This window comes from Cibotium barometz, chromosome 7, assembly GCF_041138505.1.
Source record: "Cibotium barometz isolate CiBa-2024 chromosome 7, ASM4113850v1, whole genome shotgun sequence".
NCBI classification, from domain to species: Eukaryota; Viridiplantae; Streptophyta; class Polypodiopsida; order Cyatheales; family Cibotiaceae; genus Cibotium; species Cibotium barometz.
This window is the reverse complement of record NC_141052.1, coordinates 34840383-34912471: the sequence shown is the minus strand read 5'-3', so window position 1 is coordinate 34912471 and position 72089 is coordinate 34840383. Positions and strand designations below refer to the sequence as shown.

Here is a 72089-nt window from a genome sequence, read left to right as displayed (position 1 = left end):
TTCTCAGAAGACTGTGAACCTTCCCATCATCGCCTCATAACTAGAATTATGTAGATCATTCATGTGTATAAGTAAATCTGATAGTTCATCTTGCATTTGACCTTGAGCTATACAATATCTATCGACTAATTGCCCTCCCTATACAATATCTATAGACTAATTGCCCTCCCTAGTACCACAATGAACCTGCAGATACCTAATATAATACTATTCTCTCAGTTTGGCCTACATGTTTACCAAATAGCCAATGGGGCCATGAGATCCACTACAAGGGCATAGAGACATACCAACGAAAAATGCCAGTGTTTGTTTTTTTACTAAATAAAGATCACTATCACTGGATACCAGTGAAAACATCGTTGGTTTTCAATAGTAATTTTTCGTTGGTAGAAAGCCCTTTCACTTATCCATTTTTCATTGTCTTGCTTATGCATTTGTGCCTAAGAAAATTCACAGAACAAGCTTAATAATAAGGCTGTTAAATGTATTTTTGTGGGGTGTAGCTTAAAAATTAAGGGTTATTGTCTCTATCATCCTACTACCAAGCAAATTCTTGTGAGTAGAGATGTTGTATTTGTGGAAGATGCAATATTCAGCCTTTGGTTTCATGTAAAAGTTACCAAAATGTATTTTCGCATGACATATTCAACACTTTCCTTCCATTGTTCAATGCAGGACACATTAATGTAGAGTATTTGGGTAATCACAGGAATGCTGAAAAATAGCCCACACAGGTTACAAATCAACATGTTTTCAGCCCACAGATCAACCTATTAATGAGACAAATGTGGATGATGTAGTTGATGAGGAAAGAAGGAAAATTGAATAGTAAAAAAGTATGCCAAAATGGCTGGTGCAAACACTATGTGACAATAAATTGGCCACTCCTTTCCTTAACATAACACGTGAAGGTTCTCATCATGTATCTCATGTTGACGCATGTCATGACCTTATCGTTAGTTCATGCAATAAAGAGGAACTTGTCTCCTTTGATAAAGCAAAGGAATCTGAAAATTGGATGATATGCAATTTGAGTATGATTCGATACTCAAAAATGATACATGGGATTTGGCGGACTTGCCTCATGGCAAGAAGGCCATTGACACGAAATGTGTTAAGTGATACAAAGTAAGGCTTTTTGTGCAAAGGGTTATGCACAAGAAAAAGGCATTGACTATGGTGAAACCTTTGCATGCACATGTTATATGACTACCATATGCGGAGTATCACTACATTAGCAGCACATAAAGGTTGGAATGTCTGTTGTTTGGATATCAAAACTACCTTGTTGAATGGAGATTTTCATGAAGAGGTATATTTGTCTCAGACTCGTGGTTTTGTTCAAAAAAAGTCAGGAATCAAAAATATGTAGATTAAAGAAAGCTTTATATGATCTTAAGCAGGATCCCAAAGCATGGTACGAAAAGATACATGCATACTTGGTTGCACAAGGTTTTTGCAACAGCCCAGGACTAAAGATCATTGCATTATATGTTGATGACATGATGCTCACAAGTCCTAATGATGATCATATTTTAGCTTTTAGAGTTGATTTAGAGAAGTCTTTTGAGATGTCGAATCTTGGACTATTGCACTCCTATTTGGGCATTCAGTCTTGGCAGTGTAATGATGACACTGCTTTGCTGCAGAGGAAATACATAGATGCATTGTTTGAAGAGGTTCAATCTTGAAGATTGTAAACTTGGGCTACACCTTTGGAGCCTGTTTATGACTTAGCCTTGAAGATGCAGGTAACCCTTCTTGATACTAGCTTGTATCAAGAAGTTGTTGGATGCCTTTTGTGTAACACCAGTCTTGACATTTAGTAAATGGTCTCAATATTGAGTAGATTTATGCATAGCCCAAGCACAAAGCATTGGCAGTTTGTCAAATGGTTGTTCCTTTATACGTAAAGGGTACTAAGCACTTTGGGTTATTTTATCCCAAGGGGGGTAAGTCACAACTGCATGCATTTACAGACTCGGACCGGGCTGGATGTTATGACATATGAGTGTCCACGAGTGGTTTTTGCTTTTGCCTTGGTGATTCATGTATATCATGGCTCAACAAGAAGCACCCGACTATGGTTACTTCTAGGTGTGAAGTTGAGTATTTACAACTATAACTGAGTGTATTTGGCTCAGGCGCCTTATTGTTGCTGATTTGGGTATTGGCGAGTCCTTAGCCATTACCATCGTCATAGAGTGAGTTGCAAGGAATCTAGTTTTTCATACTCGCACAAAGCACATTGAGGTGCATTATCATTATGTCAGGGAGAGATGCTCCGTAGGGGAAATCAGCTTGGCTTATGTGCTAACACATGACAACTTGGTAGATTTGTTCACGAAGGCTCTCCCACGAGAGAAGTTTGAAGCTTTTCACAAAGCTTTAAACTTACTTCCCTTTGGGGACTAGTTTGGGCTCCGTATCATAGTCTAAAGAGCTTGGCACATCTGGGTACTTCTAGTGTCATCTCACCCTTTGTTCACATCATCACTCCCAAGGGAGATTTGTAGCCATATTTGGTAGTAATGTGTGTGAACACAATAGGACCAACCTAGGCACTTTTTCCCTCTTTAGGAGGTTTTTTTCCTCATGCTAGTAAACACCCATCTTGAGGTATACTTAGCATCTTTGTACAACACACATTCATTATCTATCTATCATCTCATTGTGTGCTCCCTTGAGCTTTTCCCACTCTGTGTGTGTGTGCGCGCATTTTTGAAACCCTATTTCCAACATGCATAATCTCCTCTTATATGGATATGGTATGTATGTTCCTCAATTCAAAAATATGCCCTCCATACACTAAGGTCTATGTTACATATGAATAGGGTGACCCCCCTCCTCAGAGATTTGGGGTTTACCTCAACATACAGTAACAAAAAAGTACGATAAGTATTGTAAGTTCAAGGAGGTTCTGCTCTTGTGCATAGATTAATATATACCTTTCTTACATGCAAGAAGTATTTTCCAAATCTTGTGAAAAATATTCAATGGCTTGTAAAATTGCAATAATTTTCAAAATCCCTTGCAATCAAGAAAGTTGGAAGTGCACAAAAGTTTTTAAGGGAGACATATCCCTTTCGTAGAATTCTAATCCCTAAAAACCCTAATTTACAAGATCATATAAATCCACATCCTTAGATACATCAACAGGTTTGCACATGATCTTTTAACATGCAAACAAGAACCTTGATGAATTTTTTATTGTTGTAACCAAGCTAGTGGATGCCAATAGGCAATCAAAGTGCAAGGATTGAGACTTCAACATGGGTCAATCTCTCTCTCTCTCTCTCTCTCTCTCTCTCTCTCTCTCTCAAGTGGGCATAGCAATTCATGCTATGTGGGTGCAAATAATCCGATTGATGGCAATTGAAGTGCAAGGATCAAGACTCAAACATGGGTCAATTTCTCTATTAACAGCCGAATGCATGAATTGCTATGCAAATAGTCCAATTGATGGCAATCAAAGTGCAAGGATGGAGACTTCAACATGGGTCAATCTCTCTATTAAGAGGCCGTTGCATGAATTGCTATGCCCAACGCATGTGTTGTGTGTGTGTGTATATATATATATATATAGAGAGAGAGAGAGAGAGAGAGTGGAATGACGGTTTCATTCTCAATTACGATGTCATTTTACAAGGGCGTTTGTACAATTTGGGAAAGATATCATTCACGCGCACTGGCACTGGGAGTGGGTTCTCGAATGTACAGCTGGGGGAACAAAATTTGGTTCAGCTGGCGGAGGCGCCGGCCGTACCTGGGAGGGTGTCCAAGAGAGCCACTCGAACAGCGACGAGCGTCTGGAAGAGGTCGCCAACGTGGAGGTGAAGCGTGGCCATGGACGCTTGCAGGTCGCGCGAGGTTTTGCGGAGGTTGTCCACAGCAAATTTTATTAGAACTAATTGGGCGGGCGCAGCTGCCGGACTAGGCACATTCACGGAGACAAGGCGTTGAAGGGCTCCGGCGGCTGCGTGCAGTGTGTCGAGCTCTTGGAAGAGGGTGCCTGCTCCGCCCATCTCCTCGTGTGTCAGATCCCGCTGCAGCTGGCGAAGCGGTGTCGCCCACGGCGCATGTACGTTGATGCCGACATTTTTGCAGGCGCCTGCTATGACGCCAGACCTCTTGCCGGTGGGCTTGCTCGATGAGCCTAAGCTGGAGACGGCAGCAGCGAGCAGCAACACCGTGGTGAGCGTGGCTCCATCCATGGCGTAGCCAAGAAGCGCGGCCTCCGAAGTGGCTGCTGCATCTGTGCTAGCTCTGTTCCTCAGCCTTGCCTTCAGCCCTCTTCTAACCAGTAGTAAGGAGGCGCACGCTTCGTCCAGCCTTGATCGCCATCTCTTCTTGTTGCCAGCCGCCATGCTGTCCAAGCAGGACGAAAGCCTCCGCCCTGCCGCCCGCATCCTGCAGGCGATCATCGCCGGGTCCGGGGAGGGGGGCTGCAGCGCCTCTCCCAAGCATTGCAGCGCTTGCTCAAGCCGGCCGAGGTAGCCCTCCATGTCACTCGTTGCTTCCTTGAGGGCATTGCACACGTCCAGCAAGCCCAGCGTCCCATCCACGCGTTGCTGCAGTAGCATTTGGACGCCTGGCCCCTGCTCAACAATACTGCTCTCTACTACAATAGGGATCAGGGTGGAATGGACGGAGGATTGCGTGGAGAGGGCCACGGCAAGGGCATCCAAAAGCCAGTTGAGGTGGGCGGAGGTTTTGGGGGAGCCCGTCAAGTGCTCCAGGCGATCAGCCAGGTCCGCCTGGAACTTGTCCAACCGCCCCAGGGTAGAAGCGGGCGATCCTGCGGTTGTGGTGGGCGGATCATAGTCCAGGTCGTGTGTCACTGCCCTGATGCGGCTAAGAGAGAAGGAGCGCGGCAGGGAGGCACCAGATCCCATGTTGGAGTCGGTGGAGGAGGAGATGGACACAGGGGGTCATATATATATACCCACACGACTTCCATTGAAAAAAATGGGCCCCTTTCATTTGAACCAACCACGTGCTCTCCATATCTCTAGGACAATCTACCATGTGGTCTCTCCATATCTCTATTAAAAACATGTTCTCCACGAGGACTTTCTTACATAGGGGCGTACAATGAGTAAAAAAAGAAATCTGAGAATGCCCATGAGCACCACATTGGAGAAGCCACTGGGGTTGCATAAACGCCATGACAAGAAGGACACCGATTATTTTATTTCATGATCGCCTAAACAAGACAAATTGAAGAAGAAGAACTTGAACCCATGGAAACACATCGTTGAAAATATGTGGTGGTTATGACGATGGCGATGAAGAACCTGAACCCTAGGAAAGACATCGTTGAAAATCTCTCTCTCAAAGGGTGCAAACAAAAAAAAAATCCATAGGAATTTTTGGATTAAAAATTAAAAAATTTGTGTGGTTGCATGTATTTTCTTAATGCAACCAATTGGAAGATATGATTTTTACTAGATAGTAGTGCCTTGAGATTATATTTTACCCATTGAGTTGGCATTGTTTGGGAAACGGGTGCCTGAGCTTGTCATCTCTAATCATTTGGAAATACTTAAGTTAGCCCCTTGTGCTTGGCATGAAAAGCACCTTAGTCGAAGAAAAAAATTAGTAATACCATGTCATGGACATATTTGTTTTCATAAGAAATGTTTGTAAACATTGCTTGTACACTTTGGAGGAATAGAGACTGATTAATTGAATGTGTTGTCCTTTTTTAACTAAGTTGATTCACAACAAGTTTCTTTCTATTTTACATTTCACAAAAGAGGAGGACGAAGAGAATCACCACTAGGCTCTCCAATTCACAAAAAGGTTAGGACACCTTAATACTCAAGTAAAGTGGAGCCCCCAAGCAACTTGCAAGCAGCCCTCTCTACGTAAGTGCTTATGTTGCTCTTCCTTTCCATCTCCTTCTTTATTATCACATCTGTCGAGCATCTGTCGTCACACAAAAATCACTCTCATTCCATTTAAAAATGTTTGTAAACATTCGTTGTTGTATGCTTTGGAAGAATAAAGACTAATTGAATAGGTCATCCTTTTTTAAAGTTGTGTTACAAAAAATTTTCTTCTCTTTTACATTTCACAAAAGAGGAGGACAAAGAGAATCATCATTTGGCTCTCCAACCCAAAAAAGGTTAGAGCACCTTAGTACTCGACTTCAAAAGTGGAGCCCCCAAGCAACTTGCAAAGCAGCCCTCCCTACGTAAGTGCTTACCTTGCTTGTCCTTTCCATCCCCTTCTTTATCATGGAATTTCTCACTTTAAAATCGATCCCAATTTTCAATTAGAAGATTTATGCAACGACGGCCTCGAGGTGTTTTTATCAATCCTCTCCGATATGCCACATGTGATATTGTCCATGTTGTGTGTCCTCAAGTCTCCTCAACCATGACCTGTTTTTAAATGCTACACGTGAGCGCTCACATCACTTATTTTATAAACTTAAGGTAAATGATATGTAGTATTTTTCTAATACACAATTGTATTTATTCCATTGGACTAGCTTAATAGTGTATTATTTTATGGCTCACCCTAACCTCCCTTGAAACACATCCAACAAGATATTACCTGGTGAACCGCAACTGTCAAGTGAGGATCTTTCCAATGGCCGAGCTTGTAACCCATGAGGTCTCCAAGCTCTACAACTCCTTGAGATGAAATTCCACCGAGAGTATGTTGTATTATGAGACATATTCACTTATATACATGACCATAAGTGTTCACACTCACTTAAACTATGACCGACTGGGAACTTTAGGCTCATAAGAGGCCTAATGCCATTACAATGACTACTCTCATAATATATCCATGAAGTACATCACTTAGGACTTCATCCTAACTTACTACCACATGCTCTTGAAGCGAGAATCGTCATAAATACTCCGTCACACCATTATGGGCGCATGTCCAAGTTTTAGCTTTGGACAATATTGCTTCATATCTTGAATGTATGACCCTTTGGTGTATCTATCGTGACTCCTTGATGTAAGATAATGACGGTAGATTGTGTTAACCCTAGGAATGGGTTAACATCCCCCCTTCCTAATGGCGATCATGTCCTCATGATCGCGTTGAAGACTTTTGTGTGGGGAGAATGGCCAGGCTTTGTCGATTGCTTTATGTTGAGTGATCTTCAATGGTTTTAGTTCCCCTGGAAGAAATAAGAAAGGCTAGTTAGTGAATGAAAAGATTAGTGGTTTATTGGAAATTCCTAACGGGGTGGGGGCGTGGGGTTTTTTGCGAGTGATTGCATTTTTATATTTGTATGAGCATGATTTTTTTGGGGGTTTTTTGCTCACTTTATTTTTGGCAATCATAAACAATGTTATATGTGGTTTGTGTTAGTGGGGACGCTAAGAGATTTTAATAATGGGAGAGAAGAGGGAAGGATCTGGAGGAACGTAGACATAATCATCAGAACGAGATAGTGATTCTCAGCTCCTCATTTGATTCATTGAAGTGACGTTCATCGATGATGTCCCTTTGTGTGGCAGGATTCTTGTCAAATGTTGTTGAGTAGGACTTGTTCCTGCTTTCTTCTACCCATGTGCTTTTTATGTTTTTATGTATATTTAAGTGCTCATATGAAGCAAATATACATGAAGTACATATAGACTCTTCTTGAACTGCTCTGTGTTGAAGTAGCCACTTGTTGGCGAGGTTGAAAGAATTACATTCACTTGTGAGGCTAATATAGATATCTTCACTAAGGATTGGAGATCATTGTTTTGTGAAGATGGTAGCGTCATTTGGAGAGATTTGGAATTTGAAGGGAAATTCCAAGAGATGGGTTGTACAATTGACCAGGCTTTCGCCCACCATGCCCCCCCATCTAGAGATGTACCTCGAAGTTATCGATGATGGTGAGGATTTGGTGCAAATGTTCTCCAGTGCATGAGTATGGATATTATGTACTCATGGAGTAGCTTCTACATTAACATAGCCAAAGAATATTAAGCTATAAGCTTAACAAAATATAATGGCTATATATATCTACTGAAGATTCTTGGGAGTTTCTTGATAGGCCATATGTGTGAGTCCCTTGCGTTTGTGTGTGTGTGTGTGTGTGTTGTTATCACTTTGTGAGCAACTGGCTACTCTCCTTTTTGAGAGAATAAGTTCTTATGTCTACCGCATAGCTTTTGCACTTACGCTTCACATCCAGAGGGGTGAAAAGAGCATTGTGAATTTGTCTTTGATGCACTCATAAGTCTCCGTTGTGTAGACGTTGTCGTGCCACGGCACGTCTATGGTGTGAAACCATGCATGTGAGGCCATCAAATATAAATCCAGATGCATGAGTTAAGTGCCATGACGAGTCATTATATGATGCCATGTACATATGTTCATATTGTAAATGAGGTTCAATAAGATGAGTTGAGGCTGAGCCAGATCTAGGAGTTTTTGTACATGAGTGTGGTGTGAATTATGGAGTTTTATGCATATGATGGACCTTGTAGTAGGGAACACCCTTCTTAACATGTATGGAAACGTAAAGGTTTGATGCCAGATGAGTTAAAAGAAATTCAGTGGGAGCCAGTGTTGTGAGAACTCATCCAAGCCCGTCGAGCCATCAAAAAGAGCTTCTCTCAGCTTGTTGGTCCAGAGCTGGCAGTGGCAGCTTTGACTATGAGTATGCTAATGAGGAGGAGGAAGAGGCGGTTGATGGGTCCCTTTATGAAAATGATGAGGCCTTCGCTAGAGCTTTACAAGAGGCTGAGCACCATGAGCAACCGCTTACATGATGGGCATCATTGGTGTCGACGGATGAACATGCATACTTGCTTCTCCATATTGGTAATGAAGGGAGTGAATATGATACATCTGGCGTGGCAGCTTACGTGTAATAATCTCTCGAAGAAATACAAGCAAAAAACGAGCGCAGCTTTTTTAAAAAAATGGAAAGGCCGATTCCTAAGCGGAAAAAGGTGATGCAACGCCGCATCTCTTGCGGGAAAAAGAAGGGAAATAACCAGAGCGTGGGGGCGAAAAGAAACCAGGATGCAGAAATCATAACCAGAGAGGAAGAAGACCAGTGCTTGCAATTTCTTGACGACGGCGACTGTTCATGATGTCCTGGGTTTCAAACTGAAGAGGAAATGTAGAGTAATAAGAGGATACGATTCTCAGAAAAACCTTCATGCTACATGTAACACTGTACTCACGCCTACAGCAAGGTGGCGAATAAAAGAAAAGAAGCGAAATCTGAAATTCGTTTCTTTTTCTTTTAAAGAGATAAGCGAATGCTTTTTTTTAAGGTTTCCCTCAAAAGGCTTTCGAATGAGGTCTTGTATAAGTTTTTTTTATTATTACTTTGGAGAGCCTTAAAGCTTGGATTTCAAATTCTATTTAGCTGGGTTTTTGAATGCAAGATAGAGAACTTTCAAAAATCACAAGAATATGTGGTACATATGCTATGTTATTTTGCTTGTGAGATGTTAGAATATTAAGGCAGGTTTTCAGGTGATAAATTGATGGTTTTGATGGCACTGGATGTAAAGAATGTTAATGGTCACATGTATGTTGGAAAAAATTGAAGGTTATGTTATGCCTACATGTGATTGGTTCAAAGGATTTGGAGAAAGGAATCAGTGAATAAAGGGACAAGTACTTGATACGCAATTTTGTGCAATCATCAGGCTGAATTTGGGGATGTATTGAAGTGAGTTGGTACATGTAAATGTCATCAAAAATGGTGATGTCTTATGCTCCTTGAAGAGCTATCTGTTTTGTTTTCTTGCTGGGACTTTTGGATGTAACTCTCACAGCCAGACACCCAGTGTGTTCCCAGCGACACCGCCCACGTCACGACAGCTTTGGTGAACCCGACGTGAAACTGCTGGGGTGAGAGTGTGGTGAAATATATAGGGAAGCTATGGCTGAGAATTCTGAGGGTCAGGGGGTTCATTTTGACCCCGGAGTTATGCAGATGTTTCAGATGTTTACCATGTACATGCAACAACAACAAGCTGCTGAAAGAGGACAAATTTCCACGACCAAAGCATTACAATCAATTGTGAAAAAGATGGATCAATTTGATGGGAAGGACATTACAAAGTACCTGCGTAATTATATAAAGGAGATGGAGCTAAACAGGGTGACTAAGGAGGATATGGTTCGAAGTTTCGAGCTGGTATGTGTTCCTGAAATAAGAGAGCGCATAAGAGGATTGCAGACAGCACATGGTGGCAGAAATTGGGAGGAGTTCAAGCTTGCTTTAAAGGATGAATATTTCATGGAGGATTCTGAGCGAGTGACCAAACGAACTTTCTTGGAATGGGTCACAAAACCTAAAATGGGAATTTCTGCCACAGAATTGCTAAGAGAGTTTGAGAAGCGCTATGCCCAGCTGTCAAGGATAGAGCGTGCAACTTTGGACAGAGAAAAAACAGAGCTCTTCTTACAAGCAGCTGGGAAAGATCTCCAGGAGAAATTGGAAATCCTCCTTGAGGATAAGGATACGGAGCAGGGATTAAAGAGTGTGATTGGAATGATGTTGAGGATGTAGTCACTATGTTAGCAAAGCGGCAGCGGAGGAGGGAAAAAATGGTGATGGGCTCTGCAACCCCCATAACTGCTGTCACCCCTGAGAATCTACCCAAACCAGCTGCTTCAATTCCAAAGATAGATGGGCCGATGGATGAGCTTATCAAGGGTATGCGTGACCTAAAATTGAAGATATCTTGGATTGAAGAAAAAGGTCTACCATTGGGGCAGGCTTCTATGCAAAGGCCTCAAAGTAAAGAAGGGTTTACATATAGATGCATATGGTGTGATGACCCAGGACATGCAAAGAAGGATTGTGTTAGCTATAAAGAAGCTCTTAAAAATCAACTTGTGTTTTTCAAAGATGGGAAAATCCATCTTACAGAGACTGGTCTTCCATTGAGCACAAACTTTGGGAAAGGAGGGATGAAAAAGCTGGTAGAGGATATGGCTGCTAGTCATGCCATTTCTATGGTTGAGGCAGCAACCTATGGATTAAAGGTTGGTCAATTAAAGCAGGGATTTGAGAATGATGAGGATTATGAGAATGAGGATTTTTGGCCATCAACAATGGAATTAATTGCGTCAAAGAAAGTATCAAAGCAAGCTTTGCATGAGGCAGGTGATTGTATACGTCTTGAGACTGGCTGGGAGGAGCCTGTGGATTCCTTATCTATTCATGCCTATATTGCCAAATGCCAAAATAATGAGGCGCAGGTAGAAGAGAAGCGTAAAAGGGAAAATGAGGAAGGAGGGCCATCAAAAAGAGTTACACGTGGAAGTGAAAAGAAGGATCCTGGGCCATCACATATGCCTCCATAGCATAGCAGACCTCCACAGGATGTTTCAATGGAAGAAGTGCCAGCAAAAATGAAGGAGAAGGGTAAAGGGAAAAGTCCACTCTACAAGCTTCAATCTGATATTGAAGCTGCAACAGATCTCAAAAAGGTGCTTGAAGAGAGGATTCTAAACAGCAGGGTGGAATTCACACTAGGGGAAGTCTTGGGGATTGCAAAGAAAGAATTTCATGATGAGATAATTGATATTATACGAAGGAAAAGGTAGTCCATAATTGAATCTATTCCATCACAAGGGGAGGCAAGCACTTCTAAGACTCATGGAGTACAAGTACAGAAAAAGGAAGAGAGAGAAAATGTGGTGGAATGTAATCACTCTGCTGATGGGGCACGACAAGTGCGCTTTGTGGAAGAGGATGATGAAAAAGAAGTTCTTACAAAGAGTCATTACTCCAGAAGCCATTGGGCAAGAGCAACCACTGAAACCCTTGTCAAGATAGGTGATTTGGAAGAGCCATATATCGCTCTAATTGATCATGGATCTGAAATAAATCTTATGGCTAAAAATCTCTACAACAAATGTAAGTGGCCAATGGATGTGGATCATGGGTGGATGATTAAAGCAGCTAATAACTCATCTGGAGAGCTTTATGCAGCATGTCCAAATGTAAGGGTAACTATAGGGGATGTGAAAGATGATCAGAACTTCTTTGTTCAGGAGATGTCATCGTATCCCCTTATCCTTGGGCAACCCTACATTACAGCTGTGAGGATGGAAACAAAAGTTTTGGATGATGGCTCGGCATATGCAAGAATAAGGAGTAAGGATGGCAAGAAAGCTGTTCAGTTCTTGACAGTTTGCATTAACCATGAAAGAAATCGTGAGTCTCTTCGAGCACAGTCACTCTCGAAGATAAACAGAGAATTCATGAATTACAGGGAGATGAAGGATTTTGGCCAGGTGCCATTGTAAAGCGGGATTCCAATGGTACAAGGAAAAATGAGTTCTCGCAGGACTCAATCAATGTAAATAGTTTTTCAACAAATTTTCAGGGATTTTCCAGCTATGGGTCACTGGTTTTTGTAAAAAGCAAGGATTTGAAGCGTGGCATGCGAAAACATATACAAAATGAACAAAAAAGTTTTGAGCAGTGTGGTCTTTTTGGGGAAGAATGAGTTTATTTCAGGGGTGCTTGATGAGGTGTCATTTGTAGATACTATGGATGTGCTTTTTGATATGGGAAGAGCATGCTTACAGGGTGGAAATGAAATGATAGAGGCGTCATCTGTGGAGATGTATGATGTAATCCAGGAATTTGAGGGGGTGGAATGTAAAAACATGAATTGTGAGATGGATGCTCATGTTGATACAAAGTACAAAATGGTTGCAAAGAAGGTGAAACCAGTTGCCTTGCCCTTGCCACCAGGAAGCAAGGAGAAGATAGATGAAGCTTCTATGCAACCAAATCTTAGAGATCCGAAGAAAATTGGACATAAATTTACTCAAGAAACTCTAAAAGAGCTGAAGATTGGTGAGAAGGATTTTCTGTTGCCAGTTGAAAGGAAATGCTTTGAGGAGATGCTTGTAAAACATGGGAAAGCCTTTGCTTTTCAGCCGCATGAGATAGGCTGTGTTGATCCAAGTGTAACAGCACCAATGGTAATCTTTACTGTTCCACATGTGCCCTGGAACCTGCGGCCAATTCCAGTACCAAATGCTCTCTTGCCAAAGTTGATGGAATTACTAAAAGAAAAGATCAGGATGGGAATCTTGGAGCCATCATGTGCCCCATATTCCAACAGATGGTTTACTGTACCAAAGAAAAATGGGCATTGCGCTTTATTCAAGACATGCAACCTGTAAACAAAGTCACAATCAGGAATGTGGGAGCAGGTCCAATTGTGGATGAGTTTGCAGAGGCATTTGCAGGGAAAGCTATATACTCTATGGGTGATATGTATTCGGGATATGATCAGTTCCAGCTGGATATACAAAGCAGGGACTTGACCACAATGAGAACTCCTTTGGGATTAGTAAGGATGTGTACCTTACCACAGGGAGCCACCAACTCAGTGGCACATATGATGAATGGAATGAATAAAGTCTTACGAGACTTCATACCACAAAAAACTATGCCATTTTTGGATGATGTGCCAATAAAGAGCTGTGATGAGAAAGACAAAGATGGGGATTTGGATTCAAAGGGGTGCCGCAAGTTTGTGGCAAATCATATAAAGGATTGTGACATGATTCTATCCAAGCTTGAAGAAGTGAATCTTACTTTATCCGGGCTGAAATCAGTGTTTGGAGTTGGTGAAGTGCTAATAGTGGGACATCTTTGTAGTACTAGTGGACGCCGACCTTGTCCAGCCAAGATAGATGCAATACAAAGAATGAAGGAAACATGCATTAATGTTACAGAGCTGAGGAGATTTCTTGGAGCATGTGTCTTTTATGTTATTTGGATCCCACATTATGCACATGTAGCAGATCCTCTTTATCAACTTTTGAGGAAAAATCAAAAATTTCTGTGGAGTGCAGTACATATTAAAGCTATGCGGAAGCTGAAATATTTGCTCCAATCATCACCCACTTTGAGAAAGGCAGATTATGAGTGTGGCAGGCCTGTGATTGTTACAGTTGATACTAGTCCTACTGGGATAGGATGGGCAGTAGGGCAAGATGATGAGGATGATCATAGGTATGTAATTAGATTTGGAGCAAAGGTATTAAGCTTTCGGCAACGAAAGTATCCACAGATCAAGAGAGAGTTATTGGGGACTGTCTCACTGCTCTAAAATGTGAAAAAGAATATCTTATTGGGGCATCTGTACTTGTGGAAACTGATTGCTTGCCACTTCTTGGGATGATAGCAAGTTGTACCACTCCAGATATTGCTATGCTTAGGTGGATTGCTTATATCAAGTCACTAAATCCTGAGTTTGAGCATATTGCGGGAAAAGATAATCTAGTTGCAGATATGCTATCAAGAGCCAGGTATGAAGATGAGGAAGAGATGATTAGTGACATTGATGATGTGGGTACAAAGTTCTATACTACAGCATATGCAAAAGGGGACCATATTTGCCTATCAAATGCACTTGAGTCTTTTATTGAGGAAATATATGAAGGAGATTGGTTGCATATTGGTCAATATTTGAGTACTCTGACAAGGCAAGAAAATTGGTCAGACTCAGAATTTAAGAGGATCTGCAGAAAAGCATATGGTTATTTCCTAAAGGATGGGTATCTCTGGAAGCATCCTAAGCAGAGGAATGCTATGCCGCAAAGAGTCATATGTGATAAAGAGACTCAAGGAAAGCTTGTGGAAGAATTCCATGAGAGTCTCTGGGCTGGACATAGAAGTGTGTGGGCCACCTTTACCAAAATAAAGGAAAAATATTGGTGGAAAGGAATGTACAAGGATATTTCCCAATATGTGGAAACATGCATGGTATGCCAAATGTACTCAAATGTGCGGCATCATGATGGCTTGCAACCAACCTACCCACCTGCCATGCACTATAAATGGGTAGTGGATCTAGTTACAATGCCTTTGGGAATTTGGCAGATGCCGTATATAGCACTTGCAAGAGAAGAGTTGACAAATCAGGTAGAAGGGCGTGCTCTTAGAACAAAGAGTACGGAAACAGTATGCAAATTTCTCTTGGAAGATGTGATTTGCCGGTATGGTTGTGTTGGGAAAATAACAGCTGATAGGGGTGAGCTAGATGTTGAAGAAGCAAGGGAATTCTTCTCTAGAATTGGTATCAAACTGTCCCTAACATGTGCTTACAATCCTGAGGGCAATGGGAAAAGTGAGCGAGGACATCCTCCAATCATTAAAGCTTTGGCTAAGGCATGCAGAGAAAGAATGCGAGAGTGGCCAAAGCTGCTACCATATGCCTTGTGGGCTGACCGTACAACTCATAGCTCAGTGACAGGATACATGCCTGCAGAATTGATGTATGGTCAGAAGCCAGTGATGCCAGTTGAAGAAGTAGTTCTAACTTGGAATGTATTGCCCTGGGTGGAAGGATTGAGCAGAGATGACCTCCTTGCATTGCGAATAAGACAGTTGGAGAGGAGACCTGGAGATGTAGAGCTTGCTAAAGCTCGCTTAAAAGATGCAAGGTTGAAAAATAAAGAAAGGTTTGATAGAAGACACAAACTCCGGCCAAAACCTATTGAAGAAGGTGATTGGGTTCTAATGTATGATAGTAGCCTTGACAACCAATTCACTGTTCAAAGAAAATTTGCAAAAAGATGGTTTGGCCCTTACATTGTCAAGCATGTGCATGGAAATGCCACGTATACTCTGTGTGAGCTTGATGGTACACAAATAAAGAATCTTGTGGCAGGCAAAAGAATCAAGATATTTAAAAGAAGGCATGATAGTGATCCTTTTGATTCACAAGAGACTCAAGATGAGAGGCTTGACAGTGGTAGTATGGATATGGTTGAAGAGGAAGAGAATGATCTTCCTGGTAATGCAGAAGATGAAGACGACATCCAGTTATATGTGGACCTTGATGATGATTTGGCACATACCAGAGGATGTGCAGGTTTAGAGGGGGTGGATGTCGTGCCACGGCACGTCTATGGTGTGAAACCATGCATGTGAGGCCATCAAATATAAATCCAGATGCATGAGTTAAGTGCCATGACGAGTCATTATATGATGCCATGTACATATGTTCATATTGTAAATGAGGTTCAATAAGATGAGTTGAGGCTGAGCCAGATCTAGGAGTTTTTGTACATGAGTGTGGTGTGAATTATGGAGTTTTATGCATATGATGGACCTTGTAGTAGGGAACACCCTTCTTAACATGTATGGAAACGTAAAGGTTTGATGCCAGATGAGTTAAAAGAAATTCAGTGGGAGCCAGTGTTGTGAGAACTCATCCAAGCCCGTCGAGCCATCAAAAAGAGCTTCTCTCAGCTTGTTGGTCCAGAGCTAGCAGTGGGGCAGCTTTGACTATGAGTATGCTAATGAGGAGGAGGAAGATGCGGTTGATGGGTCCCTTTATGAAAATGATGAGGCCTTCGCTAGAGCTTTACAAGAGGCTGAGCACCATGATGCAACCGCTTACATGATGGGCATCATTGGTGTCGACGGATGAACATGCATACTTGCTTCTCCATATTGGTAATGAAGGGAGTGAATATGATACATCTGGCGTGGCAGCTTACGTGTAATAATCTCTCGAAGCAATACAAGCAAAAAACGAGCGCAGCTTTTTTAAAAAAATGGAAAGGCCGATTCTCCTAACCGGAAAAAGGTGATGCAACGTCGCATCTCTTGCGGGAAAAATAAGGGAAATAACCAGAGCGTGGGGGCGAAAAGAAACCAGGATGCAGAAATCATAACCAGAGAGGAAGAAGACCAGTGCTTGCAATTTCTTGACGACGGCGACTGTTCATGATGTCCTGGGTTTCAAACTGAAGAGGAAATGAAGGATACGATTCTCAGAAAAACCTTCATGCTACATGTAACACTGTACTCACGCCTACAGCAAGGTGGCGAATAAAAGAAAAGAAGCGAAATCTGAAATTCGTTTCTTTTTCTTTTAAAGAGATAAGCGAATGCTTTTTTTTTAGGTTTCCCTCAAAAGGCTTTCGAATGAGGTCTTGTATAAGTTTTTTTTATTATTACTTTGGAGAGCCTTCAAGCTTGGATTTCAAATTCTATTTAGCTGGGTTTTTGAATGCAAGATAGAGAACTTTCAAAAATCACAAGAATATGTGGTACATATGCTATGTTATTTTGCTTGTGAGATGTTAGAATATTAAGGCAGGTTTTCAGGTGATAAATTGATGGTTTTGATGGCACTGGATGTAAAGAATGTTAATGGTCACATGTATGTTGGAAAAAATTGAAGGTTATGTTATGCCTACATGTGATTGGTTCAAAGGATTTGGAGAAAGGAATCAGTGAATAAAGGGACAAGTACTTGATACGCAATTTTGTGCAATCATCAGGCTGAATTTGGGGATGTATTGAATACACGGCAGACATAAGAACCTATTCTCTTAAAAAGGAGAATAGCCACAAGAACCTGTTGCGCGCAAGGTGGTTTAAAAAAAAAAATACACACACACAAACACAAGAGAGTCACACATATGGCCTATGTTAACCTATGACGGACATTGAGACGTACTATGTTTTACGTCATTAATTTAAATATTCTGAGTCATGGGCCGGGCTTGTCGGCACCATATGTTAAGGGTAAGGGGATTGGGTGATCGCCGATGAGAGGTGCACCTTGAATATCAGCAGGGTGAGGGTTAGGATCGGCCGGCCATGTATGGGTGAGGGTTAGGATCGGCCGGCCATGTATGGGCGCCCATGTGTGAATGGCCAAGTCACCTATAAGAGTCAAATGTAACCCTAAAACCCTCATTCTCATGTGTTGTGAATACAAGAGTGCTCTTACCTTATCTCCTTGGTTTCCTTCTCCTGCGTGTGTGTGAGAGAGAGAGAGAGAGTGAGAGAGCGATCGAGCACTGAGTAGCGGCACGGCGGCGGAGAGGCGGTAGAGCGGCGACGGCGGCGGCTCCTTATTCACTGCGACGTGGGAATCCTTCAAGGCGGTGGTTGAGCGGTGAGTGACACACCTTTTGCATTCTGTTTGAGCTTGCTTTCCTGGTTGTATGCTTGCAGCCATTCGTGGCTCGCATACGGTGTTTGGCAAGTCCCCAGCTACGACCTGTGCGACAAAAGTGCACATTTTTGGCGCCGTGCCGGGGAGTTGCCCTGCACCAAGCTCCAGTTTGCAGCTCGGGCTGCTGTGTGAAGTTTAATTTACATTGTAGAAAAGCGACTGTGTGTTTGTTATTGAGGTGTTTCCGTGTTTTGCAATCTGTTTCTGCAATTTGTCTTCTGCATTTCTGTTTCTTTTGTTATTTTTTCGCTCCGCGTGTGGGCGTGCGTTCTGGTATCTGGTTTTCTGCGTGTGAGGGGGATTTCTAAATCCCCAGACCTGTGCTGTGTGCGAACCGCGCCGCGGCCAAGGCTGAAACCTAGAAAGAAACCCTAGAAAACTTATCTCAAAAAATAAAAAAATAAAAAATAATAAATAATAATTTCAAAAAATAAAAAAATAATAAAAATAAAAAATTAAATTTTGTTTTTAAAGAAAAAACCAAACGTGTGGAGAGGAAAGATTTTTTAATTGGAGAAAAATTTTTTGAAGAGAAAAACTCCCAATGGACCCCGGCCTCGGTCTCGGTCTTTTGATATATATATAGGAGAGTGAGCCTCCATAGCTTTCTTTCAAGTGAGAGCTTATGGGAAGTTGTGCCCTATATGTAGCCCACTCCCCAAGGAGTAAAGTGAGCATGTGGGATAAAGCCCTCACCCTTTCCTCCACAAGCAAATAGGCTTTTGCCCCTTCCCCCATAGGGAAACGGACTGTTTTGAGGACCACGAGAGCTCCGGATAGGCAAACACGGTGCTGTAAAGCACGCTAGGACCCTTTGAACGATACGCTCGTTTTAAGCTATTACACGCCCTAGTCCAAGTTCGACCGTAAGTAAGGGGATCAAAAACGAGTTAAAAGCAATCTAAAAACGGGGTGCGAAATACCCAAGAAACCACTTGTGTGTGCTTCAAGGGTAGTTACCAACGCACGTGGGGTAACCACGTCACATGCATCTACGTTCTGGTCGGGTGCTAGAGCGTGAGCCACTAGAAAGCGTTTCAGTTTACGCAGGCTCACACCATCCCTCCACGTTAGCATCTTGGCCTTCGGCTGGAACCCAAGGGAGTGCAACCCAAGATCCACGAATAGTGGATAGTGACTCGTCCTCTGACTCAGAAGCCATGGAAGGGCACCCTACCAAGAACCTTGAGGAGACAAGCCAAAACATGCCAGTTTGGGCCCCACAACCCGGATCTAGCATGTTTAGTCATCTAATAGAGACCTTTAGTAGAGCTACACGCTCTGCACATGCGACAAGTGAAGTAAATGAGGAAGGAGGTGTAGTAGATTCGCCATTCACATCTTATGTGGACCCTACCCTCCCAAAGAGTGTCCATGTGGATATTCTACCCACTTCGTTTAATGAGGGCCCTACTGAGCTACCACATTCACATTCCGATGCTCTTCCTAAAGTAGAGGTCCCTAGAAGCCAATCCATAAGAAGTGACATTGCGTCCACTTCAAGAGAACCGTTTGGCACACCAAGTCTGGATGGGATATTTCTCAATGAAAATTGGGAATATGATCTACACACAGAGACTCTAACTGACCTATACACGGGTTACACATACCATGTAGGTTGGTTAGAAGTCCTACGATCTACATCTAGCGCCACTAATCTAGAGGAGCAACAACAAATGATATGTGAGGTTATTCATAGAATTATCCAATTTGAGAGGCAAAATAGGGGAGTGAACCTAGTTTCCACTGGTCCTATGAGATTTTTGGATACGGGCAAGGCCAAACAACCAACCCTATCACAATTGGAGACTCCCTCGGTGAGTCCCATAGACCCTTCGTATGTTGTTTCGCCTGGAGTCTCAATGCAAGTTGAGCCCACGAGCAGTAACTTTAGCTTTCCAACCTTGGCTCAACTTTCCATTAAGGAATCCACAATGCCTATCCCAATGATGAGCATGACAGAAAGCGCACCTGTTACCACTGTAGTTAGTACGACACCGCTACCTAGTGGAACAGTACCTACAACAGTGCGTGCCAGTGCCTATCGATCAGTGCCTATCGACCCTATGTACCTATCGCTACTCATGCTCATGTAGCTCCTACGCCTCTTAGTATGCCAATGGCGTATGCTCCACGATCGCCTTATCACAACCCTTATCCAAGAGGAGCTAGGCCTAGCCACATATCATATCCTACGTCATTTGCCAACATACCCAGACCAACGCTAACTCCTATCAGCCAAGCTATCCCAGAAGTGCCTCCACCAGCTATGCCTGCTCACCTAGGTGATCTCGCAGCGTTTGCTCAGACGATCGGATGATCTATTGCGAAAAACATGCGGGGTATGCCTGAGAGAGAACCTAGAAGCAAGGCAGTACAAGTGGCTAAGCTCACTCAAAACTTCAGTGGTAACGAGGATGTTAGGAAGCACATTGAAGTCTTTGAACACGTGTGTGATTCCTTGGAAGAGCACAATGAGCTGCATAAGTGTAAAGCCTTAGGCTTAACCTTGAGTGGGAAGGCCGAAGATTGGTATCGAACCTTAAGGGTTGAAGAGCGCACTCACTACCCCACTCTTAAGAGATTGTTCTTGAAAGAATACATACGTGAGGGTGTGCTTTGGGGAGTAGCATCTCAACTCCAAAAAGCTGAACGCGAGGAAGTGGAGTCAGTGAGAGACTTTATAAGTCGATTGAAGCATCTAAATTCTTGCTGCACTCCCAATGAGCGCTTCAATAATAACCAACTGCTCGATAGATTCATCCGAGGATTGTGATTCCAGACACAGTGTTTCCTACACAAGTTTAGCCTCACAGGAACCATAAACCGTTAGCTATACCTAGTATCATTTGGGAAGAAAGTGAGGATAGGACATCAGGAAGTGGGCAAACACCCTTTTTGCTTGAAAGAATGTTTAGTGAGGGAATGCCTGACCCCATCGAAGAGGAAGTGATTCCATCTTCACCAGTCCCTAGTCAAGGGGCGATGTCTCGAAAAGTACCGTTGAATGTGTCTAAGCTAATGGATTTCATGTCCTCTGAAATCAGAACCACGATCATATCCAAATTATACGGAGATCCTGAGCTATTCTTAGCTCTTCAGACATTTCTCAATGGAGAACTAAAGGTGGGGCTACCACAATTTGTAAATATGGATAGACCCGACACGCTTCAAGATGAAGGGGAGAATTGGGATCTACAACCCAACTTAGATGAAGATTCGGTCATTGAAATACCTGTTAACAAGTTGGGACAGTACTTTGAAGGCAACGAATCTAATCCAACCCTCCCCATTACTACCAAGGGATTAACTCTAAAGGGAATCCTTGATGGTGGTGCTGGAGTGAGCATTGTGACTAAAAACTGTTGGGAATCTATGGGGAGACCTCACCTCGAAGTCACAAACATAGTGGTTAAGATGGCAAACGGAACTATTGCTAAACCTATTGGAATGTTAAGGGACCTTAAGATCAAGGTTCTGGGATACAAGGTACGACATACCTTCATTGTAATGGATTTCTCCAAGCATCCTATGCCATATCAAATGATCTTAGGATGTCCTTTCATGAGGGAAGCACAAATGGTGCATGACTGGTCGAAAAACCATGTCTATCTACAATTCCAAGACTCTATCATTCGAGTTGATCTTGAGAATGGTCGTGCACATCCTTTAGGAAGCAAGGTTATCATTGCGGATACCACTATTCACTCCGCCCCATTAAGGTATTGCTATACATGCAAAAAAGAGACTGATGATGGGAAAGATTCTCCTTATATGGATGTCCTACCGGGTATGACTAAGTCGGATAACGTGAATTGGGTACACCTAGCGGCAACCCCATAGACAAATGGGAAAATAGAGGCACAAGTTGGGTAACACCTGAGGGGCAAGATATGCCACCATTAGTGCCACTAAACAAGATAGGTGTTATGCACTTGACTCTTGATGGCGAGAAAGTGGCAAACTCCACTGACACTGAAAGTAGCGAAGACTCTGACCAATGCAACTCTGAGTATGAATCTCAAGAAGAAACTAACTCTGAGCCTGATGGGGGGGATGAATCAAATATTCACCCAAATGTGGGAGCAAGGTGCTCAAGGCCTAGGACAGTGACCTCTTGCAGTTCATCCGAAAGTGAGGAGGACACAAGTGAAGATCGACCAAGTGAGTCCGAATCTGATAGAAACAAAAATCAAAAACTTGGTAAGAAGAAAACGAGACATAAGCGCCAACGCTATTGAGCTAATGTACGCACTGCAATAAACAAGGAAAGATCCACTGCAGAATGGCTTAGTTATGTAGGAGCAATTGCGGATAATTGGGGACAATACCTCCAAAGTGTCATGTGGTGTATTCCACAACCTCATGATGTCGCCCAATTAGAAATCGAAGTGAAGCCGAAACTAAGTCGTACTGTAAGAAGGCGGCAAAACTAAGAGTTGGCTCAGCAACAAAAGGAAGTGGAATTGAAAGAAAAAAGCCTGGCACAACAAGAACCAGTAGACTTACACCCCGCACCCGAGCATTTCAAATCATTTACCACAGGGGAACGTAAAGTGGTCTACACAAAAGCCCAACAAACGCCTACCAATGGGAGTAGCGGTGTCTACGATGGCCCTGCAGTAGTTAAGGAGATGGAATTAGCAGATGCGGGTGAGGAGTCTAAACCAGTTTTTATTGCTCAAAACCTCACCAAGGCGGAAGAAGCTGCACTTACAAAGCTTCTTAAAGAATTCAAGGACATATTTGCTTGGACATATCATGATATGAAGGGTGTTCCACCCTCTATGGTGCAACATACGATTCCAATGATTAGCACTGCTAAACCAGTCCAGCAACGTCCCTACCCAATGAATCCTAAGTACGCAAAGATTGTACAAGAGGAAATTGAAAAGCTTGTAAAATGTGGATTCATATACCCTATTGAGCACTCAGAATGGGTTTCTCTGATAGTCATCGTACCAAAGAAGAATGTGAGAGTGTGAGTTGATCTCAAAAAGGTTAATGCAGCCACCAGAAGGGATCATTACCCCTTGCCATATTCTGAACATGTGCTTGAAAGAGTGGCGGGCAAGGAGGCATATAGCTTTTTAGATGGGTACTCGGGTTACAATCAGATCACAATTGTAGTCGAGGACCAAGCTAAAACAGCATTTATCACGGAGTTTGGAGTGTTTGCCTTCCGCGTCATGGCTTTTGTTGGCTTGACCAATGCACCTGCAACATTCCAACGATTGATAAACACGGCCTTTAAGGAATATCTAAGGGACTTCTGTGGAGCTTTCTTAGATGATCTTTGTGTTCATTCCTCTTGGGATGAGCACTTGATGTGTTTACGAAAAATATTTGAAAGGTGTAGATTATATCGCATCTCCTTGAATCCTTTCAAATGCCAATTCTGGGTTAAACACGGAGTTATCTTAGGGCATATAGTGTCCAAAAATGGGATTTCCACGGACGAGAGTAAAATCAAGGTCATTTTGGAATTGCCACCACCCACCAACTACAAGGGAGTCCAACGCTTTATGGGCCACGTTGGTTATTATCGAAGGTTTATTCTCTTCTTTGCCGAGATAGCTCGACCATTGTATAAGCTTCTCATCGAGTTTATTTGGACCGAAGAATGTGACCGTGCCTATGAGCTATTAAAGAAGGCCTTGGCGAGTGCTCCAATCTTGAGAATGCCTAACTGGGATTTACTCTTCCATGTGCATATTGATGCATCAAACTTTGCTATTGGGTGTGTGTTAACTCAACCTGGAGAACACAAGCTAGACTACCCCATTAGCTTTGCCAGTCCTCGCCAGTTGAATGATGCTGAGATGAACTACACCACTACGGAGCGAGAAGGATTGGCAATGATATATGCAGTAAGGAAATTTTGTTATTACCTCCTTGCCACCAAGTTTGTTTTCTATGTGGATCATCAAGCATTGTTGTATCTGGTAAACAAACCATGCTCCACAGGAAGAATCACACGATGGCTATTGATTCTTCTTGAGTTTGATTTCACTGTTGTTGTGAGACCTGGCAAAAAACATGTTATGGCTGATCATTTGTCTCGCATACCTAATGGTGAGGCTCCTACGGGGGTTGATGATGACTTACCTGACACTTCCCTGTTCATGGTGGAGACAATGCCTGAATGGAGTGAGAAGATTGTTAACTTTTTGGTTAATGGCTTTCCACCCAAGGAGCTTCGTAAAGATCTAGCTCGAAAGCTGATCAAAGAATGCGAACCCTGTTGCCTGATAGCAGGGACTCTTTATAAAAGAGGAAAGGATGACGTTCTTAGGCGTTGTGCCCGAGAGGATGAGTATCTATACATTTTGCAAGAGGCACATATGGGTGTAGCCGGTGGTCACCTCTCAGGAGACTTAACTGCATGAAAGATCTTACAATCAGGGTATTGGTGGCCCACTATGTTCCAAGATGCATCACTCTTTGTGAAGGGTTGCGATGAATGCCAACGATACAAGAAACCCCAACGGAAAGATCAGATGCCCCTACATCCAATCAAAGTAAACCAACCATTTGAAAAGTGGGGTTTAGACTTTGTAGGTCCAATTAGCCCAGCGGCCCGAAACACACAATCTCGCTATATTATTGTGGCCACTGACTATATGACCAAATGGGCTCTGAAGCGAAAGCGACACGTAAGGCAGATGCGAGGACAACAGCCAAGTTCCTCTTTGAAAATATAATCACACGCTTCGGTTGTCCTTTTGAACTTGTGAGCGACAATGGGACGCATTTTATAAATGACGTGATTAAGGAGCTCACAACACATTTCATGATATCCCATCATAAATCTACTCCTTATTATCCGCAAGCGAATGGCCAAGCCGAGAGTACAAACAAGACATTAATCTCTGTTTTGACAAAGACAGTTGAAGCTCATCGCATGGATTGGGATCTAAAGCTTACGAGACAGCTTTATGGGCCTATCGTACTGCATACAAAGTGGCTATTAATTGCGTACAAAGTGGCTATTAACTGTGTACAAAGTGGCTATTAATTGCACACCATTCAAAATGGTATATGGCCAAGAAGCAGTCATGCCGTGGGAATTTGTCATTCCTAGTCTTCGTGTTGCTACTCAAGAGGGTTGGGATGGTAATCCCTTAGTAGAGCGTCTATATATCCTTGAGCGGCTAAACGAAGAAAGACAATTGGCTGTATACAATGCCCTTGTGGAGAAGGATAGAAGGAAAAAATGGTTTGATCGCCACCTGAAGGACAAGGACATCAAGGTTGGGGATAAAGTCCTGATGTATGGAGTGCGTAACGAAAAGAAGAAGCTCAAATATGCTGGTAAGGGACCGTATAGAGTATGTGAAATTACCCCACAAGGTACCATCAGAGTGGAGACTCTCGACGGAGTTGAAACCATTGGATTCCTTAATGGGAGTAAATTCAAAAGATACTATGACCCACTGAGCCAAGAGGAGTTACATGCAATCCATCAAAAGAAGGCAGCTAAAGAACAAGCTGAGCTTAAAAAGATACAAGCGAGAGTCGAAGCCAAAGAACGTCAACAGCGTGCTAGGCGACAACGAGAAGCCAACTTGGGAATTACGCAAGTATTTTTTGAGGAAGCAGAGGAGGATGCACTGGAATCTGACCCGCCTCTAAGATACCCAATTGAGCTACATAGTCCTTACGGGGAGGTGCTGTATAATGCATTATTGGATACAGGAGCTCAACACAATTTGCTATCATATGGCGTGTGGTGTCAACTTGGAAAATCACCTTTATCTAAGAGCGCTATCCAAGTTCAAGGAATCAACAAGAAAAAAACCCCCGTCTCAGGAGTTCTGCACACTCCGGTTGCCTATGACAAGGGGACCGTAATTCAAAGCTTTTTGGTTATGCCTGCGGCGGCGGGGGTACCATGGAAGGGACTGTAAACTTAGGGTGCAAATGGATGATGGCCACCAAGTGCAATATCGATTGGGCAACTAGATGAGTCACAACGCAAGAACCAACACTAGGTCTGACCGCTCAAAATCCCACACCTAAGTCATCCACTCAAATGCTAGATAATGAAAAATCACAAAGTCCAGTGGCAAAACCATCTTTGATTGTTTGCCACCCCTCTAACGCTTCAACGCCAAGAGTGGAAACATGCAGGGTGGTCTCTAAAGCTCTGCTTACTATGCCAAAAAACACATACAAGTGGGTCCCAAAAGCTTCGTTAATAGCTACTTCCCCTGCTCAATCTCGTTCAGCCACCAAGAAGCCTCATAAAAGGAAAGTAGCTACCCACCCGAGAAAGGGCAATGTAACATCGCGATGGATCCCTAAAAAATTATTAGTAGCCCAAGGGTACTATGAGGGGAATGACCAGATTTGGGTCCCTAAAAACATAAGCTGAATCCCTCTACATCACCTGTAAAACCTTGCAAACCAATTGTTGCCACCCCAATGACAATTCAAGACCGTGGTAAGAGAAAGGTAACAGAGTACTCCGCACCACTTCTTCCAGAGTTAGTTTGGATTCCCAAATGATATCGATCATTACCACCTAGCTCAGGAAGGGGGGAGCCACATGAAGCTTCTAGCTCCTCATGCCAGGCACACACTCATATAGAAGTTTCTACATGTTCTACACCTACTCTTGTCAACACCCAACAAAAAACCGATGAGTCTACGTCTCCCCTTGTAATAGTATCATCGGAAACCATTTCCTCCGTTCGTCAATGGGAGCGTACACTACCATCTCTGCAATTGGATGTGGCCACAAGGGTCATAAAAAGCTATCAAACAAAGGATCTTAAATATCCATTCCATTTTTGTTAAGCTTATAGCTTACTATTCTTTTGGCTATACTAACGTAGCATCTGCTCCATGAATACATATCCATACTCATGCATTGGAGGACATTTGCACCAAAGCCTCACCATCGACAACTTCCAGGTACATCTCTGGATGGGGGAGCCATGGTGGTTAATGGTACAACCCATTGCCTAGAATTTTCCTTCAAATTACAAACCTCTCCACATGACGCAACCATATTCACAAATCAATGATCTCCAATCCTTAGTGAAGATATCTATATTAGCCTCGCAAGTCAACCTCGCCAACAACAAGTGGCTACTTCAACACAAAGACCAGTTCAATAAGAGTCTATTTGACTCATTCTTGTACTTCATGTATATCTGCTTCATAAGAGTCTATTTGACTCATTCTTGTACTTCATGTATATCTGCTTCATAAGGCACTTAATTATACCTAAAAACATAAAAACACATGGCAAGAAGCATACAGGAACAGGTCCTACTCAACAACATTTGACAAGAATCCTGCCACACAAAGGGACATCATCGAAGGCCAATTTCTTCAAATGATGAATTTCGTTTCAATGAATCAAATGAGGAATTGAGAATCACCATCTCATTATGATGATAATGTCTACGTTCCTTTAGATCCTTCCCTCTCTTCTCTCCCACATTATTAACATCTCTTAGCATCCCCACTAACACAAATCACATGTAACCTTGCTTATGATTGCAAAAAACAAAGTGAGCAAAAAACCCAAAAAGAAAACTCACACAAATATAAAATTGCAATCACTCGCAAAAAACCCCACCCCCCACCCCTGTTAGGAATTCCCAATAAACCACTAACCTTTTCATTGAAGGTCACTCAATATCAAAGCCATTGCCAAAGCTTGTCCATTCTCCCCACATAAAGGTCTTTAACGCGATCACGAGGACGTGATCGCCACCATCAGGAAGGGGGGATGTTAACCCATTTCTAGGGTTAACAAGATCTACCACCAAGGAGTCACGATAGATACACCAAAGGGTCCTACATCCAAGATATGAAGCAATAGTGTCCAAAGCTACAACTTGGACGAGCGCCCGTAATGGTGTGATAGAGTATTTATGGTGATTCCCGCTTCAACAGCATGTGGTAGCAAGTTAGGATGAAGTCGTATAAGTGATGTACTTCATGGATATATTATGAGAGTAGTCATTGTAATCGCATTAGGCCTCTTATGAGAGTACTCATTGTAATCGCATTAGGCCTCTTATGAGAGTACTCATTGTAATAGCATTAGGCCTCTTATAAGCCTAAAGCGCCTGATCGACCACAGTTTAAGTGAGTGTGAACACTTATGGCCATGTATATAAGTGAATATCTCTCATAATACAACATACTCTCCCATTGTGCAATTGAGTCTTGCTCTTACGAATCTCTCTCCCTAATGCATACTAGTGAGTGTGTGTGAGTGAAGTGAGGTGAGAGGAGGGACAAGTACCCGTAGTGCAACACGGCAATGTGACAATGCTCGCGTGATGCGGTGGAATTGCTTTTCAAGGAGTTGTAAAGCTTGGAGACCTCAAGGGTTACGAGCTCAGCCAGTGGAAAGATCCTCACGACAGTTGCAGTTCACCAGGTAGGGTTAGGGTGAGCCATAACAAAGTGTCTGGAAGGCTCAAGTTGGAAAGAAAACATCACAATATCAGTTGCTATGTACATGTGACACTTCCACATAAGATTGTGAATCTTCCTATCATCACCTCATAGCTAGAATTATGTAGATCATTCATCTATATAAGTAAATACAGTTCATCTTGCATTTGACCTTCACCTTTATATTATCCATAGGTTGATTGCTCTCCATAGTACCATAGTGAACCTAAGCATATCTAATATAATAATAATCTCCTCAATTTAGTCCTACACATTTACCAAATAGTGGCAATGGGGCCAAGTGATCTTGACATCAAGTATAGACATATCCCACCTACCCAACTGAGTCCATAAGCAGGACAACACCGAAAGGCATGTCAGGAGTCCTCTTTGGGTATCTTGCACTTGTAGCACCTCCCAGATGATATATTTCTTTGTTGAAGCTTGTGCCCAATTGGTAAGGCTCCCATCATCACCTTCCACAAATTGTTTTAGCTTTCACACATGTTTTAACTTTCCTCGCACTAAGCTATGTTACATATGTATAATGTGAACCCTCGGTCTTTGGGGTTTACCTCTACATGCAATAATGAGCTCGTAATAATGAGGGGGGAGATTGAAATGCCAAAAAAGGTAAGGTAAGTATTTAAGTTCAGTGTGGATTCCACTCTAATGCATAAATTTCAAGGTAAGTATTTTAAGTTCAGTGTGGGATCTCTTATGCATAGATTTAAATGCCAAAAAAGGTAAGGTAAGGGAAGTGCTTCAAGTTCAACTCGAGATTCTGTTGAAATATACAAGTGAATAGGGTGTGTGCGGCAAGAACAAGCCCTTAGCAAGAGGCTGTAAAAGAGAATCTGTAAATGTGAAAAGGTGAGAAGTATCTATTGGGAGAGAATAAAGCAAAAGAGGTGGAGTGAATCAAGGAGAAATCAAAGAGGTGTGTGCGGCAAGAACAAGCCCTTAGCAAGAGGCTGTAAAAGAGAATCTGTAAATGTGAAAAGGTGAGAAGTATCTATTGGGAGAGAATAAAGCAAAAGAGGTGGAGTGAATCAAGGAGAAATCAAAGGGATTGGATGCTTGGATGTAAACTCTATAAATTGAGGCATTGGCCTAATGAGAATTTGCTAGTTTTTTATTATCCATGCCTACATTAAGCTATCAGTTAATTATTCTAATCACGTCTTAATTATCATCTAATCTCTTAGTTAATGAAGTTGATTCTAGCATTTGATCCACCATAGCTCATCACATTGCTGCAAATTTAACATGGTATCAAAGCCTAGCCTAGAATCCATCAAATTTATGAGTCCATTATCTTGCTAATTAGGATTAGTAGATGATTAAGAAATAGTCATTTTTAAGTGTTTTCAACAAGCTCTCTATACCCCCGGCTAGTGGAGGGGCTTTATCTCCCTCCACGCTTAACAATAGCCTCTAAGCTCTTAGCCATACATTGTCATACTCCCAAGGCTTCAGCCCATTCAATCAAACTCAAACGGCCGGCGCAAGCTCTTGATTTTTGCTAATTTTGTAGCGCCATTTTTCTGAGGAAAAAATGAGATTTCTGAGGAAAAAATGAGATTTCTGCTTCATCAGATGCAATGGCTCTAATTTCTCTTGGCCCTAGGGGTTTTCAAGGGTGCTCTACAAGCTGGCGAAGAAAGATTTTGATTTGATCAAGTCTACAGTGAGATCCAAGCTCTTCATCAATCAAATCTGTAGGTGACTTTGGTAAAACAGAGATTAATCATTCAATGTTTGGTCAAATCTTGTGTTTCTTGGCTTAATCCTCTACTAGACTAATTGCTATTAATGGCCTTGAAAAGGATTTGAGCTCATTTGAACTCTAAGGTCTCAGATCTGGACTCCCCGCATACTCTGTTTTCTACACACAAAACAGAGGATTAATTTGCTAATCAATGATTAATCAATACTAATCACTATTTTTTGGTACAACTGAGGGTTCAAATTAGCCATTCGGTATCTGATACAGATCCCTATAACTTCAGATTGCAATTCGGAGATGGTTTGATACTTCAACCATTCCGTACAGATTTGTTACCCTTGGTTTAATGTAACTTCTGGTGATTTTATGCTCATAAATCTATTGTAATCATCACCTAAACACCAGATTGAGTTGTAAAAGGGTAGACACTATCCTTGAATCTTGAAATTGGATCAAGAGGTAAGACCCCCTTCACATCATCATAAGTAAGGCACAAGAGATAGCCAAATTTAATGGGGAGCAGTTTTACACATGACAGACAAAAACCATGTATCTGCTCATGTGAGGAAAAATCTGTGGGGACTAGTTGAGGGAAGAGATGAATGCCCAGAGGTGAGAGGGAAAAATGAGTGGAAGAGCAGGAATGAAAAAGCATTGGGACTTATCGCACTTAGTTTAAATGATGAAATCATTCATCACATCACAAGGATATAGTGGGCAAAAGATGCATGGGATGAACTCAATAAATTATTTGGCACACAAGCTAAAAATTCAAAGATAAATCTGTTAATGCAATTCTACAAATTGGATGTGAAGGAAAGTAAACCTTTAATCACACACTTGAATAGATATAAAAGCATTAAGCAACAAAACTGGCAGTTATTGGGCAAAAGGTAGAAGATGATGAGGCACTAGCAGTGCTTCTGAAGAGTGTGGACAAAAGTGAATATAAAAACATTGTAGCAACACTAAAGAATGTACCTAAATTGAAGCTACACGAGATAGAAGGAGCTTTACTAGAGTAAGAGACCAGAGGCAAAGAGAAGAAATGGTAGGACTCAATAGCAAGAGAAGAAAAAGCATTCTTCACCCGATGAGGATTCTCTCGAGAGACGATGATGAGGAAGAGGCAGAGTAGGAGGAAGGACCTTCACTTGCCACAACTGTGGAAAGCCAGGACACATGGCAAGAGGCTGCTACATCAAACCCAGTGGAGAAGGAACGACATCGGCAAACTTCATGGAGGTTCCTAAAAGGAAGTGGAGTCAGATCATCTTTTCTAAGAGAGAGAGAGAGAGAGAGAGAGAAACCCCACAACCCAATATAACCTGTCCCAACAGAGTAAAACCACCTCTGAGCCACTTATGATGTAGGCCATGTAGTAGATGTATGTGTGAGCACTTTAGTCAAGGTCACGGGCACTTGTAGTAGCCTTGGACACATAGAGAGAGAGAGTGTCAAGGACTATGAGTTTAGGGACTTGAGGCACTGGTCGCGGACTATCAAGTAAGAAGGAAACTTGGTATAGGGTCTAGGTGTGCTAGGAGTATTCACTTGAGGAGAGGTGTTGAAATATACAAGTGACTAGGGTGTGTGCGGGAACAAGCCCTTAGTAAGAGGCTGTAAAAGAGAATCTGTAAATGTGAGAGAACCTATGAAAAGGTGAAAAGTATCTACTAGGAGAGAATAAAGGATAGCATGAGGAGATTTAGGAGGTGTGGAGATATTATAGGAGAGGTGGAGAGAAAATTAAGCAAAAGAGGTGGAGTGAATCAAGGAGAAATCAGTGGGATTGGATGCTTGGATGTAAACTAAATTGAGGCATTGGCCTAATGAGAATTTGCTAGTTTTTGATTATCCATGCCTACATTAAGCTATCAATTAATTGCTCACTAATCACATCTTAATTATCATTTAATCTCTTTGTTAATGATATTAATTCTAACATTTGATCCACCATAGCTCATCACATTGCTGCAAATTTAACATTCCACTCTGATGCAAAAATTTCAAGCTAAGTAGTTTAAGTTCAATGTGGGATTCCGCTCTTATGCATAGATTTAAATGCCAAAAAAGTAAGTATTTTAAGTTCAACGTGGGATTATGCTGTTATGCATAGATTAATACATACCTTTCTTACATGCAAGATGTGTTTTCCAAATTTGTTAAAAAACATTCAATGGCTTGCAAAATCACATCCAATTGTAATATTTTAAAAAATCCCTTGCAATCCATGTCATTAAGCAAGTTGAACGTGCAAAAACTTTTAGACTTTCTAGAAACACCCATGGGGCATTCTTTTTGTAGAATATTAATAACCATATTAACAAGATCATAATCCACATCTTGAGATACAGGAGCAAAAAAATGATCTTTAAACATCCACCGAGAACCTTGATGAGTTTTTATTGTTGTAACCAAGCTAGTGGATGCAAATAATCCAACTGATGACACTTGCAAAAGTGCAATGATGACTTCAACATGGGTGGGGGTAAGGGTGTGTGTGTGTGAGAGAGAGAGAGAGAGAGAGAGAGAGAGAGAGAGAGTCTTTTTAATGTCAAGCCAAGAGACCACCTATGATCCATGTGGTGGAAGACTAAAATGTAGACTAAAATATAAGATCTCTTCACTAGGAGCGTGATGCATAAAACCACTATGCCAACACAAGATAGAGTAAAATGGAGTGCTTATTAAGAAATTGTGTGTATGTGTGTGCAAGAGCGACTCTTGACTAGGAGCACGATGCATAAAGCACTATGCCAACACAAGAGAGTAAAATGGACAATCTAAGAGATTGATTGTGTGTGTGAGAGAGAGAGAGAGAGAGAGAGAGACAAACTAAGAGAGAGAGAGAGACAAGGGTGTGGAATGACGGTTCCATTCTCAATTACAAAATGTCACATTTACAAGGAGAGGAGTTGCCGCTCGGTTGCGGCAGGCGCAGCACTAGCACTAGCACCGGCACCTGGAGGAGACGCCAGCCGTACCAGGGAGGGTGTCCAAGAGAGCCACTCGAACAGCGACGAGCGTCTGGAAGAGGTCGCCAACGTGGAGGTGAAGCGTGGCCATGGACGCTTGCAGGTCGCGTGAGGTTTTGCGGAGGTTGTCCACAGCAAATTTTATTAGAACTAATTGGGCGGGCGCAGCTGCCGGACTAGGCACATTCACAGAGACAAGGCGGTGAAGGGCTGCGGCGGCAGCGTGCAGTGTGTCGAGCTCTTGGAAGAGGGTGCCTGCTCCGCCCATCTCCTCGTGTGTCAGATCCCGCTGCAGCTGGCGAATCGGTGTCGCCCACGGCGCATGTACGGTGACGCCGACATTTTTGCAGGCGCCTGCTATGACGCCAGACCTCTTGCCAGTGGGCTTGCTCGATGAGCCTAAGCTGGAGACGGCAGCAGCCAGCAGCAACAGCGTGGTGAGCGTGGCTCCATCCATGGCGTAGTTAAGAAGCGCGGCCTCCGAAGTGGCTGCTGCATCTGTGCTAGCTCTGTTCCTCAGCCTTGCCTTCAGCCCTCTTCTAACCAGTAGTAAGGAGGCGCACGCATCTTCCAGCCTTGATCGCCATCTCTTCTTGTTGCCAGCCGCCATGCTGTCCAAGCAGGACGAAAGCCTCCGCCCTGCCGCCCGCATCCTGCAGGAGATCATCGCCGGGTCCGGGGAGGGGGGCTGCAGCGCCTCTCCCAAGCATTGCAGCGCTTGCTCAAGCCGGCCGAGGGATCAGAGTGGAATGGACGGAGGATTGCGTGGAGAGGGCCACGGCAAGGGCGTCCAAAAGCCAGTTGAGGTGGGCGGAGGTTTTGGGGGAGCCCTTCAAGTGCTCCAGTCGCTCAGCCAGGCCCGCCTGGAACTTGTCCAACCGCGCCCGGGTAGTAGTGGGCGATCCTGCAGTTGTGGTGGGCGGATCATAGTCGAAGTCGTGTAGCACTGCTCTGATGCAGCTAAGAGAGAAGGGATGCGCCAGGAAGGCAAGAAATGAGCCAGATCCCATGTTGGAATCGGTGGAGGAGTGTGCAGGAGGAGACAGGTTTGTGGAGGTTTGCTCAAGGGCTCATATATATATATATATATATATATATATATATATATACCTACACGACTTACCATTGAAAAAATCGACCCCCTTCATTTGTACAACATTGCAACCATGTGCTCTCCCATATCTCTAGGACAATGTACCATATGGTCTCCATATCTCTATTAAAACATGTTCTTCTCGAGGACTTTCCTAATAGTACCTTCAGGTTATATTTTACCCATTGAGTTTGCATTGTTTGGTAAAGGGGTGCCTCATCTTGTCATCTCTAATACTTAAGTTGCCCCTGTGCTTGGCATGAAAAGCACCTCAAAAGAATAACAATTTAGTAATACCATGGTATTCAAATTCCTGGGGTTAAGCTACTTTTCACATACTATCAATACAACAGCCCCTCAGTGTATGTATGTGCCCTTCAATACCTACATTATGAACATGAAACACATTTGTTTTCCATTTAAAAACTTTACTTCTATGCTTTGGAGGATTAGAGGCTAATTCATTGAGTGAGATGCCTTTAAAAAAAAAAACTAAGTCGATTCACAAAAAAAGGTTAGGATACCTTAGTTCTCGACTAAGAAGTGAGCCCCCAAGAAAGTTGCAAGCAAACTTACATTGCTCTTCCTTTCCATCCCCTTCTTTATTTGACATCTCTCACTCTAAATTCAAAATTTTGAGTTTCCATGATGAGAAGGTTTATGCCAAAACGAGGGCCTCAAAGTGCTTTTATTGATCCTCTCCACTATGCACGTGATATTTTCCATGAATTCTCAACCAAGGCTTGGTTTTAAATACTATGTGTGAGCGCACATCACTTGGTATTTTTGAAAACTAAAGGCTTGGTTTTAAATACTATGTATGAGTGCACATCACTTGGTATTTTTGAAAACTAAAGGCAAATAACATGTAAGCATTTTCTAATACTATTGTAGTGTCTAAATTGATAAGAGTTCTTTCACTTATTCATGTGAACGTCTTGTTTGTGCTCACATATTCATGATTGTATAACCCCTCCCCTCATCCCTACTCTCCTCTCCCTTGCCTCTCTCTCTCTCTCTCTCTCTCTCTCTCCCCCCCCCACAACAAGCATGCATGTACACATTGTCGTGCCATGGCACGTCTATGGTGTGAAACCATGCATATGAGGCCATTAAATGCAAATCCAGATGCATGGGATTAAGTGTCATGACTTGAGTCATTATATGATGCCTAAGTACATATGTTCATATTGTAAATGAGGTTCAATAAGACGAGCTGAGGCTGAGTCAGGTCTCGAAGCTTCTGTACATAAGTGTGGTGTGAATTATGGAGCTTTATGCTTATGGTAGACCTTGTAGTAGGGAACACCCTTCTCGACATGTATGGAAATGTGAGAGCATGTATGATATAAGGTTTGGTTTTCAAGAATGCCCTTTTGAGATATCGTGTCTTGGGATACCATGATTCCTGTTCTTATTTGGAATGAGCAGATCAAGGAGGCTCTGGGTTTGCTGGAGATGATGCTCCTAGGGCAGTGTTTCCTAGTATTGTGGGTCGTTCTCGGTGCACTGGTTGGGTGTTATGGTGGATATGGGACAGAAAGATGCATATGTTGGTGATGAGGTCCAATCTAAGTGGGGAATATTGAGCTTGAAATATCCTAATGAGCATGGTATCGTAACCAACTGGGATGACATGGAAAAGATTTGGGACCATACATTTTTTAATAAGCTTCGAGTTGCTCCTGAAGAGCATCCAGTCTTGCTCAATGAAGCTCCTCTCAATCCAAAAGCTAATTGAGAGAAGATGACTCAAATCAGGTTCGATACATTCAATGCACCAGCTACGTATGTTGCTATCTAGGCTGTGCTTTCATTGTATGCCGGTGGAAGGACAATAGGTATTGTGCTGGATTCGGGTGATGGTGTTACGCATACCGTTCCTATCTACGAGGGCTATGCTCTGCCACATGCTATCCTTACGTGGAGATATCCGAATTTAAAGCTACATAAAAGGTGGCGCAGTGTATTGGGAACTAGGAAAATTTCGATAATATAGCTGCAAAAGGGATGCGCACCCGAATTCCTTGCGGCGGGGAAAGAGAGAAAAACCAGAAAGGGGGGTGCATATTGACGGTGTGTGTAGAAAATGTGAAGCAGAGCGTCATCTAACCAGGGATTTTAAAATCAAAAAGGCGACTACTGTTTATAGCTTCTTGGGGTTAGAATTAAAGAGGGAATTGAGTACTATCAAGGGATATGATTTTCACATCATAGGCATTTTGTTCCTTGCACAGTCGGCAGTGAAGCAGCCGTGAGGGGATTAGCGAAAATCAAAGAAAAATCTGCTTTTTTTTACTTTCAGATAAGTGAATTTTGTTTTTGTTTATTACCACTTACGATTTGAAAAATGGTATAACCTATGAAACCTTTAAGGTTTTGGAAGATGAGAAGGTTTTGGATTTGAAGGATCTTGGAATAAGAAAGCATCGAAATACAATAAGGTTCCTGGAAATTGGGTTTTATTTTCTACTCGATTGGATTTTGGAATGCAAGTCATGGAGTTTCCTAAAATCACATGAGTATGTTATAGATATGCCATATGTCATCTTTTGTTTGTGAGTTGTTGGAATTTAAAAGTAGGTTTTCAGGAGATAAAGAGACACCTTGAAATGATGGAATTGGTGTCACTTGATGTATGTGATGTGAATGATCACATATATGTGGGAATTTTTTGAAGATTATGTTGTGCCTACATGTGATTGGTTTGAGGCATTTGGAAAAAGAAGTCAGGAAATCTATGCTTGGAACGACATGCTCTGGATACACAATTTATGTGCAATCATCAGGCTGAATTTGGGAATGTATTGAAGTGAATTGGCACATGTATATGTCATCAAAAATGGAGATGTCTTATGCTCCTTGGAAAGTTATGCATGTGTGTTTCCTTGTTGGGATTAGAAGCTACTCTCACAGCTAGAATCCTCGCACTTTCCCAGCGGCACCGCCCACGTCACCACAGCTTTTTGGTGAACCCGACGTGAAACTGCTGGGGTGAGAGTGTGGTGAAATACACAGGGAAGCTATGGCTAAGAATCCTGAGGGTCAGGGGGTTCATTTTGACCCCGGAGTTATGCAAATGTTTCAGATGTTTACTATGTATATGCAACAGCAGCAAGCTGCTAGGGACAAATTTCCACGACCAAAGCACTGCAGTCAATTGTGAAAAAGGTGGATCAATTTGATGGTAAGGACATCACAAAGTACCTGCACAATTACACAAAGGAAATGGAGCTAAACAGGGTGACTGAGGAGGATATGGTTCGAAGCTTTGAGCTGGTGTGTGTTCCTGAAATAAGAGAGCGCATAAGAGGATTACAGACAGCACATGGTGGCAGAAATTGGGAGGAGTTCAAGCTTGCTTTAAAGGATGAATATTTCATGGAGGATTCCAAGCGGGTGACCAAACAAACTTTCTTGGAATGGGTCCAAAAACCCAAAATGGGAATTTTTGCCACCACAGAGTTGCTAAGAGAGTTTGAGAAGCACTATGCCCAGCTGTCAAGGATAGAGCGCACAACTTTGGACAGAGAAAAAATAGAGTTCTTCTTACAAGTAGCTGGGAAAGATCTCTAAGAGAAACTGGAAATCCTCCTTGAGGATAAGGATACAGAGCAGGGGCTAAAGAATGATTGGAATGATGTCGAAGATGAGGTCACCATGCTAGCAAAGCGGCAGCGAAGGAGGGATAAAATGGTGATGAGCTCGGCAACCCCTATAACTGCTGTTATCCCTGAGAATCTACCAAAACCAGCTGCTGCAATCCCAAAGGTAGAAGGGCCGATGGATGAGCTTATTAAGGGTATGCGAGACCTAAAATTGAAGATGTCCAGGATTGAGGAAAAAGGGCTACCATTAGGACAGGCTTCTATGCAAAGGCCTCAAAGCAAAGAAGGGTTTACATTCAGATGTATATGGTGTGATGACCCAGAACATGCAAAGAAAGACTGTGCTAGCTATAAAGAAGCCCTCAGAAATCAACTTGTGTTTTTCAAAGATGGGAAAATCCACCTTACAGAGACTGGTCTTCCATTAAGCACAAACTTTGAAAAAGGAGGGATGAAAAAGCTGGTTGAGGATATGGCTGCTAGCCATGCTATCTCTATGGTTGAGGCAGCAACCTATGGGTTAAAGGCTGGTCAATCAAAGCAGGGATCTGAGAATGATGAAGATTATGAGAATGAAGATTTTTGGCCATCAACAATGGAATTAATTGCGTCAAAGAAGGTGTCTAAGCAAGCTTTGCATGAGGCAGGTGACTGTATACGTCTTGAGACTGGCTGGGAGGAGCCTGTGGATTCTTTATCTGTTTATGCCTACATTGCTAAATGCCAAAATAATGAGGCACAGGTAGAGGAGAAGCATAAAAGGAAAAATGAGGAAGGAGGGTCATCAAAAAGAGTTACCCGTGGAAGTGGAAAGAAGGATCCTGGGCCATCACATATGCCTCTACCACATAGCAGACCTCCACAGGAAGTATCAATGGAAGAAGTGCCAGCAAAAATGAAGCATGAGAAGGAGAAGGGTAAAGGGAAAAGTCCACTCTATAAGCTTCAATCTGATATTGAAGCCGCAACAGATCTCAAAAAGGTGCTTGAAGAGAGGATTCTAAACAGCAGGGTGGAACTTACATCAGGGGAAGTTTTGGGGATTGCAAAGAAAGAATTCCATGATGAGATAGAGGCAAGCACTTCCAAGACTCATGGAGTACAGGTACAACAAAAAGAAGAGAGAGAAAATGTGGTGGAATGTAATCACTCTACTGAAGGGGCACGACAAGTGCGCTTTGTGGAAGAGGATGATGAAAAAGAAGTTCTTACAAAGAGTCATTACTCCAGGAGCCATTGGGCAAGGGCCACCACTGAAACCCTTGTCAAGATAGGTGACTTGGAAGAGCCGTATGTCGCTCTAATCGACCATGGGTCTGAAATAAATCTTATGGCTAAAAATCTCTACAACAAATGTAAGTGGCCAATGGATGTAGATCATGGGTGGATGATTAAAGCAGCTAATAACTCATCTGGAGAGCTCTATGCAGCATGTCCAAATGTAAGGGTAACCATAGGGGATGTGAAAGATGATCAGAACTTCTTTGTTCAGGAGATGTCATCGTATCCCCTCATCCTTGGGCAACCCTACATTACAGCTGTGAGGATGGAAACAAAAGTTTTGGATGATGGCTCGGCATATGCAAGAATAAGGAGTAAAGATGGCAAGAAAGCTGTTCAGTTCTTGACAGTTTGCATTAACCATGAAAGGAACCATGAGTCTCTTCGAGCACAGTCACTCCCAAAGATAAATAGAGAAGGGAGATGAGGGATTTTGGCCAGGTGCCATTGTAAAGCGGGATTCCAATGGTCCAAGGAAAAATGAGTTCTCGCAGGACTTAATCAATGTAAATAACTTTTCAGCAAATTTTCAGGGATTTTCTAGCTATGGGTCACTGGTCTTTGTAAAAAGCAAGGATTTGAAGCGTGGCATGCGTAGACATGTACAAAATGAACAAAAAAGTCTTGAGCAGTGTGGTTTTTTGGAGAAGAATGAGTTTATTTCAGGGGTGCTTGATGAAGTGTCATTTGTGGATACTATGGATGTGCTTTTTGATATGGGAAGAGCATGCTTATAGGGTGGAAATGAGATGATAGAGGTGTCATCTGTGGGAATGTATGATATAATCCGGGAATTTGAGGGGATGGAATGTAAAAACATGAATTGTGAGATGGATGCTCATGTTGATACAAAGTATAAAACAATTGCAAAGAAGGTGAAACCAGTTGCCTTGCCTTTGCTACCAGGAAGCAAGGAAAAATTAGATGAAGCCTCTATGCAACCGAATCTCAGAGATCCGAAGAAAATTAGGCATAAGTTTACACAGAAAACCCTAAAAGAGCTGAAGATTGGTGAAAAGGATTTTCTGTTGCCAGTTGAAAGGGAATGCTTTGAGGAGATGCTTGTAAAACATGGGAAAGCCTTTGCTTTTCAGCCTCATGAGATAGGCTGTGTTGATCCAAGTGTAACAGCGCCAATGGTGATCTTCACTGTACCACATGTGCCCTGGAACCTGTGGCGGCCGATTCCAGTACCAAAGGCTCTCTTACCAAAGCTGATGGAATTACTAAAAGAGAAGATCAGGATGGGAATTTTGGAGCCATCATGCGCTCCATATTCCAACAGATGGTTTACTGTGCCAAAGAAAAATGGAACATTGCGCTTCATTCAAGACATGCAACCTATAAACAAAGTCACAATCAGGAATGTGGGAGCAGGTCCGGTGAGTTTGCAGAAGCATTTGCAGGGAAAGCTATATACTCTATGGGTGATCTGTATTCGGGATATGATCAGTTCCAGCTGGATATACAAAGCAGGGACTTGACCACAATGAAAACTCCTTTGGGATTGGTAAGGATGTGTACCTTACCGCAGGGAGCCACCAACTCAGTGGCACATATGATGAATGGAATGAATAAAGTCTTGCGAGACTTCATACCACAAATAACTATGCCTTTTCTGGATGATGTGCCAATAAAGGGCTGTGATGAGAAAAATAAAGATGAGGATTTGGATTCAAAAGGGTGCCGCAAGTTTGTGGTGAATCATATAAAAGATTGTGATATGATTCTATCCAGGCTTGAAGAGGTGAATCTTACTTTGTCTGGATTGAAATCAGTATTTGGGGTTGGTGAAGTGCTAATAGTGGGGCATCTTTGTAGTACTAATGGACGCTGACCTTGTCCAGCCAAGATAGATGTAATACAAAGAATGAAAGAGATATGCATTAATGTTACAGAGCTGAGGAGATTTCTTGGTGCATGTGTTTTTTATGTTATTTGGATCCCACATTATGCACATGTAGCAGATCCTCTTTATCAACTTTTGAGGAAAAATCAAAATTTTTTGTGGAGTGCAGTACATATTAAAGCTATGCGAAAGCTAAAATGTTTGCTCCAATCATCACCTACTCTAAGGAAGGCAGATTATGAGTGTGGCAGGCCTGTGATTGTTACAGTTGATACTAGTCCTATCGGGATAGGATGGGCAGTAGGGCAAGATGATGAGGATGATCACAGGTATGTAATCAGATTTGGAGCAAAGGTATTAAGCATTCGTCAGCGAAAATATCCGCAGATCAAGAGGGAGTTATGGGGAATAGTCACTGCTCTAAAATGTGAAAAAGAATATCTTATTGGGGCATCTGTACTTGTGGAAACTGATTGCTTGCCACTCCTTGGGATGATTGCAAGCTGCACCACTCCAGATATTGCTATGCTTAGGTGGATTGCCTATATTAAGTCACTAAATCCTGAGTTTGAGCATATTGCAGGAAAAGATAACCCAGTTGCAGATATGCTATCAAGAGCCAGGTATGAGGATGAAGAAGGGATGATTAGTGATATTGATGATGTAGGTACAAGATTCTATACTACTGCATTTGCAAAAGGGGACCATACTTGCTTATCAAATGCACTTGAGTCTTTTAGTGATGTATGAAGGAGATTGGTGGTCAATACTTGAGTACTTTGACAAGACAGGAAAATTGGTCTGACTCAGAATTTAAGAGGATCCGCAGAAAAGCATATGGGTATTTCCTAAAGGATGGGTACCTGTGGAAGCATCCTAAGCAGAGGAATGCTATGCCACAGAGAGTCATATGTGATAAAGAGACTCAAGGGAAGCTCGTGAGAGAATTCCATGAGTCTCTGGGCTGGACATCAAAGTGTGTGGGCCACCTTTACCAAAATAAAGGAAAGATATTGGTGGAAAGGAATGTACAAGGATGTATCCCAATATGTGGGAACATGCATGGTATGTCAAGTGTACTCAAATGTGCGACATCGTGATGGCTTGCAACCAACCTACCCACCTGCTATGCACTACAAATGGGTAGTGGATCTAGTTACAATGCCTTTGGGAATTTGGCAGATGCGGTACATAGCACTTGCAAGAGAAGATTTGACAAATCAGGTGGAAGGACGTGCTCTTAGAACAAAAAGTACGAAAACAATATGCAAATTTCTCTTGGAAGATGTGATTTGCTGGTATGGCTATGTTGGGAAAATAACAGCTGATAGGGGTGAGCTAGATGTTGAAGAAGCAAGGGAATTCTTCTCTAGAATTGGCATCAAACATGTGCTTACAACCCTGAGGGCAATGGTAAAAGTGAGCGAGGACATCCTCCAATCATTAAAGCTTTGGCTAAGGCATGCAGAGAAAGAATGCGAGAGTGGCCAAGGCTGCTACCATATGCTTTGTGGGCTGACCGTACAACTCATAGCTCAGTGACAGGATACATGCTTGCAGAATTAATGTATGGCCAGAAGCCAGTAATGCCAGTTGAAGAAGTAGTTCCAACTTGGAATGTATTACCATGGGTGGAAGGATTGAACAAGGAAGACCTCCTTGCATTGCGAATAAGGCAGCTAGAGAGGAGGCCTGAAGATGTAGAGCTTGCTAAAGCTCGTTTGAAAGATGCAAGGTTGAAAAATAAAGAAAGATTTGATAGAAGACACAGGCTCCGGCCAAAACCTATTGAAGAAGGTGATTGGGTCCTAATGTATGATAGTAGCCTTGACAACTAGTTCATTGTTCAAAGAAAGTTTGCAAAAAGATGGTTTGGCCCTTACATTGTCAAGCATGTGCATGGAAATGCCACGTATACCCTCTGTGAGCTTGATGGAACAGAGATAAAGAATCTTGTAGTAGCAGGCAAAAGGATCAAGATGTTTAAAAGAAGGCATGATAGTAATCCTTTTGATTCACAGGAGACTCAGGATGAGAGGCTTGACAGTGATAGCATGGGTATGGCTGAAGAGGAAGAGGATGATCTCCCTGATAATGTAGAAGATGAAAATGACATCCAGATATATGTGGATCTTGATGATGATTTGGCACATACCAGAGGATGTGCAGGTTTAGAGGGGGTGGATGTCGTGCCATGGCACGTCTATGGTGTGAAACCATGCATATGAGGCCATTAAATGCAAATCCAGATGCATGGGATTAAGTGTCATGACTTGAGTCATTATATGATGCCTAAGTACATATGTTCATATTGTAAATGAGGTTCAATAAGACGAGCTGAGGCTGAGTCAGGTCTCGAAGCTTCTGTACATAAGTGTGGTGTAAATTATGGAGCTTTATGCTTATGGTAGACCTTGTAGTAGGGAACACCCTTCTCGACATGTATGGAAATGTGAGAGCATGTATGATATAAGGTTTGGTTTTCAAGAATGCCCTTTTGAGATATCGTGTCTTGGGATACCATGATTCCTGTTCTTATTTGGAATGAGCAGATCAAGGAGGCTCTGGGTTTGCTGGAGATGATGCTCCTAGGGCAGTGTTTCCTAGTATTGTGGGTCGTTCTCGGTGCACTGGTTGGGTGTTATGGTGGATATGGGACAGAAAGATGCATATGTTGGTGATGAGGTCCAATCTAAGTGGGGAATATTGAGCTTGAAATATCCTAATGAGCATGGTATCGTAACCAACTGGGATGACATGGAAAAGATTTGGGACCATACATTTTTTAATAAGCTTCGAGTTGCTCCTGAAGAGCATCCAGTCTTGCTCAATGAAGCTCCTCTCAATGAAGCATCCAGTCTTGCTCAATGAAGCATCCAGTCTTGCTCAATGAAGCTCCTCTCAATCCAAAAGCTAATTGAGAGAAGATGACTCAAATCAGGTTCGATACATTCAATGCACCAGCTACGTATGTTGCTATCTAGGCTGTGCTTTCATTGTATGCCGGTGGAAGGACAATAGGTATTGTGCTGGATTCGGGTGATGGTGTTACGCATACCGTTCCTATCTACGAGGGCTATGCTCTGCCACATGCTATCCTTACGTGGAGATATCCGAATTTAAAGCTACATAAAAGGTGGCGCAGTGTATTGGGAACTAGGAAAATTTCGATAATATAGCTGCAAAAGGGATGCGCACCCGAATTCCTTGCGGCGGGGAAGAGAGAAAAACCAGAAAGGGGGGTGCATATTGACGGTGTGTGTAGAAAATGTGAAGCAGAGCGTCATCTAACCAGGGATTTTAAAATCAAAAAGGCGACTACTGTTTATAGCTTCTTGGGGTTGGAATTAAAGAGGGAATTGAGTATTATCAAGGGATATGATTTTCACATCATAGGCATTTTGTTCCTTGCGCAGTCGGCAGTGAAGCAGCCGTGAGGGGATTAGCGAAAATCAAAGAAAAATCTGCTTTTTTTTACTTTCAGATAAGTGAATTTTGTTTTTGTTTATTACCACTTACGATTTGAAAAATGGTATAACCTATGAAACCTTTAAGGTTTTGGAAGATGAGAAGGTTTTGGATTTGAAGGATCTTGGAATAAGAAAGCATCGAAATACAATTAGGTTCCTGGAAATTGGGTTTTATTTTCTACTCGATTGGATTTTGGAATGCAAGTCATGGAGTTTCCTAGAATCACATGAGTATGTTATAGATATGCCATATGTCATCTTTTGTTTGTGAGTTGTTGGAATTTAAAAGTAGGTTTTCAAGAGATAAAGAGACACCTTGAAATGATGAAATTGGTGTCACTTGATGTATGTGATGTGAATGATCACATGTATGTGGGAATTTTTTGAAGATTATGTTGTGCCTACATGTGATTGGTTTGAGGCATTTGGAAAAAGAAGTCAGGAAATCTATGCTTGGAACGACATGATTTGGATACACAATTTATGTGCAATCATCAGGCTGAATTTGGGAATGTATTGAAGTGAATTGGCACATGTATATGTCATCAAAAATGGAGATGTCTTATGCTCCTTGGAAAGTTATGCATGTGTGTTTCCTTGTTGGGATTAGAAGCTACTCTCACAGCTAGAATCCTCGCACTTTCCCAGCGGCACCGCCCACGTCACCACAGCTTTTTGGTGAACCCGACGTGAAACTGCTGGGGTGAGAGTGTGGTGAAATACACAGGGAAGCTATGGCTAAGAATCCTGAGGGTCAGGGGGTTCATTTTGACCCCGGAGTTATGCAAATGTTTCAGATGTTTACTATGTATATGCAACAGCAGCAAGCTGCTAGGGACAAATTTCCACGACCAAAGCACTGCAGTCAATTGTGAAAAAGGTGGATCAATTTGATGGTAAGGACATCACAAAGTACCTGCACAATTACACAAAGGAAATGGAGCTAAACAGGGTGACTGAGGAGGATATGGTTCGAAGCTTTGAGCTGGTGTGTGTTCCTGAAATAAGAGAGCGCATAAGAGGATTACAGACAGCACATGGTGGCAGAAATTGGGAGGAGTTCAAGCTTGCTTTAAAGGATGAATATTTCATGGAGGATTCCAAGCGGGTGACCAAACAAACTTTCTTGGAATGGGTCCAAAAACCCAAAATGGGAATTTTTGCCACCACAGAGTTGCTAAGAGAGTTTGAGAAGCACTATGCCCAGCTGCTGTCAAGGATAGAGCGCACAACTTTGGACAAAGAAAAAACAGAGTTCTTCTTACAAGTAGCTGGGAAAGATCTCCAAGAGAAACTGGAAATCCTCCTTGAGGATAAGGATACAGAGCAGGGGCTAAAGAATGATTGGAATGATGTCGAAGATGAGGTCACCATGCTAGCAAAGCGGCAGCGAAGGAGGGATAAAATGGTGATGAGCTCGGCAACCCCTATAACTGCTGTTATCCCTGAGAATCTACCAAAACCAGCTGCTGCAATCCCAAAGGTAGAAGGGCCGATGGATGAGCTTATTAAGGGTATGCGAGACCTAAAATTGAAGATGTCCAGGATTGAGGAAAAAGGGCTACCATTAGGACAGGCTTCTATGCAAAGGCCTCAAAGCAAAGAAGGGTTTACATTCAGATGTATATGGTGTGATGACCCAGAACATGCAAAGAAAGACTGTGCTAGCTATAAAGAAGCCCTCAGAAATCAACTTGTGTTTTGCAAAGATGGGAAAATCCACCTTACAGAGACTGGTCTTCCATTAAGCACAAACTTTGAAAAAGGAGGGATGAAAAAGCTGGTTGAGGATATGGCTGCTAGCCATGCTATCTCTATGGTTGAGGCAGCAACCTATGGGTTAAAGGCTGGTCAATCAAAGCAGGGATCTGAGAATGATGAAGATTATGAGAATGAAGATTTTTGGCCATCAACAATGGAATTAATTGCGTCAAAGAAGGTGTCTAAGCAAGCTTTGCATGAGGCAGGTGACTGTATACATCTTGAGACTGGCTGGGAGGAGCCTGTGGATTCTTTATCTGTTTATGCCTACATTGCTAAATGCCAAAATAATGAGGCACAGGTAGAGGAGAAGCATAAAAGGGAAAATGAGGAAGGAGGGTCATCAAAAAGAGTTACCCGTGGAAGTGGAAAGAAGGATCCTGGGCCATCACATATGCCTCTACCACATAGCAGACCTCCACAGGAAGTATCAATGGAAGAAGTGCCAGCAAAAATGAAGCATGAGAAGGAGAAGGGTAAAGGGAAAAGTCCACTCTATAAGCTTCAATCTGATATTGAAGCCGCAACAGATCTCAAAAAGGTGCTTGAAGAGAGGATTCTAAACAGCAGGGTGGAACTTACATCAGGGGAAGTTTTGGGGATTGCAAAGAAAGAATTCCATGATGAGATAATTGATATTATACGAAGGAAAAGACAGTCCATAATTGAATCTATTCCGTCACAAGGGGAGGCAAGCACTTCCAAGACTCATGGAGTACAGGTACAACAAAAAGAAGAGAGAGAAAATGTGGTGGAATGTAATCACTCTGCTGAAGGGGCACGACAAGTGCGCTTTGTGGAAGAGGATGATGAAAAAGAAGTTCTTACAAAGAGTCATTACTCCAGGAGCCATTGGGCAAGGGCCACCACTGAAACCCTTGTCAAGATAGGTGACTTGGAAGAGCCGTATGTCGCTCTAATCGACCATGGGTCTGAAATAAATCTTATGGCTAAAAATCTCTACAACAAATGTAAGTGGCCAATGGATGTAGATCATGGGTGGATGATTAAAGCAGCTAATAACTCATCTGGAGAGCTCTATGCAGCATGTCCAAATGTAAGGGTAACCATAGGGGATGTGAAAGATGATCAGAACTTCTTTGTTCAGGAGATGTCATCGTATCCCCTCATCCTTGGGCAACCCTACATTACAGCTGTGAGGATGGAAACAAAAGTTTTGGATGATGGCTCGGCATATGCAAGAATAAGGAGTAAAGATGGCAAGAAAGCTGTTCAGTTCTTGACAGTTTGCATTAACCATGAAAGGAACCATGAGTCTCTTCGAGCACAGTCACTCCCAAAGATAAATAGAGAAGGGAGATGAGGGATTTTGGCCAGGTGCCATTGTAAAGCGGGATTCCAATGGTCCAAGGAAAAATGAGTTCTCGCAGGACTTAATCAATGTAAATAACTTTTCAGCAAATTTTCAGGGATTTTCTAGCTATGGGTCACTGGTCTTTGTAAAAAGCAAGGATTTGAAGCGTGGCATGCGTAGACATGTACAAAATGAACAAAAAAGTCTTGAGCAGTGTGGTTTTTTGGAGAAGAATGAGTTTATTTCAGGGGTGCTTGATGAAGTGTCATTTGTGGATACTATGGATGTGCTTTTTGATATGGGAAGAGCATGCTTATAGGGTGGAAATGAGATGATAGAGGTGTCATCTGTGGGAATGTATGATATAATCCGGGAATTTGAGGGGATGGAATGTAAAAACATGAATTGTGAGATGGATGCTCATGTTGATACAAAGTATAAAACAATTGCAAAGAAGGTGAAACCAGTTGCCTTGCCTTTGCTACCAGGAAGCAAGGAAAAATTAGATGAAGCCTCTATGCAACTGAATCTCAGAGATCCGAAGAAAATTAGGCATAAGTTTACACAAAAAACCCTAAAAGAGCTGAAGATTGGTGAAAAGGATTTTCTGTTGCCAGTTGAAAGGGAATGCTTTGAGGAGATGCTTGTAAAACATGGGAAAGCCTTTGCTTTTCAGCCTCATGAGATAGGCTGTGTTGATCCAAGTGTAACAGCGCCAATGGTGATCTTCACTGTACCACATGTGCCCTGGAACCTGTGGCGGCCGATTCCAGTACCAAAGGCTCTCTTACCAAAGCTGATGGAATTACTAAAAGAGAAGATCAGGATGGGAATTTTGGAGCCATCATGCGCTCCATATTCCAACAGATGGTTTACTGTGCCAAAGAAAAATGGAACATTGCGCTTCATTCAAGACATGCAACCTATAAACAAAGTCACAATCAGGAATGTGGGAGCAGGTCCGGTGAGTTTGCAGAAGCATTTGCAGGGAAAGCTATATACTCTATGGGTGATCTGTATTCGGGATATGATCAGTTCCAGCTGGATATACAAAGCAGGGACTTGACCACAATGAAAACTCCTTTGGGATTGGTAAGGATGTGTACCTTACCACAGGGAGCCACCAACTCAGTGGCACATATGATGAATGGAATGAATAAAGTCTTGCGAGACTTCATACCACAAATAACTATGCCTTTTCTGGATGATGTGCTAATAAAGGGCTGTGATGAGAAAAATAAAGATGAGGATTTGGATTCAAAAGGGTGCCGCAAGTTTGTGGTGAATCATATAAAAGATTGTGATATGATTCTATCTAGGCTTGAAGAGGTGAATCTTACTTTGTCTGGATTGAAATCAGTATTTGGGGTTGGTGAAGTGCTAATAGTGGGGCATCTTTGTAGTACTAATGGACGCTGACCTTGTCCAGCCAAGATAGATGTAATACAAAGAATGAAAGAGATATGCATTAATGTTACAGAGCTGAGGAGATTTCTTGGTGCATGTGTTTTTTATGTTATTTGGATCCCACATTATGCACATGTAGCAGATCCTCTTTATCAACTTTTGAGGAAAAATCAAAATTTTTTGTGGAGTGCAGTACATATTAAAGCTATGCGAAAGCTAAAATGTTTGCTCCAATCATCACCTACTCTAAGGAAGGCAGATTATGAGTGTGGCAGGCCTGTGATTGTTACAGTTGATACTAGTCCTATCGGGATAGGATGGGCAGTAGGGCAAGATGATGAGGATGATCACAGGTATGTAATCAGATTTGGAGCAAAGGTATTAAGCATTCGTCAGCGAAAATATCCGCAGATCAAGAGGGAGTTATGGGGAATAGTCACTGCTCTAAAATGTGAAAAAGAATATCTTATTGGGGCATCTGTACTTGTGGAAACTGATTGCTTGCCACTCCTTGGGATGATTGCAAGCTGCACCACTCCAGATATTGCTATGCTTAGGTGGATTGCCTATATTAAGTCACTAAATCCTGAGTTTGAGCATATTGCAGGAAAAGATAACCCAGTTGCAGATATGCTATCAAGAGCCAGGTATGAGGATGAAGAAGGGATGATTAGTGATATTGATGATGTAGGTACAAGATTCTATACTACTGCATTTGCAAAAGGGGACCATACTTGCTTATCAAATGCACTTGAGTCTTTTAGTGATGTATGAAGGAGATTGGTGGTCAATACTTGAGTACTTTGACAAGACAGGAAAATTGGTCTGACTCAAAATTTAAGAGGATCCGCAGAAAAGCATATGGGTATTTCCTAAAGGATGGGTACCTGTGGAAGCATCCTAAGCAGAGGAATGCTATGCCACAGAGAGTCATATGTGATAAAGAGACTCAAGGGAAGCTCGTGAGAGAATTCCATGAGTCTCTGGGCTGGACATCAAAGTGTGTGGGCCACCTTTACCAAAATAAAGGAAAGATATTGGTGGAAAGGAATGTACAAGGATGTATCCCAATATGTGGGAACATGCATGGTATGTCAAGTGTACTCAAATGTGCGACATCGTGATGGCTTGCAACCAACCTACCCACCTGCTATGCACTACAAATGGGTAGTGGATCTAGTTACAATGCCTTTGGGAATTTGGCAGATGCGGTACATAGCACTTGCAAGAGAAGATTTGACAAATCAGGTGGAAGGACGTGCTCTTAGAACAAAAAGTACGAAAACAATATGCAAATTTCTCTTGGAAGATGTGATTTGCCGGTATGGCTGTGTTGGGAAAATAACAGCTGATAGGGGTGAGCTAGATGTTGAAGAAGCAAGGGAATTCTTCTCTAGAATTGGCATCAAACATGTGCTTACAACCCTGAGGGCAATGGTAAAAGTGAGGGAGGACATCCTCCAATCATTAAAGCTTTGGCTAAGGCATGCAGAGAAAGAATGCGAGAGTGGCCAAGGCTGCTACCATATGCTTTGTGGGCTGACCGTACAACTCATAGCTCAGTGATACATGCTTGCAGAATTAATGTATGGCCAGAAGCCAGTAATGCCAGTTGAAGAAGTAGTTCCAACTTGGAATGTATTACCATGGGTGGAAGGATTGAACAAGGAAGACCTCCTTGCATTGCGAATAAGGCAGCTAGAGAGGAGGCCTGAAGATGTAGAGCTTGCTAAAGCTCGTTTGAAAGATGCAAGGTTGAAAAATAAAGAAAGATTTGATAGAAGACACAGACTCCGGCCAAAACCTATTGAAGAAGGTGATTGGGTCCTAATGTATGATAGTAGCCTTGACAACCAGTTCATTGTTCAAAGAAAGTTTGCAAAAAGATGGTTTGGCCCTTACATTGTCAAGCATGTGCATGGAAATGCCACGTATACCCTCTGTGAGCTTGATGGAACAGAGATAAAGAATCTTGTAGCAGGCAAAAGGATCAAGATGTTTAAAAGAAGGCATGATAGTAATCCTTTTGATTCACAGGAGACTCAGGATGAGAGGCTTGACAGTGATAGCATGGGTATGGCTGAAGAGGAAGAGGATGATCTCCCTGATAATGTAGAAGATGAAAATGACATCCAGATATATGTGGATCTTGATGATGATTTGGCACATACCAGAGGATGTGCAGGTTTAGAGGGGGTGGATGTCGTGCCATGGCACGTCTATGGTGTGAAACCATGCATATGAGGCCATTAAATGCAAATCCAGATGCATGGGATTAAGTGTCATGACTTGAGTCATTATATGATGCCTAAGTACATATGTTCATATTGTAAATGAGGTTCAATAAGACGAGCTGAGGCTGAGTCAGGTCTCGAAGCTTCTGTACATAAGTGTGGTGTAAATTATGGAGCTTTATGCTTATGGTAGACCTTGTAGTAGGGAACACCCTTCTCGACATGTATGGAAATGTGAGAGCATGTATGATATAAGGTTTGGTTTTCAAGAATGCCCTTTTGAGATATCGTGTCTTGGGATACCATGATTCCTGTTCTTATTTGGAATGAGCAGATCAAGGAGGCTCTGGTGGGTTTGCTGGAGATGATGCTCCTAGGGCAGTGTTTCCTAGTATTGTGGGTCGTTCTCGGCGCACTGGTGTTATGGTGGGTATGGGACAGAAAGATGCATATGTTGGTGATGAGGTCCAATCTAAGTGGGGAATATTGAGCTTGAAATATCCTAATGAGCATGGTATCATAACCAACTGGGATGACATGGAAAAGATTTGGGACCATACATTTTTTAATAAGCTTCGAGTTGCTCCTGAAGAGCATCCAGTCTTGCTCACTGAAGCTCCTCTCAATCCAAAAGCTAATTGAGAGAAGATGAATCAAATCAGGTTCGATACATTCAATGCACCAGCTACGTATGTTGCTATTTAGGCTGTGCTTTCATTGTATGCCGGTGGAAGGACAATAGGTATTGTGCTGGATTCGGGTGATGGTGTTATGCATACCTAGGTTTTCAGGAGATAAAGAGACACCTTGAAATGATGGAATTGGTGTCACTTGATGTATGTGATGTGAATGATCACATGTATGTGGGAATTTTTTGAAGATTATGTTGTGCCTACATGTGATTGGTTTGAGGCATTTGGAAAAAGAAGTCAGGAAATCTATGCTTGGAACGACATGATTTGGATACACAATTTATGTGCAATCATCAGGCTGAATTTGGGAATGTATTGAAGTGAATTGGCACATGTATATGTCATAAAAAATGGAACGACATGATTTGGATACACAATTTATGTGCAATCATCAGGCTGAATTTGGGAATGTATTGAAGTGAATTGGCACATGTATATGTCATAAAAAATGGAGATGTCTTATGCTCCTTGGAATGTTATGTATGTGTGTTTCCTTGTTGGGATTAGAAGCTACTCTCACATCTAGAAGCCTCGCACTTTCCCAGCGACACCGCCCACATCACCACAACGTGCATCTATTATGCATTTTAGTAAGGGAAAAAAACCCCATTTTCAAAGCATGGTGTGCAATGAAAAATACTCTAAAACATAAAATGTATCCATTATCTTAAATCATAAGTAAATCACGACACATAAAAACAAAATAAGCATTTGTAGACCTAAGAATAGGCTTCAAGTTTACTTATCAAAATCTTGCACTCAAATGGGCCCTTTATATCTTCTTATGTTTTATGTATTAGAAAAAAAATCCTTTTTAACAACCATATACTTACAAATATAAGGATTTCTAGTGTCTTTAAATGTGCTTGTGTTCCTTTAAACATCATAACTAGTCCCCCTAGGGTATATATGCATCTTTTCTTTTGAAAGATATGGTGACTCAAAAAATGGCATGGGCAAATCTTCTCCTACCTTATCAATTTTGCCCAAAATCCAAGACCAAACATGCTATTTCTTTCTCTACCAATCTCGACCATCTCAAGAACTCACTACTACTACTACTACAGGATGCTTATGTTCAAATGGTGAGTTCCGATGCCTTCGCGTAGTCATAATGTGCATTGAAAAATACGTCCAAAAATGCATCGAAAATTGAATGGAAAGGTGTTAGGTTGTGAAACACATTTGAATTTCAAAGGCCTTTTATTTATTTTTGAATATAAAATCCCCTGTCGTCCGTATTATCGTCAGAAACAACATCAAAAATTTCGTTAAAAAATATGTCGGTACATATAGATAACATTTATGGACATTATTTTCGATGCAATTTATCGACCTTTTTACTAGCAGTATTTCATACACATTTCCCTTAGGGAGGTTCACCTAAAAATATGTAAGTATATACCACGTGCGTTCAAATGAAGGGGTTTTTTAATTCAAAATTTTAAGGTAAATTTACACAAATACATTTACAGAAAGGGTTTTTTAAATTGATTTTGAAAAAAAGCCGTAAGTCCATAAAGAAAAAGGGGTCATTTTATTCATGCTAAATTTACATGTAAGTGGTTTTTAAAATATCCCTTGAACGCAAGTGATACGCAGGGTTTCTAAGTATTGCACCCCCTGGGACATTCTTTCCGTTAATTTCCAACGCTTTTTTCAATAATTATTTTGATGTTAAAATTTTACAGCGTCAAAAATCTGCACACTAGTTCGCTTTACTTCGAACCTATGTGGTGGAGGTAGGTTGCACCTACACCTCCCCCACGACATTGTGATGGTTTAACTCACCTTCCACACCCTTCCTTCTCCCCTCTGAGTTTCTACAGTTTGCTATTTTCCTCTTTTCTAGGCAAAGGTAAGCCCTTTTTAGCTCTCCCTAATCCTTGTTTATTTGCTTGATTTTGTCATGTAGGTACTCTGTAGCTTTCCCCATCCGCTAATTAGAGGGTAAGCTCTCTTATCTTATGCTTCTTTTGTTGAGAATCATGGATCAAGCTCTCCTAATGACAAGACATCTATCTAATTATTAACTAATCTTACACTAATTACAACACTGGATAGAAGTGAACAAAACTAATCTTACACTAATTACAACACTGGATAGAAGTGAACAAAACTCAAAATGAGTGTGTGCTAATTAAGATGCACTCAAGTATAATTAGACACCAAGATGAATTAGCTTAGATACATAAAGAGACTTGAGATAAGTGCAAGTGATACGATTCACTGCTTGAAATGCCTCCCTTTTATATGAGGAGGTACACCCTTGGGCTTGTACATCAATGTGGAATAAATCCCTTTGCTCATGTGGCTTTATGTTAGGCTTTGCACATTGTTTTCTTACTCAACTCACTCCCTACCTCTTCCTTGTGCTCTTTGGCACCACATTTTTCTCAACATGCCCCCTTGGTGCCAAATCTTTGGGCTACTCAAGGTGGTCAGATGTGAGGATTTCCAACATATTTTCACCTCCCCTTGATGTTGACTTGACCTATCTTTGAGGCCTAGAGGTCATCTCTAAGAGTGAGGTCCTCCTCTTGATAAAGACTTAACCTATCTTTGAGCTCTAGAGGTCTCTTCTAGAAGTGAGGTAGCAAAGTTTTTGCTATTTCTTCTACCTTGGCTACATCATCGGTGCCAGAGGGTAGCTACAAGAACTTTTCATAGTAAGTATGATTTTTTACAACAAATTTTTGTTTAAGAGATGTGTAGTGAGAGGATTTTTGATTGGGTGCTCATTTGCCTGCTTATAACTTTATTGAGGTATTTTTCTTTTGATGATGATGGGATGGCCAATGTTCTTGTCTATTGATTTTGTAAAGTCCATGAATTTTTTTTATTTTTGTTTGATAAGCTTAGTGTTGATCTTGCCGATGATTGCCATGATGAACATGTGCAAAAAACTTTGTTGATGATGGTTTCAATTGTTTATAAAAAGAAAATAAGAACCTTAGCGATGATGACCTCTTCTCTAGTTATTTTTTCTTCTTCTTCTCTCTACATGTCGGTTTTGCTTTGCGCCACCTTCTTCTGCTCTTTTTACTAGCTTTCTCTCATGACAAATGATGTTCCTATTTGCTCACCTTTTGCATGAGCTGGCAACCTCCTGTAGGGTTACACTCGTTGGCTTCCTAGTTGCTGTGAGTGTGCTGTTTGATGCAACTACTTGAGCTGCTCATTTCGTATGCTTATGTGCACTTAAGACTTGGCTTCGTAGCTATGAAAGTCCACCCCACTGAGATGGGCTTTGCTTTGTGGTCTCTCACTCTACACATTGCTACTGTTGGTCACTTTTCTCCTCCTTGCTTTTGTCAGCTTTATTGTGCGTCATTTGCTACCATGAAGCATTGCTCAAGTAATTGATTCTTCTGCTTTGGTCCCCAAGTTCTCCCATTTGTTGTAGTAAGACTTTCGATGTTTTGTTACATCTGTGCACTTTCTGTAGCAAGACTTGTGATGTTTTGTTACGTCTATGCACTTGCTACTATTGTAGCCCTTCTTATGATCACTACTTGCACTGCTGGTCTTGGCTGTTGCACTACTGCTAGAGCTATAGCACAGTTAAAAAAGGACTACTGAGTTGTCCTCCATTTGGGGGCCGGGTTGTTATACATTTTTCTGCTGATATAAAGCAGCCTGGAGCTGTCGGCCTTCCAGTTTCTTAACATGCTCCCTTCTCTTATTTCTATGCCCCCAACACAAGTAACAAGTTTGCTTGTGTAGTAGCAAAGCCTATGTTACCTAAAGCTCTATTTCTCTCTATGCCCTCAAGAACCTATATTTCTCTCTCTTACTAATGATAAACCTTAATGAATTAAGAAGAAGAAAGAAAGGATACCCTAATTTTAGTCTAATCACACACTAATTACTTGCTACTACTAAAGAACTAAGCTAGGAGAGCTAGACATGCTCTGCTACCATGTTGAGAATCATGGATCAAGATCTCCTAATAATGATAAGACTTTTACCTAATAATCTTACACTAATGAAAACACTAATCTAAGGTAGATAGAAGTGAACAAAACTCATAATGAGTATGTGCTAATTAATATGCACTCAAGTACAATTAGACACCAAGATGAACTAGCTTGGATACATAAAGAGAGTTGAGATAAGTGCAAGTGATATGATTCATTGCTTGAAATGGACCCCTTTTATATGAGAAGGTACACCCTTGGGCTTGTACATCAATGTGGGATAACTCCCTTTGCTCATGCGGCTTCATGCTTGGCTTTGCACTTTCATGCCTTACTCAACTCACTCCCTATCTCTTCCTTGTGCTCTTTGTTGGCACCACATTTTTTCCTTATTTAATTTTTTAAATATATGGCCACATGGCCTTGGGTGTTATGTTACAGGTACATAATGCAAACCATATCTGCACCCTTCCTTCTCCCCTCTAGGTTTCTATAGTCTGATATTTTTCTCTTTTCTAAACTCATGTACAAATTGCTGCATGTAGTCTACCCTAATTTTTGGGGGTTTTTTTGCAGGTCTTAGCTCACAACCATCTACTTTGATTCTTGCAAAGGTAAGGTCTAAGCTCACAACCATCTACTTTGATTCTTGCAAAGGTAAGGTCTCCCTAATCCTTGATTTTTTTTCTTAATTTTATCATATTAACCCCTTTTTATGTCTTCCTAATCCTTGTTTATTTGCTTGATTTTGTTATGCACGTACTCTACAACTTTCCCCATCTGCTATTAGAGGTAAGCCCTCTAATGCTTTTTTCCCCTTATTTCTTTTTGCACATATATGGCCACATGGCCTAGGGAGGAAATTACCCCCAGCATTACCCCCCAACCAACCATCTCGCCTACTCCATGTATTATGAGCCTTGACCAGTTTTTCTCTTTCACATTGCACAAGACACTTGAGAAACAAGCCATGGCTCGAGCCTACTTCACCCAAGATGAGCCTCGGCGGCGACGGCGGCAGGCCCATCGCTAGCAATCCATGCGTATGGTCACACCCATGCCATCCCCTACTCACACCCCGCCCTCAGGCCGTTCCTTTAATCGTAGTAGATGCTCATGTCGCAGTGGTGGTGGTTGTTATAACTGTCATTCCATGGATGCAATTATCCCTTCACGAGAGTGGCCACCCATAGATAGTGTGGCCGACTCCCCCATCTCATCACATTGCTTTAGTCGACATTAGTACACGGTGTGGGAAGGGCGTGTAGTTCTTGATGAGGTAGGATAGGAGATGCGGGGTTGCATAAGGCAACTATGTGGCATATTGTTTGCCCACCATGACAATATGACCACATTCCCCCTCCTCTCATCAGAGAAGAAAACCCAAATATTGTTACGGTAATTAATTTATTGGGTGATCCAATAAGTAAAAAGAATATCTTGGGTGACCCAAGTATGATTAATTTGGTTGTGAGTGAATCCAACCAAGTGTGACATGTGTGACACATGTATTGTGATTAAGTTGGTTGTGAGTGAGTCCAACCAGCTCTGACACGTGTGAAACGTGTGGTATACCTTTTAAATACGTGTGATGTGTATGAAAACATTGTGAGTGAATCCAATGTGTGTGAGTTTGATTGTGAGTGAGTCCGATCAACTCTAAGACACGTGTGACGCGTGTAAAGGTTCTCTGAATTTGATCGTGAGTGAGTCCGATCAACTCTTTTCAAATAATTCTTGATGAGGCTGACCTTAGTTGGTTGTGAGTGAGTACAACTAGTGACACGTGTGAGACGTGTGGTATACTTTTTGAATATGTGTGATGTGTGTGAGACGTGTGTGGTATACTTTTTGAATATGTGTGACGCGTATGAAAACATTGTGAGTGAATTCAATGAAAACATTGTGAGTGAATTCAATGTACGAGTTTGATTGTGAGTGAATCCAATCAACTCTTTTGAATTAATGAGGGTGACCCTAGTTGGTTGTGAGTAAGTCCAACTAGCTGTGATACGTGTGAGATGTATGGTATACTTTGTGAATACGTGTGACGCATATGAAAACATTGTGAGTGAATCCAATGTGTGAGTTTGATTGTGAGTGAGTCCGATCAACTCTAAGGTATGTGTGATGCGTGTGAGGATATGTGGGAGTGAATCCACTTAAATACATAATGACATACTTTGTGAATTATACATGTGACGTGTATTCAAACATTGTGAGTGAATCCAATGTGGGAACAATTAATGTGTTTGATTACTCGTGTGTGCTCATAGTTACAACCAAGGATGGTTGTTTTTCTCAAATGGGAGGACTATCACGGGAGAGAGATTTTTTAGAATATTTTATAATGGGAGTGAATCCAAATAATTATGTGTGATGCATGGTTCATGTGTGAAGCATGGTAATGAATGATTTTCATTTATTAGAATTATTTTTGTGAGTGATTTCAAAGTAATTGTGATCTAACATTGTGGATTATGTTGAGTATAGTTCATGAGTTCGAGACGACCAAGGTAGACATTGGACAAGATTATCTAGCCAAGCACATGTGTGCTCAATATTTAATTTTGTATGGTTTGGCCCATTATACATATGTTGGGCAAGGTTTATTTTTGATGAGATGCTTTAAAAGCATTGGACTAAGGTTCAATTTTGGAAAAAGCTATGCTGTTTATTGCTCTAAGGACTAAATTTATTAATGTGCTTTAAATACCGCGTGTGAGAGTGGAACTACACACGTCGGGGGAGAGATTGTACCCAATCTTGTGTTCTTGATCTTTCATGCTCTTGATTTATGCTATAATGTTATGGTTTATTTTTTTTATTATTTAATTTGTGGAATAATCTAATCTCCATGTACCATGGTCCTGTAAAATAACAGCGGTATCAGAGCACGACAGATTCAAGTATTGAATTTGGGTCATAGAGAATTGAAGAAAAATCAAGAAATTGATTTTTTCTCAAAGGCTTATTGGCTTGGAGAAAATTTAAAAACTTTTCAACAAATTAAAAAATAGAGTAGAATATGCAGCAAGAGTAGAAGGCTTTGGACAAGGCCACAAATTCATCCTCTTGGACATGGAAAACCTTTGGGCAAAAGAAAGAAGCATGGTTATGTGAATTTTGTGGACCATTACATCGAGATTTATCAAGATTTGGATCACTTGTTATCAAGATTTGGATCACTTGCTAGGAAGAAAGCCACCCTTTTGAAGAAAATCACCCTTCTTCTCCCAAAACCACCTTTCTCAACTCAAATCCTTTCCCTAATCCAACCGTAAAGATGGAATCAGCAAGAGAAGGAGGATTAGAACCCACAATAGGCTTGCTAAACTAGTGACAATGTTTGATTTCTATGATGGATGGATGTGAGAGCTTCACAAGTCAATTTTTGGTTTTAAAATCAATTTGTTTTCTCATAATTTTCTCACAGTCATAATTGGGCTTATTGAAAATTAATTAGAAGATTTAATAAGCTAAAAATTCTTCCTCCACAATTAGGCGATGGCAGTAGCGTCAATTTCTCCTCTCTCCCTTCAAGCTTGCGCTGTGCATTGAAGGGTGTTTTCCTTCTGCCAAGGCTGCGAGTGCATGGGCTAATTTATAAAGATTTAATAAAGCTTAATATAACTTAAACTTTATAAAATTATTATTTAAGCTTTAATAAAGCTTGCGGGCGCCAACGGCCTGGATATTTTTTTTTAAATGCCCCTTCCTTCTCCAAAGAGGCGATGGCCGACTTCATCCTCCCTTCCCTCCACGATTCCGCAGGCCCAACGGCTTCTTTTCCCCTCTCTCCCCTCCAAATATGTGTTTGTGTATGCCCATGCACCCATAATATCCATAGATATTGTTCACACTCATATATATATATATATATATGTATACATCATCCTCAACTTGCCAACTTTTTATATAAAACACATCATGATTGCCATATATATCCGTATAGAAGTTTCTAAAGTACCAAACTTGGCATATAAATATACATCTAGCATTACAAACCCATAAAATAATGACAGCAAATTGAAAAATTCTGTGTTGTCCAATGCCTATGCACCGAAAATCTAACTTATCAGGCTTTTCATAATCCACAAACATTACATGTACATGAAGTCGATCTGCAACCTTTTGCAATCTTAGATTGTAAATTCCAAGGAGCCCAAAGCTCTCGTTCGTAATTGTCTCGACCATACAAACCCAACAACAATCTGGGTTCTAAAAAGTAAAGATATTCCCTAGTATTGCAAAAAAGAATGTTTTAATAAAAATATAAATTAATCACACACGAAACACAAAAGCTACACAAAAAAGAAGTTTCTATACATACCGTAAAACACCAGTGCTCTCTAATAATTCGATAATAATTAGAGATGCTGTTGCTTGTTCTTCCCAAAATGGAGGGTCTACAATTCAGCCATGAATATTAAATAGATCTTGGAAAACGATAATACCTATATTATAGCAAATATCTAAAAAATTTACCTTCAATGTCTTGTCCATCACCATAAACGAGCGAAAATGATCTCCTTGCCATATCCATCCTAAGCAATATACCCCTGATATCAAATATAACTCTCTCTCTCTCTCTCTCTCTCTCTCTCTCTCTCTCTCTCTATCTATACATGTATATATATATAATATATATACATGTATATATATATATAATGTAACTCTCTCTCTCTCTCTATACATGTATATATATATATAATATACCCTTGATATCAAATTTAACATAGAGAGTGTGTGTTATATTTGATATCAGGGGTATATTATATATATATACACTCTCTGTGTTATATTTGATATCAGGGGTATATTATATATATATACACTCTCTGTGTTATATTTGATATCAGGGGTATATTATATATATATATATGTATAGAGAGAGAGAGAGAGAGAGAGAGAGAGAGAGAGAGAGAGAGAGAGAAGAGAGAGTGTGTTATATTTGATATCAGGGGTATATTACTTAGGATGGATATGGCATGTATATATGTATATACATGTATATATACATGTATACACACACACACACACACACACACACATATGGCTATGTGTGTGTCTGTGTGCTCAGTAGCTTGAGCCAAGCAACAAATAATATAATGGCACTGTGTATAAAAGCAATCCAAAAGCAATCAAATACTGCACGCACATCTTTGAAACATTCTCCATTCAAAGATATGTATAAATGTAGTCTCTTACATTTGCAAGTTGCCATTTACATGTACATTCTTTGGCATGCCATTTGCAAAGCCTCCTTGTAGACAGCATTGGTTGTGAAGACTTCATTTGAACCTCTTGTGCCGCTTTCATATTCCACAATATGCTTTACACACACCTTCACTGCATCGGATGATCTAACACGTGACATAGCAACGTACAGTTGTCTATGTGTGTGAACACTTGTGTGGCTAGATAAAGTCCCAATACACTCAATGTTTGTCCTTGGGACTTATTTATTGATATACCAAAAGCTAACCGGACAGGAAATTGCCTCCTTCTCATGTCAAAAGGCAATTGAAGCATAGTAGGCATAAATGTTAGCCTGGGAATAAAGACTATGTATCCAATGTTTGTACCTGTAATGATTTTTGCTTCTATCACCTTTGAGTTAAATTGCTTACATATCAATCTGACTGGTACCATTACAAAGTCCATGTCGAGGGTCCAAATTGTGGAGCAGAATGATAGGGGCATTAATCTTTAGAACTAAGCTCAAACTGTTCAAACTGTTCAAGTGTTCAATTGGATACAGTATTGCATCATTCTCACAAGAAACAACGAAATCTGCACTAAGGTATTCTCTTTCATGACCAAGCAATGAACTCAAGGCTAGTTCATTGATATCATCAACCTCTAAACTTTGTGGTGCAAGAATTGCACGGTCTTTGAAGAAGCATGCATAATCCTCAACTCTCTGAAGATCTTTGTATACCCATTCTACCAAACTCAAAACAGAGTCACCCCATGGATCAACATTTACAGTGGAATTACCACTTTGTCTTCATTGTTTGACTGACCTATAGTGCCATCCCCAATTTGTGATGTCCATTTGACAAATTCATGTTCTATACCATTATAAGCACTTTGTCTAACCCGCATGTTTTGGGTGAGCTTTAAAACACTCACATATCTCCAAATATGTGACCGGCATAACGTTGCATCAACAATGTCCTCGCCCGATCCCTTTGGCACAACCGGTAAGATTTGCATGAAGTCACCACCAAGGAGTATAACTTTTCCACCAAACACTGTATCTTTTTGCATAATGTCCTTTAACATTTGTCCTGTCCAGTGCTTCATATGCGTACCTATGCATCATTGGAGCCTCATCCCAAATGATTATCCTTGCAAGCTTCAACATCTCCGCCACCACTGGGCTATTAGCTTTGATTCCACATGTGCTAGAAGCATAAAGCCAATGGGATTTTGAAACGTGAGTGAGCTGTACGACTATTTTGAAACGTGAGTGAGCTGTACGACTATTTGAGAGTAACAATGCAGTTATTCCAGACGATGCACATGCCAAGGCAACGTGTTTCTCTCCATGCAATTGACATAGCAAGGCATTGTAAAGATAAGTTTTGCCTGATCCACCTGGTCCATCAAGGAAAAAAACACCACCTTGGTTTAAAGAAACAGCTCTAAGGATAGTATCAAATGCTCTTGATGATTGACAACTATTAAGACTCCTTTCAATGGAAACAAACAAATTAGCTTACTGAACAGAATTAAACATCATCTCTTCCATCAACAAACCATTGTTAACAGTGGCAACACTTGATCTATCTGGAATAGGCAACCCTTTAAAATCAGCTAACTGCTTTCCATATTGATGTAAGAGATCTTACATGTGTAACAAAGCCTGATTCTTTCCTATAGAATGACAAACACCAACATTGACACACCCTCTCTGCTTACGAATGGAAAAAATCTTCTAAAAGTTTGACGGAGAATTTGTCCCAAAGCTGCCCAGGGTATATAGGCTCACAAAAAACCATTATAAATGACAAACAATTGACGCAACTCGAATCCTATATTCTGAATTGCAGCTTCACGGAGACACATATACCACTCCTCATCACTCTCCAGCATCCCTTTGGCTTCACATGTAGCCTTAAAACATGGATACAAATGTCCATTCACTGTTCGCAAATCCTCAAAAGATTTGCACCCTTTGCACACTGGTGGGAGTAGCATCTGTAAGTAATATTGCTCACCTGCACTCGGACTAACATTATACATACGTCCAATCATATTACCCCTTTTCCTTTTAGTCCATGAGTAAAGAGCCGAATTCCACACCCACTTGCAAGGGAAATCAACATATTACCCCTTTTCCTTTTAGTCCATGAGTAAAGAGCCGAATTCCACTTGCAAGGAAAATCAATATACAATAAGCTATTTGCATCCCGCATACAATTGATTGGCTTTGAACCATTCGATGGTGAACCATTCGGTGAGAGATGTTCTTTGGTTTCTATCACAACTAATCACATCACGCAAGTCATCCTGGTCATTGAAAGGCACATTATTGTGCATTGGGAGATGAACATGTAACCTTTGTATATCGGACTTTTCATCTTGCAAATCATATTGATATATGCACCAGTATGCCTCTGAAGCAAAAACGTACCGTGTATCCAAATATTGACTAACCTCATCAATAGCCCCATTTCTGTCTTGCAACTCAATAGTAGCTCTATCATGTCCTTTGTATACATACTTATACAAATATTTTACAGCTGTAATGGTAGAGCATACTTCTATGTTAATATGGGCTTTGTACCTCAAAGAGAGAAAAGGGTTATATGGAACAACTCATCGACATCCACCCTATGATCCTTTACTTGGATAAAACTACCATCATCTCCTCGTAAAAATTCTAAGGATACTGATGTTTGCAACTCCCATTAACCATGCAAGGAGAGTGAATATTCAATTCACCACATGGTCCATGGACATTGCAATGACTAATTATGCTGTGCAACTCTGGAAACATCACCTTGTCTCGGGAAGTTCAGCACATATCAACATATCATAGTGATGGATCTCGATCGGTTTACATCCACTTTCCAATATCAATAATATATGTGCATGTGGCAAGCCTCTTTTTTAAAATTCAATAATAGAAACAAATCCCAATACCGTTCCAAATATTGATTTTTTTGACCAATGTGCATCATGTCCTTATGCTTCTCAAAAGACCTGTGGAGTCAAGTCAGGTCGATCTTGGGCAACCTGACCTGGCAATAAAGCATTGGTTATTTCATCCCACTTGGGATTGCAAGTAAAGGTGATAAACAGGTCAGGTTTACCCCTTTCTAACAATAGCCATTGAATCTTCGTACAATTGATGCATATATCTAGGCCCCCCAGTATATGTAGATGGCAGTACCACCCTATGTCTAGCAATGCCTACAAGGAATCTATTAACCCCATCGCATAAATTAACCATATCTACAAGACCTTGGTAAACTTCAGCATGCAATGCTTTCTGGTTATTGCATATCCATACCAATCTAGATTCTTCCATGCTACTATATGCATCTGTATTGTTGTGCAAAAGACGACCACCACGTAGAAGGTATGCATTTGTATCTTCCCTAATATGCAGTCTATAAGCATAATATTGTTATTGAGTTACAATCTTTGTATCCTCATTTGAGCCTTCTCTATTCCTACCATTGAGTGGAATTCCAACATGCCAACCATCCTCTCCTTGAGAAAATAGAAGAACATATAATAGAGGCATATATGAGCGATGCAAGTTAGATATTTTTTTCATAGCACCTGTGCGCGACATTATTTGAATGTCTCTATGCCCCACATGAAAATCATCTCCTTGACCGGGCATGATAGCTACTACCTCACTTCCTGTAGTAGGGACCAAGTATTGCCGTGAGGTTGATCTAGCTTCAGTGGGGATGACCATTCTCAAATCTACATGTGGACTTGACAACAACATTTCTCTCATTGAACGAAGTGTGCGGGCATATGGATTATGTACATACATCATTGTTTGCAACCTTTCAACAATTTTATGATTTAAAGAGGGCATCCCATGAAGTCTATTCTTTAATTCATGCTCTGTATCATACACATAAAGTTGCGCAAATCGAGGAACCATATCTCGGATTTCATCAGGTATCACAGACCCAACACGATGATAGGTGGTGCCATGGATTCGAAAATTGAATACTCCTCCTCCCTTAGTGAACTAACTATCCAAGTGAGCACCCAGTGAAACAAATGCTAAGGCATTATTATAAGACTGTATATTCTTTCTATATTCCTTACTTGCATTATCATTACCACGCAACAACTCCACCAGTGCAAGAGGTGGATTTTCCAATGGTAGTAAAGAGACCTTCCCACTTCCACAACAGTGTTTGCCCACATATTCTCCAAGCTTTCTTGACGCCTCACACTTTCAAATTATTGCACCACAAAAATGGCACTTGTAAGAAAGGCCTCCTAATGAGTGAAGAGTACAATCTCCAAAATATATCACCATAGTTGCTAGGTGCTTGACATTCCGAGGCAAAGAAAACACCCGCCTTATAGAGTGACATTCCGAGGCAAAGAAAACACCCACCTTATAGAGTGACATTCAGATCTAATATCTTTCACATCACCAACAACAAAAGTTATAGATTGGAAATTATCATCCCCATAGGTAGCTTATTTAAATCAAATGAGAAATGGCCTCGTGCAAAATCTCTATGTGTCTGAGCATTGTGATGTTTATTGATAGGTTCTTGAAGAACCGTAGCATTGAGAATTGTTCTGTTTCTTGATTCCAAGTGGATTCCGCCATGGGGTTCACTATGCTCCTCATTTTCAACCCTTCCAACAAATGTTTCAATCCCAGCTATGTTAAGTGATTCGTAAAATTAGCAACATTTTGTTTTCGAATGCAAGTCCTTGTCCCTGACCGTTTACGGTGAGTCATGCATGTTGCATCCAAAATTCGAAGCCGACGAACTTGGTTTGAACTCAAGTATGTACAGCTCCTAGCCATCTTCAATCTCCTTCGAAACACAAAATAACGAATACTATTTTTTTTAAACTTCAAACAACATAATACTTAAGATAGACAAAGAGACAGACAATGACATGGAGAGAGAGAGAGAGAGAGAGAGAGAGAGAGAGAGAGAGAGAGAGAGAGAGAGAGAGAGAGAGAGAGAGAGAGAGAGAGAGAGAGAGAGACAGAGAGAGAGGGGCAGAGTTGAAACATGTTGAGAGATGGAAAATAAGAGCGTGAAGACATAATAGAAGAGAAGTATTAAACTTGAGAAAACAGAAATTTCATATATATCGCCAAGATAAAGAGCCAAATATAAAAGTTGAAACCCAATTTGACCCTTGATCAAAAAACATTATTCCTCTCACAAAATCTCTAAGCAACTACCCTGGATTCTAAAACATGGCACATCTTTTTCATAATTACATTGAGTCGATTATTAACAGATATCTTTAGACTTAATACTTCCATGCCTAATGTACGCACTTGATCTTTTAGAGAATCTACATGTTCTTTACATTGCCCATTACACCCACGTAGACATTCCCCGATTTGAACATGCATGTTCTCCATGAAAGAACTCATCTCTAGTTGGTTTGCCTCCATGCGACCACTACTGTCATGGACGCGATGGAGATGATGAGTCAACTCATCTCTTAACATATCTCCCCTTTGGCTGCCACTTCTACGAATCTCATCCTAAAGGGCCTCTAAGTACTCCTTAAAGCAACTAAATTTTTCTCAGTGCGGTTGCGTTGTCGTGCCATGGCACGTCTATGATGTGAAACCGTGCATGTGAGGCCGTCAAATACACATCCACATGCATGAGGTTATGTGCCATGACGAATCATTATATGATGCCTGAGTATATATGTTCATATTGTAGATAAGGTTCAATAAGATGAGCTGAGGCTGAGCCAGGTTTTGAAGCCTTTGACAGTGTGGTGTGAATTGTGGAGGATTTTTTTTTATGCTTATGGAGAATTTTGGAGCTAGCAGATATCTTGTGCCTTGATAGGACTGGATTTTGCTTGTGACATTAGCACTGAGACAGAGAACCTAATGGTGCATATTGGTCGGGATCTTGATCGTATGCTTTAAATGGCAAAATTATATGCACAATAAGGATGCTAAATGGAGCTAAGGCGTGAGAAAAACCTTTAGAAAGGTTATGGTATAAAGGTGAAAAAGAGTTGATTATATATATATATATATATATATATATATATATATATATAAGGTCAGCACTCCATAACAATGGAAGAAATGGAAACAATAGGTGCATTGAGGATTTTAACCTTAATGCTAAGGTTATGTTTTATAACCTTAGTGCTAAGGTTAACAAAGCATTGGGGAATTTCTAGAAAGAGCGCAGCTCTTAATGGTATATACAGCTGGCGGGGTATGGGCACCGAAATCGCCGCGGGAAAGAGAAAAAACGTCGGAGCTTCACGGCGGGAACCAGGGAGAGAAAAAAAATATATGCAGCGTTGGAGGAACAGCGTCCATCCAACCAGAGTTTAAAAAAATTCAAGCTAGTGCTTCTGTTTATGTCGTGTAGGAGTTAGAATTATAGAGGATAATGAAAGCTACCCAATGATAAAGCTTCCATCAAATGTTTGTAGCTTGCCTTCAGTGGTCTGCAGCGATCCGCCGTCAGAGAAATAAAGAAGAAAAACGATGAAAATCCCATCTATCCTTACTTGCAGTTAAGTGGGATTTATATTTACTTTGAATGTATAAACCAATAAATGGGAAAAATCGCTTGTTTAGTATACCTTTGAAGGATTTGAGAAAAGGGAAGATCTTGTGACTTGGAGTATTGTGGAAATTAAGGTTCCGAAAGGTGGTTTACTTCCTACTCGATCGGATTTTTTTTGAAATTCAAGCCATGGAATTTTCTAAATCTCATGAGGATGATAAAGCTATGCAAAATGCTATATTTTACTTGTGAAATGTTAGTATATTAAGGCAGGTTTTCAGGAGATAAAGTACATCCGGAAATAAAGGATTTGAGGGCACTGGATGTAATGGATGTAACTGGCCACATGTATATTGGAATAATTGGAAATCTTTGTTATGCCCACATGTGAATGGTTCAAAGGATTTCATGAAATTCCGTGCAATTATCTGGAGGAATTCAAGGTTGTATTGAGGGAAGAGGACACATGTATTTGTCATTGGAAATAGTGATGTTCAATACTCCTTGGGAAATCTTGTATGTGAGTTTCCTTGTTAGGTTCGACACCAACTCTCACAGCTAGAAGTTTCGTACTTTCCTAGCTACTCCGCACACTTCACGACAGCTTTGGTGAACCCGACGTGAAACTGCTGGGGTGAGAGTGTGGTGAAATATACAGGGAAGCTATGGCTGAGAATTCTGAGGGCCAGGGGGTTCATTTTGACCCCGGAGTTATGCAGATGTTCCAAATGTTTTCCATGTACATGCAACAGCAACAAGCTGCTGAGAGGGGACAGATTTCCATGACCAAAGCCTTACAATCAATTGTGAAAAAGGTAGATCAATTTGATGGGAAGGACATTACAAAGTATCTGCGCAATTATATAAAGGAGATGGAGCTAAACAGGGTAACTGAGGAGGATATGGTTCGGAGTTTCGAGTTGGTATGCGCATAAAAGGATTGCAGACAGCACAGGGTGGCAGAAATTGGGAAGAATTCAAACTTGCTTTAAAGGATGAATACTTCATGGAGGATTCTGAGCGAGTGACCAAACGAACTTTTTTGGAATGGGTCACAAAACCTAAAATGGGAATTTCTGCCACAGAATTGCTAAGGGAGTTTGAGAAGCGTTATGCCCAGTTGTCAAGAATAGAGCGTGCAACTTTGGACAGAGAAAAGACAGAGCTCTTCTTGCAGGCAGCTGGGAAAGATCTCCAGGAGACATTGGAAATCCTCCTTGAGGATAAAAATACAGAGCAAGGATTAAAGAGTGATTGGAATGATGTTGAGGATGCAGTCACTATGTTAGCAAAGCGGCAGCGGAGGAGGGATAAAATGGTGATGGGCTCTGCAACCCCAATAGTTGCTGTTACCCCTGAAAGTTTATCCAAGCCAGCTGCCACAACTTCTAAGATAGATGGGCCGATGGATGAGCTTATCAAGGGTATGCGTGATTTAAAATTGAAGATGTCCAGGATCGAAGAAAAAGGTCTACCATTGGGGCAGGCTTCTATGCAAAGGCCTCAAACCAAAGAAGGGTTTACATATAGATGCATATGGTGTGACGACCCAGAGCATGCAAAGAAGGATTGTACCAGTTATAAAGAAGCTCTTAAAAATCAACTTGTGTTCTTCAACGATGGGAAAATCCATCTTACAGAGACTGGACTTCCATTGAGTACAAACTTTGGGAAAGGAGGGATGAAAAGGCTGGTAGAAGATATGGCTGCTAGTCATGCCATTTCTATGGTTGAGGCAGCAACCTATGGACTAAAGGTTGGTCAACAAAAGCAGGGATTTGAGAATGATGAGGATTATGAGAATGAGAATTTTTGGCCGTCAACAATGGAATTAATTGCATCAAAGAAAGTGTCAAAGCAAGCTTTGCATGAGGCAGGTGATTGTATACGCCTTGAGACTGGCTGGGAGGAGCCTGTGGATTCTTTATCCATTCATGCCTATATTGCCAAATGCCAAAATAATGAGGCACAGGTAGAAGAGAAACGTAAAAGGGAAAATGAGGAAGGAGGGCCATCAAAAAGAGTTACACGTGGAAGTGAAAAGAAGGATCCTGGGCCATCACATATGCCTCCACAGCAAGGCAGACCTCCACATGATGTTTCAATGGAAGAAGTGCCAGCAAAAATGAAGGAGAAGGGTAAAGGGAAAAGTCCACTCTACAAGCTTCAATCTGATATTGAAGTTGCAACAGATCTCAAAAAGGTGCTTGAAGAGAGAATTCTAAACAGCAGGGTGGAATTCACACTAGGGGAAGTCTTGGGGATTGCAAAGAAAGAATTTCATGATGAGATAATTGATATTATACGAAGAAAAAGGCAGTCCATAATTGAATCTATTCCATCACAAGGGGAAGCAAGCACTTCCAAGACTCATGGTGTACAGGCACAGAAAAAGGAAGAGAGAGAAAATGTGGTGGAATGTAATCACTCTGCTGATGGGGCACGACAAGTGCGTTTTGTGGAAGAGGATGACGAAAAAGAAGTTCTTACAAAAAGTCATTACTCCAGGAGCCATTGGGCAAGAGCCACCACTGAAACCCTTGTCAAGATAGGTGATTTGGAAGAGCCATATGTCGCTCTAATTGATCATGGGTCTGAAATAAATCTTATGGCTAAAAATCTCTACAACAAATGTAAGTGGCCAATGGATGTGGATCATGGGTGGATGATTAAAGCAGCTAATAATTCATCTGGAGAGCTTTATGCAGCATGTCCAAATGTAAGGGTAACTATAGGGGATGTGAAGGATGATCAGAATTTCTTTGTTCAGGAGATGTCATCGTATCCCCTCATTCTTGGGCAGCCCTACATTACAGCTGTAAGGATGGAAACAAAGGTTTTGGATGACGGTTCAGCATATGCAAGAATAAGGAGTAAAGATGGCAAAAAGGCTGTTCAGTTTTTGACAGTCTGCATTAATCATGAAAGGAATCGTGAATCTCTTCGGGCACAGTCACTCCCAAAGATAAACAGAGAGTTTATGAATTACAGGGAGATGAGGGATTTTGGCCAGGTGCCATTGTAAAGCGGGATTCCAATGGTACAAGGGGAAATGAGTTCTCGCAGGACTTAATCAATGTAAATAGTTTTTCAGCAAATTTTCAGGGATTCTCCAGCTATGGGTCACTGGTTTTTGTAAAAAGCAAGGATTTAAAGCATGGCATGCAAAAACATATACAAAATGAACAAAAAAGTTTTGAGCAGTGTGGTCTTTTGGAGAAGAATGAGTTTATTTCAGGGGTGCTTGATGAGGTGTCATTTATAGATACTATGGATGTGCTTTTTGATATGAGAAGAGCATGCTTACAGGGTGGAAATGAAATGATAAAGGTGTCATCTGTGAAGATGTATGATATAATCCAGGAATTTGAGGGGGTGGAATGTAAAAACATGAATTGTGAGATGGATGCTCATGTTAATACAAAGTACAAAACGGTTGCAAAAAAGGTGAAGCCAGTTGCCTTGCCCTTGCCACCAGGAAGCAAGGAGAAGATAGATGAAGCTTCTATGCAGCCAAATCTTAGAGATCCGAAGAAAATTGGGCATAAATTTACTCAAGAAACTCTGAAAGAGCTGAAGATTGGTGAGAGGGATTTTCTGTTGCCAGTTGAAAGGGAATGCTTTGAGGAGATGCTTGTAAAACATGGGAAAGCTTTTGCCTTTCAGCCGCATGAGATTGGTTGTGTTGATCCAAGTGTAACAGCACCAATGGTGATCTTTACTGTTCCACATGTGCCATGGAACCTGCGGCCAATTCCAGTACCAAAGGCTCTCTTGCCAAAGTTGATGGAATTACTAAAGGAAAAGATCAGGATGGGAATCTTGGAGCCTTCATGTGCCCCATATTCCAACAGATGGTTTACTGTACCAAAGAAAAATGGGACATTGCGCTTTATTCAAGACATGCAACCTGTAAACAAAGTCACAATTAGGAATGTGGGAGCAGGTCCAATTGTGGATGAGTTTGCAGAAGCATTTGCAGGGAAAGCTATATACTCTATGGGTGATTTGTATTCGGGATATGATCAGTTCCAGCTGGATATACAAAGCAGGGACTTGACCACAATGAGAACTCCTTTGGGATTAGTAAGGATGTGTACCTTACCACAGGGAGCCACTAACTCAGTGGCACATATGATGAATGGAATGAATAAGGTCTTACGGGACTTCATACCACAAAAAACTATGCCATTTTTGGATGATGTGCCAATAAAGGGCTGTGATGAGAAAGACAAAGATGAGAAATTGGATTCAAAAGGGTGCCGCAAGTTTGTGGCAGATCATATGAAGGATTGTGACATGATTCTATCCAGGCTTGAAGAAGTGAATCTTACTTTATCTGGACAAAAATCAGTGTTTGGGGTTGGTGAAGTGCTAATAGTGGGACATCTTTGTAGTACTAGTGGACGCCGTCCTTGTCCAGCCAAGATAGATGCAATACAAAGAATGAAGGAAATATGCATTAATGTTACAGAGCTGAGGAGATTTCTTGGAGCATGCGTCTTTTATGTTATTTGGATCCCACATTATGCACATGTAGCAGATCCTCTTTATCAGCTTTTGAGGAAAAATCAAAAATTTTTGTGGAGTGCAGTACATATTAAAGCTATGCGGAAGCTGAAATATTTGCTCCAATCATCACCC

The 72089-nt window shown here is 41.4% G+C and overlaps 2 pseudogenes; both read left to right on the top strand.

Annotated features, from left to right (window-relative positions):
- The first annotated feature begins 33685 nt into the window (after positions 1-33685).
- On the top strand, positions 33686-36169 carry LOC147636916 (uncharacterized; annotated as a pseudogene).
- Positions 36170-42962: 6793 nt separating this feature from the next.
- On the top strand, positions 42963-51737 carry LOC147636915 (uncharacterized; annotated as a pseudogene).
- The last annotated feature ends 20352 nt before the right edge of the window (positions 51738-72089 follow it).